The sequence below is a fragment of the Phoenix dactylifera genome, chromosome 1 (assembly GCF_009389715.1).
Source record: "Phoenix dactylifera cultivar Barhee BC4 chromosome 1, palm_55x_up_171113_PBpolish2nd_filt_p, whole genome shotgun sequence".
Lineage (NCBI taxonomy): Eukaryota > Viridiplantae > Streptophyta > Magnoliopsida > Arecales > Arecaceae > Phoenix > Phoenix dactylifera.
Genome location: NC_052392.1, coordinates 17,227,574 through 17,288,521, shown reverse-complemented (window position 1 = coordinate 17,288,521; position 60,948 = coordinate 17,227,574). Strand labels below are relative to the sequence as shown.

Sequence of the window (60,948 nt, the reverse complement as noted above, 5' to 3'; positions counted from 1 at the left end):
CATCTAGAATTAAACAATAGCAGTCTCTCTGTGAAAACGTCGAAATGTTTTTATTCTGATGTAGAACATTGAAAGAAAAAATAGTAATGACCTAACTAACACCATTATTGTCATTTAACATCAACTAAGTCTATGCATATATTTTTTTTTTGATGAAGAGGGAGACAAAGCTATCCGATCTTTCATAGAGAAGTGGAGTTTACAGAAACTATTTATAAAAAACTTATGCATAATTTTCATTTTGATCTTTTGTTGTTTTGCTGATGCTCTAGGCATTTGCTTTCATTGCTCGTAAATGGGCTACGACTCTTTTATATTAAAACAAAAAAAAAGGGCTAATCTTCTTGAGGAAATAGCTTTGTAAATAAATTATTGATCATATTTGAAAATATAAATATGATTGAAGAGATGCAATGAGTGTTGTTTTTATTGAATTTTGATTTGCCACTAGAAATAGAATCCTGAATTTCTTGCAAATTCTTATATATTTAAAGTTTAGATGAATATTGGCATGATGGCAAGCTTAGTCCCTTCACGGTACTGTCAATCCATGCACGTTTCTAACCACGTTAGATGGATCCGGTCCTGTGGACCGGGCCAAATCCCAGACACGTGTACGGTGGATATCACGATGAATTTTTACATCTGTTTTGATCTTAAATAGTTTAAATAAAGAGGGGATAACGTCTAATGATTTCTCCCTCAGGGCCATGGTCCCGGTCCACAGGACCGGGTTCATCGAATAATTTCTCCCCAGAAGCCCCCTTCTCTCTCTCTCTACATCTCGAGGAATTATATCCTACAAAGCGGGCCCCACGAGGGTATAATTTCTCCCCTCTGCGTCTCTTCTCACCGCCGAGACCCGATACTCCCTTCCTCCTCTGCGGACGAAATCGCCGCGCTTCACCACTCGACGGAGACCCCCGGCTGTCGCACCGGCGTCGGGACCCCTCCGAGCCCTCCGACGCCACCCGGTCGAGTTCCCACCTGGCAGTCCGACGCCCCCCGGTCGAGACGCCCCATCTTTCCTTTAGGTACTCTGATAAATTTCGCCTCCCGTCTCCCCTTTGGAAATCGACAGCGTCAGGGTCTCCTACGTTGCTTTCATTTCTCTCTCAAACTTATAATAATTTCTAATCTTTAGAAAACGATCGCTTGTTTTCTTTCTGTTTCTTTATTTTGTTTTTGTTCATTCTACCAATTGCCCATTTTTGATGATCTGTTCGCAACCCTAGCAGAACGGCTTCATTAAATAAAGGGCGCAGATGATCGTTGTTTAGCATTGACAAGATGCATATGGCTAAAGCATGCCTCTGATGCATGCTTGTTTCATGCAATTTTAGATGAAATAAACTTATAATGGTTGGTGGGCAAGAGCCATCATTAATAGCTTTTTTGCCCCATACGGCCCTTAAAATTGGTACCTGTACTTCACGCCATTTCTATTGACTTAATCTCCAGTAGATGCAAGTATTGTTTCATTTTAAATGCATAATTTTGCAAGTTCAAATCCTGCATTTCTCTCAATCTCCTCTCCTTCAATTCTTCCTGTTTTATTGTAAGATGATATATTTACCGTTTTAGTCATACCTCAGTCTCTGTTAAATTGGATTTCAAAATTCTTGTTGCAGGAGGAGCCTAAATCTGATAGTGTTTTCCTTCTTGTGTGGTAAAATTCTCGTGCCATTTGACATGGCAGATGATTCAGTTAGATTATTTATATAGGAAAAAGTTACAAACAGAGGATTCAATTAGATTATTTATATAGGCATGCTACTCGAGTCTATGATACCTTATTGAATTAAACTCTCACAAGCCATGTTTCTAATTGCAGTTATGGACAGCTCTGAATATGGTGATAGCAGTTGTGGGGGCAGTCATAGGGAAGCTATTTGTCTTGACAATGGTGGAGAAGGGGAAGTTATACGTGCTAACTCTAATGGCAAAGAAGCAGACAAACATGAGGAGTCTTCTGATGTTCTAAGACATGAGGAGGTGACTAAAGAATTATTGGGGCAGGTTGTGCATGGTGAGGAGGAGGCTTACAGCTTATATCGTGACTATGGGCATCGCATGGGTTTTAGTGTGCGAAAGGGAAAGCAATATTACTGGATAGGGACCAAAAAAATTCGCACAAAGGACTATTACTGCTCAAAAGAAGGGCTTAAGAATGATGAATTTCTTGATGAGTCAAACTATAACAAGCCAGATACAAGAACTGGTTGTAAAGCCATGATCCGCTTCACGGTTGATGAGGATGGGCAATGGAAGGTGACAAAGTTGGTCGATGAGCATAATCATGACTTGGCCAAGCCTGAAGAGAGGCATTTGTTGAGATCTATGAGGTCACTTATAGCTGCAAAAGCTAGTGTACTAGATTCAATGGTGAATGCTGGAATTCGAATGGTCAATACATATTCCTATATGGTTGAAGAAAGCAGCAGTGCTGAAAACTTGGAATTCACTAAACAGAATTGTGATGACTATATTAACAAGCATAAGCTAATGCTAATCGATGCAAAAGACTCTCAAAGCTTAGTAAGGCATTTCAAGCATAGGGCTAATCAAGAAGGCATGTTTTATTGGGATGTGCAGCTTAATCAAGAGGGTCGGCCTTGCAATTTTTTTTGGAGAGATGGTAGATCGAGAGTTGATTATGATTGTTTTGGTGATGTTGTTGTGTTTGACACTACTTATCGCACAAATAGATATAATCTTATCTGTGCACCATTTGTTGGAGTTAATCATCATTGGCAGAATGTGATGTTTGGATGTGCCTTTTTGTTTGATGAGACAATGACATCCTTTATATGGCTTTTTAAGTCATTTTTGGAGTCAATGGGTGATCAACCTCCTAAAACAATCTTTACCGATCAAGATCAAGCCATGGTAAATGCAATTGCAGAGGTGTTTCCCAATACACAACATTGCTTATGCTTGTGGCACATTTGTAAGAATGCTCCCTCTCATTTGGGTAGTCTCAATTCTGATCAGAATTTTCATAAATTGTTTAACAAATGTTTGCAAGGGTGTGATTCTGAAGAAGAGTTTGAAGAAACATGGGGCAAGATGATTTCTGAGTTCGATGCTCAAGAAAACAAATGGCTTCATAATCTATATAAGTTCCGTCATAAGTGGTGTACAGCTCTTAACAAAGACACTTTTGATGGTGGGATTAAATCATCTCAAAGGGGTGATTTGACAAACAATGTTTTGAATGGACTAGCCGACAAATCAACTTCTCTCACAAAGTTTGTAGCTGCATTGGAGAAATTGGTTAATGGTTGGCGAAGAAACGAATCTGAAGAGGACTTCCGTTGTAATCAGGGTGCTCCTACCTGTACTGTTGAACATAGTGAAATTTTTAAGCAATGTTCCAAAATGTTTACACACAAGATTTACAAATTAATTGAGGAAGAGTATCTTGATGAGTGTGGTGCAACATCATTATCCCAAGAAATTTCACTTGGCGCAACTTTGTACAAATTTGAGTTGATGATGCACGGAAGGGGTTCAAAAGTTTGGACAGTCCTACTTGACACATCTACAATGGAGGTCAGTTGCAGTTGTAGAAAATTCGAGAGAATGGGTTTACTTTGTTCACATGTACTAAAAGCCTTTAGCGTTAAGAATGTGCAAAGAATCCCCGAACAGTACATTTTGAAACGGTGGACAAAAGATGCGAGAAAAAGAGTGTACAGGCTCAATGAAGAGGGGTCATCAAAAAAGAAGTGGACTGTTGAGTTAATATATCATAATCAAGCAATGCGATATGCATATAACCTTGTTATGAAAAGCCAAGGGCATGAGGGAGCTAGGAAAATTCTGTGGGATACTTTTGACATGGGAGATGCAAAACTTGAAAAATTCTTTGATAAGTTAAGCTTGGACGCCCATTCAGCAGTCCAAACAAATGATTATGATGAGGCTGAAATGGTTGATGATGATGATGATGAAGAAGAAGAAGAAGAATACCCTGTGTTAGACCCTCCTCATGTGAGTACCTAAAGGAGTATCTACAAAGAAGCTTAAAGGGGATTATGAATAGGTGCTTATCATGTGTAATTTATATGTAATTTTTTACTAACTCTATGTAGCACACCCAGTAAGAATGACCTCATTTGCATAGTACTTTTCTTCCTGCATATTTGGCGATAGAGATGTCCTTTTTGTTCTGTTTGTGAATTCTTTTAATATGAACAAATGATTAGTTGTCTAGCTTGTGAATTCTTTTCTTTTTTCTTACCTTTTGATTTTTGTCCTGTTAATGAATGATATCACAATCATGTAAATGATTTCAATATCTTATATCCATGAGCATCATGATGGGGATGCAAATATAGTACCTGTAGTTGGAAATATAAATGATTTCCATATCTTAAATGATTTCCTTTTCACTCAACCGCAGCTGAGGTTCAATGGGCAGATTTAATCCAGAGGGTTATATTTCAAGCAATGTTAGCACTCCTCAGCTAGAAGCTTCACCATCTGGTGTTATCAATTATAACTCACATGAAGCAGACATCAGAATTATGTTTAAGTTCTCACATTTATGTAGTTTATTGTATTTCTTGCATGTACAAGATGCTATGACATTTTTTCTTTTCAATTATAACTCTTCTCAAAGATAAAGATGCTATAACATCAGCTTATATTTTCTATGTCATTATGTTTGTGACAGTTGCTTGCTTATATTTGCAATTTACTTCTAAGCCAAGAAGTATGGCCAACATCGACTTGTGTCTCTCATTCATCTGCTACCAATGTTAGCAATATTTTAATACCGATATTAGCAAGAGAGGCTACTAATTAGCAAGCAATAATGAAATATAGGAACATGATGGTCAGCATAATTGTTTACAATTACTACATAGATAAGATTTTAACATGTTTCACATTACTAAAATGCTATTGCAATAAGTAGTACTATAATTCCAACCAAAAGCGTATAGGTCATAGCACTACTCTCAGTTGATTCTTTTTAATCCTATAATACATTTTTTTGACTCTAACCTTTAAATAACTAATCTCTCTTCTTATCTCCATAAGTAAATCTTCAACCACTAGAGGAGAGTGACTTCTAGATTGATTATTTATAGGCAAATACCAATCTACCAAGCGATGTTCTTCACAACTGTAGTACAATTTATTTGGTTTTTTTGTGAATTTGAGACTTTGATTGAAGCCACATGACCACAATGACACTTCTTGTCGCAATAATCCAGCCAAGATGGACCACTTTGAGAACCAACACTGTTTTGAGACATTAGCGCCTTCTGCCAAAGAAAACAAAAATATATGAGATATGGTGTACGACCCAATATAAAACCAAAATACATATCATAGGTAAGGAATTAGTATTTTGATATGTTAGGGCCTCCTTGCAAATAAAAAATGTGAAGGAAAGATTCAAAAATTAAAACTAAATAGGGAAAACACATATTTACTTGACTGGATATAGCATCACCACATGACTATTGTTTGAGCTTGGTCAGACATGTAGGTGGGCTAGGTCTAGATCCAGTCCATCTCTTATGTTCACACTTTCGACATCATTTGGCTCAACCCCCCTCCCCGTGTGCTAGCATAATGCATTAAGGATGACTTAAGCTATACTTGATTAATCCCTCGATTTCTTCTTTTATATAACAACAGTGCCACTTTATTTTCCTATCAAACAGAGCTTGAGTGGGACAGCATGAGTCCAAGTCCAAAATGTTCATGAATACATGTGATGCAATGGTGATAGCTTATGCTTGCAAAGGGATCGGATTTGGATCAATTAAAAGGACACTTCAAATAAGATGAGAGCACTTGATTAAAGTATCCTGACAAGGAGCCATAAATATAGCTTTACTGTGATCTAAAATTATAGCAAAATTTCTAAATATTATCATTAATAAGCATCAAGAATTAAGTAATTATAAGGAAATGATGCAGGCATGTTTGTAGGAAATGAAACAAGCAGTAAAGTTTCAGGCTTTCAGCTGAATAAAATGGCAACCAAATGGAGATATAAAGTTCCTAGTAGCTTGAAATTGAACATGCTTAGTGTGGGATTCAATGCAAAGTTAAATTGAGCAAAGGAAATCACACAAGTAAATTGGACTGCGTTCTGAAGAGGAAAAAAAGAGGGCAAGAAAGTAAATGAAGTACTATCTCTATCTTTCTCACTCGGCGGCCACATTTCTACACTATACATATATAGTACTTCCATGTAACATAGTAGGTCAATCAAACTTTCAAGCAAAAGAAGAACCAAACAAAGCTTCCCTCCATTAAATCCAGCAAAATCATTTCTTATGGATCCGGTCCATCTCTCTGGAAATATTAAAATATCTGGTGGACTATGAGACTTTGCCAGCATCCATACAGGCTCTAATGAAAGGATGATACTTCAACAAATTGTGGTCTGTCTAGAGAGGGGGGGGGGGGGGGGGGAGAGGAGGAGAGGGAGAGAGAAGGGGAGCAGAAGAGAGAGAGAGAAAGGAGGAGAGACAGGGGTCGGTGAGGGGAGAAAAACAAGGGACGGCCTTGGGCCATCCACCGAGCAATAGGGAGAGAGAGAGAAGGGAAGAAAAGGAAGGGAGAGAAGAGAAGGTAGTTGGGTCCTTGGCCCCTGCTGGCGGCTTGGCCATCGGCCATGGAGAGAGAAAGAAGGGAGGGAGACGTAGAGGGAGAAACAATGGAGGTTTGGTGCCCATCCACATAGTAGAGAGAGAGAGAGAAAGAGAAAGGAAAAGGTGTCGGGTCGGTTAGATGCAGTTGGTCCGGTGCGAGGGTCTCCATCGAGCGGTGAAGTGCAGGGTCTCTACTAAGTGGTGAAGCACAGTTATTTCAACCACAGGGGAGGAGGGAAAATAGGGGGAGGGGAGTCTCGGGTCTCGGCTGTGAGGAGACATGCAAAGAGAGAAATGGAGAGAGGGAGCAGGGGGTGTGGCGGTGGTCTTTAGGCAGAGAGAGGGTTAGAGGGAGATTTGAATTTCTAATCTCCCACCGAAATTGTCGGCTTGTTTTTTTTTTCTTTTATTCCGTGGAAAGCTCAGTTGACGTGGCGACATATTATTGGCTCGGTCTGCAGCCGGGCTGTTTGACTGGGTCTACCAAATAATTTCTCCTGCTTGCCATCCCTATTGAAGACTTCCTGAAATCCTAATAAATCTCTGCCATGAAACCCTAGACCATCCTCCTCCTCCCTTCGCTGACTACGTTCGAAACAAGTAGACTTTGGCATGAACCACTGAAAATTCTTCATAATTTTTCCCAAGTCTAGTACTTTTCTTTTCCATATTTGGTTATTTTTCAGCATGCCAGGTACAGTACAAGTGCATTGCTATTTTTTTTCTTGCAAAATTTTGATGGCTAGTCATCAAATTTTTATAGGCAGGAGGCAAGGCACTTTGATATTCAACAAGTTTGGTGCTGCAAGTGCACTTTCTCATGTCGATTTGAGCTTCTATGTGTAATAAGCTTTACCTTCTTTTGTGGTTGTTTTGTGTGCACTCAACAAATGGAAGCAACAACTGACAGATATTATACATCAAAACTACATTAGCTTGGTTCTGTGCCTTCAAGTCACCATCTTGGAGGCCACTTTGATGCTGCCGTACAAGTTTTAGCTTACATATTTCACATGAATTAGGAAGTGCTGCATGGATGTTTATTTTCATAAATTCATGAAAGAGATCGTATCCTTGCTGTGCAAAATGGAGTGTTGGTCTATGCAACTGAGAGAAGTTAAATCTACTTGTTTTGTTTTGTTTTGTTTTGTTTAGACCTGGTTGAAATTTTGCATGTTACGTTGATGAATGAGAATGTTAGATTTTTCAGTTACCAATTGAGTTGAAGAGTTGAAAGGAACACTATCTGTTATGTGAACAGAATCCTAGCTAACGTCTGGTACTATAGGTTTTTGTGCAGAAAGAAAGAACTATAATCTATGAGCACAGAAATCTTCAAAAATGGGCAGGTTGCGTATGAAATTGAAGTCCAGATCATTTTCCCATCAAATGATTGATACTTTCATTTTTAAATAATATTTTGTTTATAGAGCAATGTGCATTGCTATTGTTTATTTATTTATTTATTTATTTTAGAAATTTGAGATCTAGTTGCGATCTTATTAGAAAGTAGAAGATAAACTCAGGAAAATGAATGCATGTGTAGGGGAATGCAAGTTATCTGAATGGGATCTTGACATAGCAGTTTATTAGACAATCCAATCTGTCTTTGCAGGTTACTCTATGCAGTTAAACAATCAAAGTATATTGGGATGCACGAATGGATGATCCTTCTATTCGTGAAAATGGACAGCATATTTTCATTGTGCCAACAGGATTGGATTGAGTATGCCTTTGCTTTCAATTCCCAACCTAACAGTATTGAGGAATTGGTGGTGCTCTTGTTGGAGCAAGGATCTGCAGAACTTGCTCTTTTTTTTTTTGTTTTTTTGACAAGTTACTTGGCATGCAGAGCACAGGATCTGCTAAAGAGGAAACTGATTGTTGAAGTGGATTTCACATGGACAATATCATGGGATGACTCAAGTTCATATGAAGGTTTTAAAACAGAGAAGGTCAAGTGTATTGGTGGGGTTGATATGAGCTTCTTAAAAGGGGACCCTTCTACATCATGTGCTGCTCTTGTAATTCTGGGTTCTGGTACTCCAAATGTTGTCCATGAAGAGAGTGATGTTACCAAAATGCAAATTCGTATGTTGCTGGTTTTCTTGCTTTTAGAGAGGTATGAGTTTCATGAATCTTTCCTAAAGTATTTCTTTTCTTCCAATTAGCTTTACTAATTATCTAATTTATGTTTTTCTCCCGACATGACCAAATTTATATCGTACTCAGTCTTTTTGTATTTCTTTCATCATGCGTATGAATAGCCAACAAGACTTGGGTGAGATGGATGCTGCCCTTCCCCTCGGTGTTTGCATTGGGAGATATTCCAAGTTTAAATCCTCATGGAGTTAGGTCCGGACATAGAATCTTCATGGTTTATAATCATTCTCAAGATAGTCATGCATATGCACAAGCAATCAATGAAAACAGATTTTCCTCTATTATGCAGGAAAAGTATTGACAATGCAGAAATTGCTTGGAAAATTTTGTTGCTTGTTCTGGGATCGATAATTTTTTTGTGATGTAGTCTCTATTGCACATGGTGCAGTGAAATGCATGTCTCTAAATCCGGTCATAAAGTGATACGAATGACCTGCCTAACCAACTCTACAACTTTTGCTGTTTTTGTACCTGCAATATCTTTTGTATCTTAACCTGTGCATCATTGTTATATTATAAGCTTTATCCTGCAGTCTTAGGGACATGAGGTGATTATAGAATGTCCTAGTAGCAGCTTTCTGGTTCATCCAATTTACCTAGTTCTAATGGCCTAATTTATTGGCCTACATGATTATTTTATAGATATGATAGCAAAAATGGTCTTGTAAGGCACTCTAAAAAATGCTCTTGTAACTTGTAAGGCACTCTCAAAAATGCTCTTGTAACTTGTAAGGCACTCTTCTCCAATAAGCATAACATGCTTCTCACTTTTATTACTAAAATTAAATTGTGTATATTATGATTCAGTCCTTTCCAGGTCCTTATCTTCCAAAAACTTCCTTTGGGGCACCATTAATCAATTCATCCGGAGAAGTGGAAAGAAATAATGGCTTTCTGTTGACCCTTGGTGGGGGTCCATCACAAATATAAACTCCATGGTCAGCCCACAAATATTTCATACGTGTTGTGTGATGTCATGCTTGTATTCATGTCTTTTGTGTATAATAAACTTACTCCAAATTAAAACTTGTCATGCATAAGGATTTCTCTTCTATAAAATTATTGTTAACCCGGGGAAGAAAATTGCCTAAATAGGCTACCTGTGTAGTAACCATTGATTGTAGCTTTTTGTTTGCTTTGTGGCTCAAGTGTTTGGTGATCAAGTAGATGATGGCATATTTTCTATGAGGTTGTGGATGATTTGGTCACTGGCCAAGTTATTATTACATGACTCTAAATGACAAACTCAGTGCATTTGTGTTGAGCGTTTACCTTGCTTGCTACTAGGGGAAGGTGGTTATGATCATGCTAAGTTGTAAACCTTAAAAGCATTATCTGCCAAACAGCATTTTATAAATTTTAAAAGGTCAGCTGTTTAACTAGACACACTTCTATATTCCAATCTGAAGTTTTTAACGATTGAAGTTGTTAATACCACGAGAAAGAGTGAGTTAATATTACTAGAAGTATTAATGGTTTTGATCATTGTAAAGTTTGAAAGTTTGACTCTTTTGATGTCTTCAATGAATTGCTCAAGGTTGGATATATGTCTATACCTTATGTGCAAGGTTTGCAATTTCGGTACTAGACCAAGTACCAGTAACTTGCTGATACAATGTCAAGATGCCCAGTACAGCGGTTAGTTCGGCATACCGAGACTCGATATGCCGTCATGCCGAGTCTCGGTTCGGTACCAATATAGTATGATACGCCCAATGTGGGACAGTACACATTGATATGATGAACCTTTCTCGTATTTTTTTCTTTTAATATATGGAATAAAAACTGGATACTTTTTCTTAACTTAGTGAAGGCATAAATTATACTGAATGAAATTAGAAAAGAACCCATTTATCCTTGTAAGCCAATCAAGGTTCCCAACAAGCTTTGGAAACTTCTTGAATCATGCCTCCTTATGACTATGAGAGCTTTTTACTTTATAAATGTGACTACTTTCATCATTTGTGATTGTTTATTCAAAAGCTATATGGCTCTTGCTAGGTTTATTATCATGATATATTGTTGTAGGCTCCAATTCTTCTAGGACTCTTAGGTTTGAAGCATAATGCTTATCATGATATGTTGTTGTAGGCTCCAATTCTTCTAGGACTCTTAGGTTTGAAGCATAATGCTCATCCTTTCTACCCCAAAGGTGAAATTCCATCTTCTTGTGATGTACTAACCTCAGCAGTCATAGTGATGCATGAATTAATTGTTTGGTTTTAGTGTAGATGTGCAAACGTATGGATCTTGCACTGAAGCTTGTTTTGATAAAGCAAGGGTTTGTAAAACTATAATAAAAGAAACTGATAGATGCAGAGAGACTCAATGGAGTTGACTACATTGTGGGTATCTGGAATCCCTCTTTTAAACTTACAGAAAGAATGGCCTTATATACCTAAAGCATACATATCTACATATCAAATGATTAATCATGACCCGGATCCATTGAATCTATAAAAATATTATGTTTATAAAAAAATAGAGTTGCTGCAAAACAAAAAAGATAGATCCTTTATCCCATTGCAATATGATCAAGAAGAAGACGAGGAATGAATACCTTGTTTTGGTATTTTGGTTTAAATATCTATACCTGGTATTTTACATATAAATAGCATTCTTTCTTCTTTTGATGACCCAAATTCAAGAACAAAAATATAGATATGCTGCATGTACAGACATCTGCTTGTTTGCGTGTGTGCCTGTGTGTGTATGGGCAAGTGTGGTTCCATACGTGCATGCATGTGTTGGAGGGGGTTGACACATACATGCTATGTATATCTGTTATACAACTTTTACATAGCATGTGATATTAATCCACACACATTTATGCAGTTGATTTCATCTCTCTTTGACAACTATTTCTTCTTCAAACAGAATAAATGCATTCTAATAGGTTAGACTTAACTGAAATTTTAAGTTACAAATACCAAATAATGTTACTTTGATGTTATCTTTTTAGTAATGTTTTACTGCTTTAGATTTCCATCTTCAACATAATTGGTTTGGAAACTTTAGTTATACAGCTAACCCATTAGATACTGCTTATGAAGGTTTGCTTTATAGGGCAACACTATTCTATAAGAAATAAATGAAAGAAATTTAACCTTTCTTTATTTATGAAGGATGAAGACGTCACTGGAGGAACATAATCATACTTTTGTGCCCCAATCAGACATTTACTTCATAAGCAAGTTGGACTTTGTTTGAACAAAGTTCTCTTGTTGGATTAATGAACCATCATCTCGAACAATTTCTTTTTCCATGTAGTAAGTAGTCAATTAGTTATAATCATTTAATTGAACTACAATCTGGAGATTATATTTTCATGTAAATTAGTGACTATTTTGTTAAGGTTGACCATGTAGCTAGTGAAGGTACTTCTTTGACCGATAAAGTGATACCTCCAATGTGCTATTTTGCTTGTCAGTGAAGTTGATGACTGTTTATATATCCTATATTTCTTAACATGGTAAATTGAGATTTAACCCTATTAATGTTCTTAGGGAGTCCAAAATTCAAGATGTCAAGCTGTGTACCAATTAGCAATCATTGACCCACCGGCATGCCTGTGGGAGATCTAAAAGATGATAGCAGCATTATATTGTTTTCTTATCTGTTGCTGAAGCTAAAGGATCACTTTGCCATCCTTATATGTTTCGCAGTTGGGGATTATACACTAAGCTTTAGACTTGAACTTAAGCTCTCTCATGGATGTTGAATTTTATGCATGATCAAGCTTTGATTCTCAACTTCGTGATACGAACATTTGTCTTTCTTAGCCTTTCATTCTCCATTTTTCATTTTATTATCTCATCCCAATTCAATGGAATTTAGAATGTCATACGTTCTCTTCATCACTAGTTTAAAGAGTAGAGAATGTGAATATTAAAAAAATGATTTGACAGATTGGTAAAAAGAGTACCTGATTATAGGAGCATGCTAAACTTATGGTTCTGTTGAATGCAAGTCATGCTCCTGGTGTGAAGGAAGAGCCCAAAGGGAACATCTCTCTTCTCAGCGTTAGTTGGTTCAAGATCATGGTACTGAGCGAGGACATTATTTATGGACGAATGATCTAGTGATTTATTAGGTTTCTGCAGAAAGCCTTTTGCATGCTTAAGAGGGGCACTCAGATGGTGTGAGTTGAAGTTGCAAAGTTTCAGCCATGAAAGCACCTTTTCTCCTGCTGCTGCTTCTGTTTATGGTGATGTTAGCAATCACACCTGTCTTTAGCTCATCAAGGGGGGCATCACAGTTGTCGTTTGCACCAGCACCTCAAGCATCTTTTGATGTTGACCTGCCTCAAGATGGAGAGGCTTTGATGCAGGAATATAGCTGGGAAGTTGATTTATTCGCCCAGGAGGGAGACTATGGATTCATGGATCCGGTGCCGGTTTGGTATCCTGGTGAACACGCTGCTCCTATACCCCATTTCTGACCTTGCTTGATCTCTTGGTCTTGTTTTACTGAATATTCATGCTTCACGAGTAAAGTAAACATATCTTCTAACAGTCCGTACATGAATCATGTTATTTCCAATATCTTGTATTGAATAATTACATATCCACAGTATAAAAAGATCATGCGAAGTTAAACACAGTATTGTACCTTTGCTCATGCCATTGCTGAAGGTCCTGGTAGGATTGTTCTGTAACCATGAGAACCTCCTTCGGGATAGAGGAACAGTTAACCTTTTCATGCTGCAGAAGGTTGTTGTTTTGAACGAATGGGTTTGTTTCGTATCATTATATAGATAATTCATGATAACAGAATTTGGATGCTTTAGAAAATAATTGGGAATGGCTTCTGAATCAGTGCTGTACTGCTTTCAAGATGACGAGTGCATTGAAGTTGAAGCAGGCTTTTTTCCTGAATTCTTATGTTCAAATTTTCCCATGGTTTTGATATCACAGTTGCATGGAAATTGTTTGTCAGTTGACTGCTTTCATGGTTGCAACAGATAATCGAAAATCTAAAGAAAGTGAAAAATGATATTGTATGCAACGCACCACCAAACCTTGGTATCAGCCGTATGACCCCTTGCCCAAAGGTGGGGTTTTGTTTGCAAAGGGTTACACGAAGCTTCTCAATTCCGTGGGCAGTGGCTTTGCATGGGAGCTTGGGCTCCACCTTAGATGAGGTGGAGTAGGTAGAGACTAGGGTATGTTTGGTTCACTATTGGAATCGGAATGAAAATCGGATGTTTAGTTTGTGACTGAAATTGGAAACGAAATTGGAATGAAATTTGAATATCAAAAAAGTCTTGATTGGATTTTGGAGGATTGGAGCATTCGATTCTCCTCTAGATAGAGTCGGGATGGGAATAGAACACCTTATTTTTTTTAAAAAAAACTGTAAAAAAATTGTTTGCAAGATCCATATCAGAATCATCATATTAGCCTGCAACTCTGTGTGCTGAAAATATGAGGGAGCTGCGGTGGAACCAAATCAATGGCTCACTTAAAACCGTAGTCCGCAGCTGTCAGTATTCAACTACAGATCCAAATCAAGTTGATTTAGTATGAGCAATGGCTCTGGAGACCCATGCACACACCTTAGAGGGTCCAGTAGTTTGCAAAGTCTTGAGATTTTTAGAGCAGGATCTTTTCGCATATTGCACAATCATCTTAGAGGTTCAAGTAGTTGGCAAAATTTTGAGATTTTTAGAATGGAAGTGGCTTATACTTTATGGTGTGGAAATACTGGTGCCAAAGACCCGAGTCCTATTTTGATAATAAATATCATAGTCCTGTCATCGTTCCAGATTTTTGGTTGGACGAAGAAATGGAAGTGTAATTATATAATTCTGGCTTCATCATAAAAAAGAATATGATTGGTTGGTTAAGATACATTTGGTAAAGAAATGAAATAGTAATTGTGTGCTGCGATGCACATCGGATAACAATATATGATGACTCACATTTCTAAAAGAAAAAAAAATCAATTCATACAAACACAACAATACTTCCATGCAGATTCTGTCATGACACTTCTTCAGAGGACAGTTTCTTTTGATTGCTTGTTCGTAGCAAACAGCATCTCTGCCTAATATAAGCATTCGAATATCTGCACATTAGGATCCATCTTATAAGTAATTTATCTTTTACTTTCTTTTCTTTTCTTTTTTTTTTTTAGGATAAAAAGGTGGTGGTCCATCCAATTTGCTCCTTCATTTACCATTCTGTATGGACTCATCTTCTATGGCAGTTCCCATAGGAAGCAGCAGCAGTTAGTTGAGTCAGCAGCACTCACTTGGCTGTCCTTGAGGGATTTACCAACTAAAATACCAAGGCATAATGTTGAAATTTTCTCCTCTTTTGATGAAAATAACAAAACTTGCTGGCTATTGCTAAAAAAGATCAAAAAAAACTTTGAAAGACTTTAGTAGTTTAAACAACTTTATATGCCCACTGAAAGACCATAAACGCCTTTAATGACACTAAAACAGTTTTATCATCTGCTAAACCACAATGAAGGAGAGAGTTTCTCATCTAAACTTGCTGTCAGAGTTTTCTTTCGCCCCTTCTTTTTGACATAAACAATGAGAAAACCCACCATCCTGTTCACTTGCTCTCAGGTTTGCAAAATAAGAAGATTTTACAAATACCACTTAACAAATAAGAAACATGATCAACAATTCAAGGTTGAGAATAGCTTTTCTATTTCTCGCATTAAGTTGTCATTTAGATGGATCGAATATAGTTTCCAACATGATGTCTGTAATCAGCCTGCACACTTTGTTTTTCATTTTTTCCATGGCACGTTTGTGTTCAAATCAGATCTGAAAGTCTGTATCAACAGATCAAATTCTCCTGTACTGAGCTTTCCTTTTTCAAAAAAAATTAAGCAGCTGTACTGAGTGTTATATACTGGTATTTAACAGACACAGAACAATGAAGCCACATCATAAACACAGTATAGAAGTATCAAGATATGATCACAGTAATGTCAACAAAAGTGGAAGAAATGCATAGAACACCAGACCAACTCCCTGTCCCCCGACCGCCGCTAATCTCCAGGATGTTGCAGAACCAGCTTCAATCATGATCTCAAACCTACAAGTGGAAGTAGATGGATCTCTGTCGGTGGTCGTAGCTGTGCCTTGAAAATCACAGGCCCTGCCATCCTGATCATTTATCTGGTAGTAGCTGTTGAATGCATATGAAATATTCCCTCGTGCATCGAGATCGCTGCATGATGTCTTGTACCCAAGGCTTGTGCAGTCAGCTTTGGCACAAGCATAGCTCGCAGCCGATGCCACTCTTGAATCATCGAGGCTGACAGAAGGCGTGAACACACACCACTTCTTATCCAAGTACTTGACATTCTTAGCTCCAACCAATGTTCCAGTTTTTGATGTGGAGATATTAAGCTGATATTTCGGCTGCCCATCATAGTAGAAGACGCCCCAGTGTCTCTCAAAGTTCCCTGGCTGGATGCTTTTTTGATCTTCATCTATCAAACTAAACAGATATGCATCAATAGCTCCTGGTCTCAGGGGCGTGCCCTGCCCTGATGAGACGCGTTGCATGAAACCCTGATTAAATCTTTGAGCATACTGAATGTTTGCACTCATGTCTCCATCAGTGGGCCAACCGATCTCGCCGACGATGATGGAAAGATTTCCAAAGCCACTCTTCTGCAGGGCCCATACGAGAGTGTCATGGTTTGCGTCGAATACATTGGTGTACGTGATCGAACCATCACCCACGGGGGATGCAGTTGGTCCGTAAAGGAAAGCATAGTCCACAGGGAAGTTGGGATCATTGTAGAGACTGATGAAGGGGTAGATGTTCACAGTGAAGGGAGCGCCATTGTCGCTGAGGAATTTAACGATGGCAACCATGAGGTCGTGGATGTTTGCGCGGAAATCCCCGTCAGAAGGCTTGCCGCTTGATGATTCATAGACATCAGCATTGAGGGGCACGGTGACTTTGACCTGGCTGCTCACCCCGGCTTTTATGAGAGCACTTTGGATGTTTTGGAGGGCTGGAAAGGTGGTTTGGAGAAAGCTCCCGTTATAAGTCTCCAGGAATGGCTCGTTTCCAACAGCAACATACCTGTGGACACAGAAGCACGAGAGAAGCAACAAATCAAATCATATGACTGGTGCAGCACTGCACTGTGAATGGAAGGCTAAGGAGATGGAAACCATTTTGGTCATCGCAAGTCATGTTTATTGAACTGTAATAGAAGGCGAGTTACATTGGATTGGTCCATTACATGCAGCTTTCACCACACACAAAAAAAAAAACTAATGAAACATTTCAAATTGTTCGAGGGAATGTAGAGCTATGCAAGAAATTCTCTGTCCTAAAGGCAGGACTCTAGGTTCTTGTTTATTTGTATACATTGATGAAAAGAGATTTTATTCCCCAAAGCAGATATCAAGTTACAAAAGCAGTGAGGAAAGTAGAGGAGAAGGTATGGGATGTCACACAAAACTCTAAACTTGAACCCCAATTAGAGCATCAACCAATGTTTTCTAGTCTTGGAAAAGGTGGTATCAGCAGAAATTATCGAAATAACTTAGTTGCAGAAGGTATACATTTCTGCTTGATTGTTTCCATTTTGGTTTTGACGACAGCCTTGTTGATGGAAGAGCGAGAAAAGATGTAAATAAGGAACAGCCAAGCTTGTAAAGTCAACTAGCTAGGTAGGAGAAAGAGCATCACTCTTGGTCAACAACCGGTTAAGCTTTGTCCTTAGGAATTTGTGATTAAATTAAAAAATATATGAGCCTGGTAATTCGCTTGACTCCATGTTACTTTTCTTGGATTATGCCGGTTCTAGGGATAGATGCTTCTATGTGCATCTACCTCGACCTCTTTAAAGAGACATAGAAGAAGTTAAATATATCAAACAAAAGTTTAGCTGTGGCACCTCAAGATCGAGAAATTGATTTACCTATCCAGACCAAGTTAAACATAAGATAAAATTTTATTAGAATCCTTGGTGAAGTCAACTATTGATATCAAATTTACAGACTATAACATGATTTAAAACTAGTGGTGCTCGACAAAGATTATATATACAAGGCCAGTCATATTCAGATCCTTAGTTCCGGCAGTACTCTTAATTGTTGGAGGTCCGATCGTTCCTCAGTCCTTGTGGTGTAGATGGAGTGTTGCTAGAAGTGTTGTCAGAATGTGAGATTGAAGATCATGATGAAAATGTACTAAGGAAACACTTTTGATACAATAAACATAATGCTAAAGTTGTTGAATAAACATCTTCAGTTATTATTACATGTTCTAATTGAAAAATTTTTGCACGATGCTTTTGGCTGCTAGAATCACTACCATCTCCAGCGCGACACTGTTTTGCATTTTTTTTAAAATTAGATAGAAGAACTGTTTAATAAAGATGTCATGCGAAACAGGGAAACTAACTTGCCTAGCTTAAAGACAATAGAAAAGATCAAAATTGAGATGAAAAAATAAACTGATGGTTATAATGATATTACAGACAGGAAATTAACTATGGAGAGACAAACATGTAAGCAGTGAGATATTGCATGAAAAATAAGGAACATGCGCATACAAATTCAAATAAAATAAAAAAAGAGAAAGAAAACAAATCACCAGTTGGGTGATGATTTTATAATGACCGGGAAATTACAAAGATTTGTATTTTTATTGGTATATTTGATTTTGTTTTGAAGAAACGCTTCCAAGCTCGCCAACAGTTTCTGCTTCCCCTCTCCTTATGCAAAGCAAGCACATAGTAAAAGTGAGGAAGATCTACTGTTCAGTATCTATAATTTTTGCCTTTATTTGTTTATTTATTTACTCATTTTATTTGATGCAACAATTAGTCTCCTTATGGCACATAAAGGACAGAGCATCCTTAAAAAACATGTCCTGCTTCCTTTTGGAGGAGTTGAAATCCATTGCTGAGCTAGCGACGAATTGAATTTTGAGAAATGGAGAAAAACCAACTTCAGAATCAACAGCATTTAGCTCAAAAATCCTATCATGAAACTCAACGATTTGAGTGTGAAGAGGCAGGGCCTCACAATTTCCTGCATTTACTTGCCCATGATATCTCTGAGCCACCAAGAAATTATTTAAGATGCAAACAAACTGAAAAGAAATGGAAGTAGAGACAAAACGAAGCCATGAGAGAACCATAGCAAATTACTGCCTTCTCAGTCATAATAATAGGATGATTTTTATAGTTCGCAATTCGTGAGTTGAGTAAAGTAATAGTAATAAGAACTGTGTCGTGTAACTTCATTCAAAAATTAAATTATATTTAAGTAATTTTAGAAGAAAATAAAAAAATTGGATTTGAAAAGAACTTCAATTTTGATCATTTCTTTTCTTTTTCAATAAAAAGGATCTAATCCATTTTGGGGCGAACGACCTGATATTACCTTTTATTTTTTATTTTTTAACTCATTAGATTCAATACATCAATAGGTTGGTTAATAGCCCATAATAACTCAAACTTGCACAGAAACAACTATCTTTTGCCAAGCTTCCTCTCTATGAATTTGTATTAATATTTGCAATTCAAGTGATCGAAGTCAAAGTATACTGAATTAGATACTAGCAAAACAAAGAAAGGAATGATCACACAATTTCAAAACGATTAAAGTTTTGAGAGGTCTGTAAGATAACCTGATATCCACTCCATCTTTGATGTAACTGGAGATATTCTTGGACACCCAATTCTCCGCCACCTTCATACTCGACGCCAGGCCGGCGAGCATCTCGTTCGGAATCCCGACCATCACCTGAATCTGAGATTTGCTGAGGGCACTCATGGCACTATCCTCTGGATCAAACAACTTCACCTTTTGGAACCCGTTGTCGCGGAGCATCTGAACCACCGTGTTCGGCGGCAGGGGGTGGCTCGCCTGCGTCCCCCAGTTCGCGCCAATACCACTCACAAAACCCACCAAACACAGCCAAGAAACCACCTTCAGAAGCCCGGAAGACCACCGCCCCATCATTCCCCACCACCACCGGTGGAATTCTACTCCCACCCTCAACAACTTCACTTGTGGATCCGAAAATAATTCAAAACAAGTGGAATTTAGCTTAAAGTGAAGAATATTTGCAGCCTAACAAGTCCAGTGAAACTTGGCAAAAAAGAGCACTATGAAAAAGACTGGAGCTTGGCAAGAATATATGGGTTGCCGGCGTCGTTTTAGTAAAGCAACAACTGCGATGTGTCGCACACAAGAAACTTAAAAAGAAGTAATTATGACAAGATGAGGGAATTAAGAAGACAGATGCAGGACCATTCGAGAAGCAACGCACGCAGTACTCAACTTTGGATTTGATTCCTCCTCTATTCCGAAACTAAAACGAGACCATAGAATTGAAAGCCTTCCCAGAACGATAGTATAAAAACTACCGGTTAGTGTCTTTTGTTACAACTTAGAATCCCATCTTAAAAAAACACGAATTCTGGCTATATGGATTCAAACCTAATCATAAACATCACGATCAGTCCGTAATCAGCCTCTATAAATCAGTATTGCAGTGTCCCTCAATTCACATAAGCTGCGGCCGAAACTCAAAGAAATTGACGGGGGCCTGCACAAGCAGTGGAGCATGTGGTTTAATTCGATACGATGCGCAAAACCTTACCAGCGCTTGACATATGAACAACAAAATCTGTTCTTAACAGGATGGTACTGACTTTCACACATGTGCTGCATAGCTGTCGTCAGCTCGTGTCGTGAGATGTTTGGTCAAGTCTTATAACGAGCGAAACCCTCATTTTGTGTGGTTGATCAAGCTTGATGGATTCACCCTCTGAAACAAGAAGTTCTGGTCCTGAAGATATAATATCAATTATTTGATATCCATCTGATATATCAACTATGCGCTGAGTTTGTCCTGATACTATTTGTTATAACTCAGAACTTTACCCAAATAACCGATATAGAACTAAACATACGTCTGTACGAATTCTTATATGTTTAAATAAAAATAAATAAAGATAGAAAATAAGGGTCAGAAAAGGTTATAGAACTTCGGGTTTCCCCCCAACGGATGAGGTGTAAAAAAATATATATACAGAGTAAAAAGCATGAGAAAGAAGAAAGAATTCGATAAAAACATAAGGTCGTAGAAAAAGAAAGAAATGCGGCGCGGGAAGGGATAGAACGAGGAGATAACAGCCTTTAAGGACAAGGTGAAGCAAGGATCTTGTTCTGGAGTGCAAGTAGAGCTCAGGTATCTAAATGGTAGGTTGTTAATCTAAAGTAACACGGGATTAAGCAACCAAGTAATCAGCCTGGCTTTTCGAGAAGGAATTTGTTCATAGCTTTTCTGGATTCCCACTGGAAGAAAGAGAGAGATGGATGAGGGGCGGTGTTTGGTTAAGGTTTTTATTCGGGAGCAGAGGAGCGGCCAAAAGATAGACCCAATCCACAAAGGAGGTACCGGCCTGACCCCGCGTGACGTCGCCCGATGCCTTTTGTCTGTGATCTTGTGTGCTCGTTTTCCGGTGAAAGTATCGTTTCATTCATTTGTTTCTGCTGTCCTCATCCAGACTGAAGTCTCCAGTGTTTGGACAGGCCGGATTAACGGCGGCGTTAAGAGGTTCTTGGGGCGGGAACAAAACCGTTGGCTCTCGGATTTGAACGTGGCGGTTAGGGAGCACCTGATGTGACGTGGAGATTTGCCAGGACTGCAACACGTCATCGTCGTGATAGATCTTGCCAGATTGCAATCATATTTCAATAATTTACTCAGACAAAATTTAATTAATTTTTTTATTTAACACAGATTTTTTTTTTTAAGTACTAGATATGGACATGAATTGCACGAACAACAATCCAATCCAAGATGAGATAAAATAAGATACGATAATCAAAAATTTATTCAACCAAAATTTAATTGAAAATATTTTTTTATTAAGTACAATATTTTTTAAAAAGCATTAGATAGGAGCATGAATTGCACGAGCAACAATCCAATCCAAGATAGGATGAGATAAGTGTCAATTTGATGAATCAAACTCATAAAAATGAAAATTTTGATTAGCATGATGCACCGCTGATGTGGTTCACCTGATATAGAGTATAATTTCCCAGCAAAAAGGATGTGAATTTAGTTGTGGCAAGATCTGTATGGTATTATTATTTTTTAATTTGATGAATGGTGAGTACACCGCTATATACAATGCTGCTTGATCACTTTGTCGATATGAAATTGGAAGTATATCAAAAGGCTAGTTTATAGTAAGAATGTGATGTAAAAACATCCATTCTAATACAATGATAATATACACATCAACAGAATAAGCTTGGAACAGAGAAAAAATTCAGAATACATAATTTCTGATATTTGATATTTAATTCTAGCTAATTTTAAATTTCAAGTTTTAATTTCGATACAAATGATTCGAATGGAAAGAGGAAGGTATATAATGTATAAAGTGAGAACCGTGGGCGGGCTGCTCGGGAGACTTGCAAACCGGGGAATATATAAAAGCTTAAGAAATATGTGCATTATTTTATCTAGAGATGCCTAGAAAAGAAGATAAATCTTAGAAGCTAGCTCTCCCTACTGGAAAAGGGTGGTTTTGCTGGGATTCCTTTGGAAAGTGCACGGCTGGATCATCATTATTCCAGGTAACCTTTTCAAAGAAAGCCTCTTTTATATAAATATATATAAATACAAGTAAGATTAGTATTAATAGATTAATAAGATTAGTTTGGCCGAGGCCTCCGCCATCCACACCAGCGTCGGCCTTCTTCCCTCTCCCTCTTCCCCCCTTCTTCACTCGCTCTCTCTTTTTTCCTCTCCCATGATCTCTTGTGTCGGTACAGGCTCGACCCGACACAACGAGAGCTCGCACCAACTTGTGCTGTCGAATAATTAGTACGGTGTCCGGTACCGATATAACAGACCTTGATTAGTATTAATATGAGGAAAGTTAAGTGCATCCCACTTGAGAGGCAACCGATCCTACTCAATAAGGTCTGGAAGTTGTGGAAAAGTTTTGACAGCTAGGGCAAACCTACCTGAACAAAAGGAAGCACATTCTAAGATTGGTTTGACAAATACCACCGAACATATATATATTCCATAAGCGTTTGTACAAGAAGATAATAGACGAACTTTGATCCAACAAAGTCAAGAAGGATCACCAAACAAGGAAATTCAGGAACGCACGGGGTCTCCTTCTAAATTCCAGAAACCAAGAGAATTATGTGGAGCAGTTAATTATTTCATCAGAGCGAAATCAGTTGTGGAGTGGAGATTGGGGACACAACCTCCCTGATGTCATCCCAAAGGATCCGTAATATATACTTGCAAGCCATGGAAGTGATTTTCTTCAAAATGTTAAGCTATGATGATCTTGATGTTTTCCTAAGAAAAAGCATGTGTGTCATGACCAGATCGGTCCCAAGCCAGGATAGATGCAAGTTTTTTTTTTCTTTTTTCTTTTAAAAAAAAAGATTGGATAACACCATTAGGTACTCATGCAGTCTACAGTCTATTATTCGCAAGAGTAGAAGAGTTCATCATGCATCGGACTTAGGCATCAAAATATCAAATTTTAAATAAGCCCAATCCAAAATCCGACTAAAAATAAATATAGTTTAGACTTGAGGTCCAGCTCATGATCAACTCTACGCGAGACTTAAGATCTTTTTACTCTAGAAAATCACTCAAGACTCAAGACTCAACTCCTAACCTCTTGCTTGAAAGCAAGGGGATAAACCAATAAGCCAATGCTTAGGTACACTAAAACATGTAAGTTAAAATCCATTTTAGCCTTGAAATGCCAAGTTATGTTTTTTTTTTTTGATTTTCTTATTTGATGAGCGCCAAGTTGTTGGAAGAGCTTGTATGTTATTCCTAAAACCTTACCAGTGTTTTCATTTCCAAAAATAGCTTTAGTTAAATTATTCCATAAGAGATTTAAAAACTCTATAATAATCTTAATTAGATTTCTCTATTAGAAAACAATGCTAGACTTTCAAGTGCGGAAAAAAAAAAGATACTTTTCAACCGAGAGATAAAGATGAGATATAGTACATTAGAAAAAAAGTCAATTAGAAGTTAACTATTCTCTCTTTGGAGGATTTAGAATTTAGTTATGTTATCCCAAAAATCTAGAATGTTGAGTAAGCAACTACATGTACACTGTAACTATTTAAGCAAAAGTTTAATAATATATCTATTTACAGAACAATTATGTTTTGGTTACGACAAGCTCAGCATTAGTTATATATTCCATGAAAATCCTTTTCTTCAAATTGGCTAAAACACTAGTCGTATGCTGAAATATCACCTATTTATAGGAGAGGACACTAAATGTCCCAAGCTCAAATTTGTGATTGAATCACTTTGTTTGCCATCTTGAAAAAAATAATGAGATTGACAACTTTCCATGTATCATTCTGAAAGCTTTTTGACAATAACTTTCTTTTCCAATGCAGCACAAGCGTAGAAGCAATAAAATAAAATCAAGTCGAGAAACTAGGAACAAAATCCAGATCGCCACTATTATAACCTAAATCTTTCAAAATCACAACAAAGAAAAGAAGCAAGAGTAAATATTTTACCTCATGTTCTTTCACCATAGAAACAAATTTTCTACCACCAGCCATCCCCTGAAGGATCTCACCGAACACCATTTTTAGTGACTCATAGTCCCTCCCTCCCCACCTTTAGCTTCTCCTCTCAATCTACGTACACTAGCCGTTGAACCCGATTATACACCACGATTCCTACCGGGGCTTAATTTGGGCCGGCCCACAGGATCCTAACAAAAACTTGGCCGGACCTTTGGGGGGAGGGGGGCTGTTCAGCAAAAGCTTGAAGCGGGTTAGCGGGCCCGCCAACTAGGCCCAGCTCGAAACGAAAGTGTCCATTAAATTCATCATTTTTTTTTTCCGGTACGGCCGTTTCTACTGCTCTAGAATGAGCACAATCAATAGAGTCGATAGAAAGGATGTAGCATAAGAATGAATGGGCAGCTACAAAATACGTCCAACAGACCTCTCTCAAGTGGTGAGCAGCGAAAAAGGTAACACAGTCTGCAGTCCTGTTCGTCTCCCGACATATATAAGCAATCAAAAATAAGCCATAGTCTCTCCCTATCCTACAGATATTTTTGAGCAGTAGATCACCATTGCCCTTCGGCTCTTCATCTCGAATTTACTTTGACCATCGCCGAGTTTTTTCTTGGATTATGTTGCTAGCCCCTATAATAATCCATCAGATATATAAACATCTATTTATTAGCAATAGACTTGCAGTCGACAACGGCTCCAATATATTCCTCGTCCTCTTGTTTTGCTCGATCCTAAGGGTTCGTTCCCGCTCGTCCCTCTCTTTCCAGCTTGTTGTCTTCCAACCCTAGGATTCGTTTCGAAGGAGGAAGCCAATAAGTTCTTCGTCAAGCCCAAGGCCGCCCCAGCCAGGGCTGATCCCCCTCCGTCGTCGCCGGCGGCGGTCAATCGGAGGGCGCCGTCCAGAAGCCCAACGAAGGCATCCTCGAGCACGAACGCAAGCGCCAAATCCAGCTCCGCCTCCTCGTCCTCCAGAAAACCCTAGCCGACCAGGGATACACGGAGGCCGAGATGGCCGAGAAGCTCTAGGAAGGCCGGAGGACCCTCGAGGCTGAACCGGCCGCCACCGCTGCTTCTGAGGAATGTAGCGCTTCTCCTCCTCTCTCCAGCAAGAGGTTTTGGTCGCTCTCCTCTTTGTTGCTTTCTTGTTTATATTGCCGTCTTTAATTGTCCATGAAATTTCCGTATCATCTCTTGATTACAACCCTCTGCTCTTTCATGTTTTATTGGTTTCCACCAAGATCCCGTTTTGCTTAGAAAACAAAGATTTTTTTAGGATTCTATTGAGTTTCATTTATTGGCTCCGCGGTGCTGGTTATCGAGTTTATGGCGCCGCCCACCATCCAAAAAGTCAAAGATGGAACGATTCTTGTTTCGGTCTCTATATCTTCAGTTCAATGGATGACGAGTCAATTATTGAGTCAGTGATGGCAATCAAATAGCCGATTATCGAGTCCCCCGGTCCATGTCTTAGAATGTGTCGAAAGGCAATGTCATAATTTTTTTTTCTGGTTTAATTTGATGCTGACAAGCCCTATTCTGGCTATTTTTGGTTGACATTTAATAGTACTATTTCTGAGGCTGTATCTCAACATCTATGTCTGTTTTTAGTGAAATAATTCTAGATTGTGGATTGGTTTCGTATTGCAATTCTATTATATTTACATTTTGTTGACATGGGTTAAATATGTCTTCCATCAGCAGGACGGATCCGTAAGTTGTTTGTGGGACTGCTGGGTCACAGTTTAGGTCATATGGTACATGCATATGATAGACAGAGTATGATGACAATATGCCCATAGGTGAATGGACAATCCTTAGATACAGAGAGATCGTGCTATTTATCCTCTTTTGTATATATGGTTGCAAAAGGGGGAGAGAGAGAGAGAGAGAGAGAGAGAGAGAGAGAGAGAGAGAGAGAGAGAGAGAGAGAGAGAGAGAGATGGCTATTGCTCGAATTTGGATGGGTGGGAATAGTTAAGACCTATGCTTAGCTGCAGGTTAGCGTGGGTTAAGGACTATGGGTACCTAATTGAGCAAGCAGAAATTAGACCACATGATAGAAGGGCAAGTTGCTTATGGACATTGGTGGAGCTATTAAACAAAGCTATATTTCAGGTCATGCATAGCTATGTGCTAATGTCATGGAAAATAATGAGATCTTTTCTATGAGAGGAGTGATCAATTTCATTGTGGTTAGAGCATGTGGAGGCCAAGTGGTTCGGTCAGTGTCATGGAGTAAGGGCAATTGACATCTAGAGTTGCACAGGGATGCATTATGACTAGAGCTTTGGCAAAACTTGTGCATGATATTCAGAGTTAAAATACTACAAATAAAAAGACTTCAAGAGGGTTCTGGGTCCTTGGAGAGGCATTATGAATGTATCTAAGAAGTGGAAGGTGGATATCAGTGGCTTGCTGGTGAAGGCAATAATACCACCTTGCTGGATGATGTTGACATTGAATTTCAGATGGGTAATTCTGGATCCTATATTGAGATATGCAAAACATTGATCAATGCATACTTATGCTCTATTGTACCTTTTCTTTTATTTTTAAACACTGATTCATTTTGCACTTGGCTTGTTCTTTGTTGCTAATGCATTGATATTGCTGACGGCAATATGCTAAAAGCAATACTTGATTGATTGATTCTGATCATACATATATTGCTTTACCTTTATATTCGATTCCCATCCTCTTTCTTTTGCCCCTCACATTCTTGTTATTTTTTTTAAAAGTTTGTCTTATTTTCATCTGCTTCTACCTCCTTATCTGAAACAGGCTCCAAAATGATAATCTTGAATCCTAATATTTGCATTTGACAAGATGACAAATGAAAGGAAAGAAAAACGCCTCAACTTTGCACAGTAGAGGGTCTTGTTTCATATGGTCTGAATTTACATTCCTAGGATTTTTAAAGCATTAATGATTTATTTCAGAGAAGTGGTTTTGTTTGTCTTCAACTTGGTTTACTGAGAGTTACTCGAGATTATGATATTCTATGGTAATGATTTTGATCCATAAAATGATTTTAGAATGTCTTTGACTATTAAAATGATGAAGCAACTTTCTCATCAAGGTCAATGCTGTGGTAGGGTTAGCTTAACTCTGTAATTTTACATAAGCTCTATGGCAAAAGTTAGATAACATTAAGGATCCAAATACCAGTGCATAACCAGTCAAGTAAGGTACTCATACCAGTATGCCCCATACCAGTACTGTATCGACACATGTATAATGCCCTCCTTTGTGCTTCATCGGCACATGGAGGTATATTGTATGTTGGTATGGAAGTGTATCGGTCATTAACATACTGGTAGGGCACCGATACAATCATAGATGATGAGAACTGTGTAAAGTGTGTTTTGGGAAACTGATCTGAGAAACTGGTGTAAAGTGTGTTTTATGAAATGCAGAATTCGAGTTTCCCACTATTGTATTCCATGCAAATGAGAACACATACAAAAGACCTCTTGGAAAAGGGATTTTTCCCTATATTATTGCAAGCCAGAATCGATGAGAAAGAGAAAGTTAAAAGGTTCTTGATAATAACACCCCAAAAGTATTATTTTGTACTCTTCTTTTCTCACATAGGATTATGTTGGGAATGCTAATATAAAGAGGAGTTACCTTGCCAATCTCCATATAAATTGTAAATGTGAATTTTTCCAACCTGCCTTCTGCGCAAGGAAACAATGAGAAACTGATATATACTAGAATCTTCATTTTTTCCTATAATCACAATGATTTTTTCCATATGCTTCATACAATTTTCTGCCTTTATTAACGTAGGGCTTTTCATTTCCATATGAGTTTCTTCTTATCATTGTTTATCATTTCTCACTTTCGTATTCTTTCCTATACCAGTTTCTGTTATGGTAACTATGGGTATGCATACCAGTACTCTAAACCTTAGTTAGTACAACAGAAAAGAGCACAAAGTATGAAAAGTTAATGTATCATAAGTGTAATTTATACTTTACTTATAGGCTGTTTGTTTTGAGTTTCTGAATGTTTATGTGTGCCCTGAGTTCTTTTGAAGCTTCTGTTTCAGTAGTTACTTCTCAATGTTCCTTGAAAGGAAGAAGAGGGCTGGATAGACTAAAAGTTTCTAGTTGGGCATTGCATTGTGGGTGTTAACAATATCTTAAGGTTTAATTAGTTTTACTTATGGAGCTACTATATTTTAGATTTACAGATACACAGACTCATCGTATTGCTGCTCATAAAAAGAAATAACTTGAAACTTTGAGAGCAGCCCTTAAGATAGAAGACAGGAAGAAATCATCGGAACATGAACAACAGGAGCAAAATCTGCAGGACAAAGAAAGTGAATTAGAGCCTGGAGAACTTGATGAGAAATATTGAGAGCATAAAGGAATCAGAAGGACTCTGACAGGCAACAGGAAAAATATGATGATACACATGTGGATGGTAAGAGGAAAAAACAGATGGTGGGAAGATTTGGAAGTAAAAAAAGTCTGGAGGACATAAATAAGCAGGAAAAGAACAATGTAGGCAGGAGGTCTACTAGTGGTGAGCCAAAGCAACATGATAAAGATACCAGAAAGGTAAAATACAAGGATAGTTCTGACAGTGAGCAGGAATGTTGAATTGGAAAAGAAAAAACATGGGAAAAGTGTACACAGACATGATTCTGAAGACGATTCTGATGTCCAGAACAAGAAGAAACATGGAAAAAAGTTCTTGCAGACATGATTCTGATGAAAAAATATGAAAATCGGGAAACTGGTGATTCAGATTCTGGTGACTCTGATGAGGAAAATGCCAGAAGAGAACCAGAGAAATATGTTAAGAAAACATAGGAGGCATGATACTGATTCAGATTCAGACAGAAATGCTGAGGACAAAAAAAAACATGTTGGAACCAGTGGACAAGAAATCAGAGGCATGACTCTGATGAGTCAGAACCAGAAAGTGATGATGAAAAGAAAAGCAGAAAGCAAGCAGAGTAACATCACAGACCCAGCAGAGGGCACAAGAGCAGTGACTCTGAGTCTAACGTCGGAAAGGAAAATGCCATCGGTTACAGGAAACATGGAAAAAGCAGCAGAAGGCATGATCTCGAAGATTCAGAATACGAAACTGATGATGAAAAGACAAAGAGAACAAAGGGGATGGAGAAACACAGAAAATCCAGCAAAAGGCACAAGACCAGTGATTCTGACACTGACAGTGAAAAGAAGAACGCCATCAATCTTAAGAAACATGAGAAAAGTAGAAGGCAACATGATTCTGAGGATTCAGATTATGATATTTATGAAGAAAAAAACATGAAAAAAGGGTTGGAGAGTAGCAAACCAAGAAGAAGGCATATGCATTATGAATTTGACTCCGATAATGAAAAGAAAAATAAAAGCAGAAAACCGAGTGCTGCTCATGAATCTCATCATTTTAGACGAAGAAAGGTTGCTGAAGAGAAAACTAATGATACTAATGATGAGAGCTCTGATACTGATAGTGGTAAGGAAACTACTGGCATTCAAGTTGTGAATACAATAAATCTAAAAAGAAGCAAGATCCAACGACTGATGGTAGTAGAAGCCAGAGCTCTGACTGTAGTAGTGATACAAACTATGATAACAGCAGTAGTCCAGAGAAGCAGGATAGGAGGAAGACACGCAAGGATGATTGTAAAACAGAGGACAAGAGCACCAAGAAGCACAGATCTGCTGCACAAGAACAAGACTTCCATTTTAGGGCAGACAGGTGGGATAATAACAACAATGCTGGAAGTGGCCATCAAAATGGTACTGACATTGTTAGGAGAGAACACTTCGATGCCCCAAAGAAGGCTGAAAAAACTGAGCAATTTGAATCAAGGGGAGATAGGAAGGACATGGATGATCATGGAAGCCAAGAAGGAAGGAAAAGGAGAGAGGCTGAACATGATGGCGCATCTGCTGGTGTACAAAATTCAAACTCTAGAAATGTTGGTTTAGTAGAAGAGAAGGAAAAAGAGTGAGAGCAGAGGTCATCAGAACTTCAATGGAAGCCGAGAGGACCGGAAGAGGGAGGACAACCCTTGTATGCAGAAACTTGGTGACAAACAGGCACTAGAAAAATATGTAAATGAAGATGATAAATATGGTAGCAGAAGGTACGGTAAAGATGAGAAGAGCTATGATGATGCTAATAGGAGAAGATATGAAGATTCTCGGCAGCTTCAAGGGCAGGATAGGTATGACATCCTGAAGATGCTAGCCGACGCAGGTGCTGCTGTGGCTGTTAGTGTTCCTGAAATTGTGAGTATTATTTGCTTACACTTCCAAGAAAATCTAATGTGGTCTGACCTGGATTTCCCCCATTTCAAATGGTTACACCCTTTCAAGCACAACTAAGCAAATAGGAATCAGTTGTCTATGGCATGGAAAATGAAGTGCAAGTCTATCATTCAGGAAAAAAAGGAAAGAAGTGCAACTTTATCATGAGCACTCGAAGTAGTGCATCCACATGTAGACGCTGTTTTATCATAAGTAGAAATGTTTCTTTTTGCTTGGTCCTCTTTTACACTGACAAGCTGGTCGCCATCTTGATATAATGTATGATCTGCAAATGCATTATGTACAGTTTTGCTTGAAATAGTGGATGGAGCTTCTTCTACAGCATATTTTTTAAGATAGGAGAGAACAGCTATATGATTTATGAGAAACATCTTCTGGGAGCCACGGGAATTTACTTGCTGGTTTAGCTTTCTTGTATTCTGAATCTGAAGACTCAGCTGTTTTGGCAAAGGCAGCCCCAGGAAGCTATATTTACAGGTTTCCCTCTTATCTACAATATGATTGTTCTGGCCAAGTATCTAACTTGTTATTTTTTTTTTCGCTTGTAGCTAAGGCATGGTTTGTTGTAGAGAATGCGATTTGAAGAGGACATTCCCATGGCAGTCCTCAGCTATGTACTTGATGTTGTAGTTGCTGCAAACCTGTTCCTGGCAGCTAAGAACTTTCCAAAACTTGATCAGGGTGTTCCATAAACGTTTGCACTTGCAACAATTTAATGGTCAACTTGATGGTCTTACATAAACGTTTGCACTTGCTAGCATTGGCTGTTCTTGTTTGGAATTTTTTGGGGGGTGTATGAGTTTTTGTTAAATGGAGACGTAGGTTTTGGTGCTTTCAGCTAACAATTTTAATTGCTGGTGCAAGAGAAATGAAGGTTTCACTGGTTTGATCCACCTCATTTACAACATGATGGATGCTAATAAACTCAAGATATTGGAAAATGACATTGATGCTAGAGAAGATTCTGAATTACCATGGGATTGAACCAACAACCAAGAATTGCCTATGTAAGAGAAGCATTCTATTGCCATGGATCCTAACAACAATCAAGAAATGCCTTAAAACCATGTTGTAGTGGTCCAAAGCTATCAGCGTGATATCGGTTTGAATGGCAAACGATTGTGATTACATAAATCCTGGGATTCAAGAACTATTAGCCATATGCATGAACACAGAGACTCATCTCAGGCAAAATGTTTTGAACAAACTGGTGGTTAATGCAAACAGAGACTATTAGAGTCATTAATGAATTATTGTTTCATGTGAGATAGGATTATGCTTTCAGTCATGGTTCTTTACTTAATTCAATTACTGCCTTGGCCACATCAATCCTTGTTTAGCTAAAGTTTTTTTTTTTTTTTTTCATTCATCATTATTGTATTTACTAACGAGATATTGGACACAAAGTGCCAATCTTTAAAATGTAAAAAAAAAAAAATTCAGCCATGGCACATTCACGAAAAAAAAAACAATTTGTGTCTAAATTTATAACCCATGCTGCAGTCCTTTACAAATTACAAGCATCCAGTAGATAAAAAAACATACCTGAATCTGGTATACTTTGAGGAGAGCAAAAGAAGACAAAATCTATTCTGACAGTATAGATGAAGAAATGACGTTATCAGCAGTTTACTTACTTCGAACTTGCAAAGAATCACTCGAGTATGCGGCCACTGGTTTCAAAAGGGAAGAAACACACAGCCAGTCCTGAAAGGAATATTACAACTTCAAATAAAATAATTGCTGCCATCTGATGGCAGGCATGTAGCATACCAACAGCCACAAGCGGACACATAATGCCACCAATTCTTCCCACTGAACTTGCAGTTCCTATGCCGGTAGTCCTGACTGAGGTCGGGTATATCTGATAAAAGAAAAATAACAGTCGTAAGGCCAGTTCAGATCCTGCAAAAGTCTTCTACCTAGACTAATGCATATGGCATGCGATCGCAGTACAGACACACCTGGTGGCTGAAGCTTGATAAAATTTATGAAATTCCATGATCATTCAACAGTTGAGCAATTAGAAATTTTTTGGCAGTGTATACATGCCAATAAAGAAGCAGATGTTTCTATTAATCTGTTTAGAATGAGGAAGAAAAGGTAAAAATCAGAAGTTACTGGGTTTGTCGATGAATTCCCAGGAGCAGCAATACACTGGCTCATGATGTTTTTGTTTTCACTTTACCAAACAAGTAAGAGTCGCTTGGTGACAGCATTATGGAAACCAGATCATGCTGAGTAGCCAAACACAGTGGCAACGGAAGCTACATTTAAGCCATTGGATTTTTTTTCTTCCAATTTCTCTCAAGTCTCAAACAGAATAAAGGGTAGGTCAGTGTAATATAAAAGAGGAAGAATATGAATTTTTTGATTCAATTATTGTGAAAGGATTTTATGAGCACAGAATATCATCAAGATCACAAAGAACTTTGTTTATTGCATGGATTGCAGACCATGAGAATCAAATATCATGAAGCAGAGTTTTTAGTTTATACCGCTATTAAAAAAAAAAAATGTCAATGAACATGTTAAGGCCCATCGGGAGCCTGCACAAAATAGCAAAATTGTTTTACGGTATTCGGTAATGGTACTGAATAGCGTAACGCTATCAAAAGCATAGTATGCCGTACCGTACCAGATGGTACCGGATGTACGTACTAGTTCGATACCGATACCGGTGGCGTACCGACGGACCGTACTGATACTATGCTAGTGTGGCACCGGTACGGGGTCCAGTATCGGTACAGCGAACCTTAATCAAAAGATAAACAAAATGCACTCAATGCTATTCTATTAAGTCCCATTTTAGGTTATGCTAAAGAAGCTGTATTTTTGTTAATATTTATGTTAAATTGCCCGAATTACCAAAATAAATCTCTTCTCAAAACGTGCATAAGTGCTGTATTTATGGATCCATTCTTGCAATTCTGTATGCGGGACCATAAGTCCATCACCACAGTATAACAAGCTTCTTAAAATACATGTTTGCATCATTAAAGATTGAAGAACTAAGATCTGAATTCCTGACACTAACCTCTGGAGCATAGATGTATACGACTATGAAGCTCCCTGAGATACAAATTCGAGCACCAAATGGAAGGGCTGTTGTTAATGCTTCTGTCTGATGAAACGCCAGTGGGAATACGAAAAAACAACTTAGGAAAAGAATGGCGGACATTGTAAGCTTGCGACCAATCCTATCTACAATTGCAGCTGATAAAATAAGTCCAGGAATCTCTGCGAAAAAAGGAAAAGAAAAAAGAAACCTTTCAGACAGACAAACAAGCAGGCATATTTCAAATATATATATATATATATATATATATATATATATATATATATATATATATATATATATATATATATATATATATATATATATATATATATATATATATATATATAAAAATAAAACAGAAGCTGAAACAAATCCTACCAGCAAAGCTAGCAAGAAATACGTCTTTGTAGAGGCTGGCATCATTCGAGTGACTTGATTGCATCTCATTTGATGTGCATATCCTCTTTCCATTACTTAACTCAGAGGTCAGCAAGATGATGCCATAATATGAAAATGCATTTCCAAAGAAAGCCATCCAAAGAAGAAGGGTTGATATGATAAGTTTTTGTGAAAGAAGCATAAAAAATGCACTGATGCCACCTTTTTTCGAATCCACATGCTCCTCACTGGAGTTTTGCTTCCTAACTGTAACTAATTGTGTGACTTCAGAAGGATTGGGATTTTCATCAAGCTCAAAGCCAGAAGGATTGGGTTTTTCATCAAGCTCAATTTTGTGATCAGAAATAAGCATGCCAGAAGGGAGTTTCGCATGGTTCAGCATAGCCACCTTCTCTAAGACATGCATTGCATCAGCCATTCGGCCTTTCATGCAGAGATACCTTGGCGACTCAGGTGTGACAGCATAAAATACTAGCAGAAGAAATGATGGGAAAGAAGACAATGCTAGCAACCACCTCCAGCCAAATTTTGGCATAACAGCCTGCAAATTGGAGAGCAGAACAATTATTCTTCTAGATGTTATGAAGTAACTTCTAGCTTTAAAGAGCAACCTTGATGTTCTACAACTACGAATAATTTGAACATTTAAACCAAACCTCAAATTTCTCATATGGCCAGATTTCAACATAGGTGGAAAATAACCACCAAGCAACAGAAATGCCACATGTGGTAGAAAAGTCTCATGTTTCAAGGTCTGATATATGTAAATGGGAAACTGTATATTCATATTGCATTTGAAAAGATTAAGGAAATAATTCAAATAACCTCAACCGTATTGCTTAAAAAGGAAGGCAACAAATTTGATAACTAAACTTAAATGAAGTTGTTGAAACAATTAGCAGAAAAGTCTTATAAAAGAGCTTATTGAGTGGATATCCAACTCATATCCTATGTCATTTGTTCACTAACGTGTATGATTTTAGAACTGCAAATCCATATAGGACTTATTCTTTCCAATAACAGTAAAAGAATGTGCTTACAGCAAATATTAAATTGCAAGGAAGTGTATGTAAGAGAAAATTAAAGTACAAAGAAAATTTGGCATACCCATGCAAGTGATGCCTCCAGTAGTGTGCCAACAGTCCAAAAGGCTTGAAAAATGACCATCCAAAAGCCTCGATTTGGAGCTGGAATGAACTCCAAAAACCAAGAACAAAGCACAGGACCACCTCCCAATCCAATACCAACCATAAATCGTAGAATAATTAATGATAAATAATTGGGAGCAAAAGAACTGAGAAAACCAGCTCCAGTGGTTACTAGAGCTGTAAAAAGGAACCCATTCCTGAGAAAAGTTAAAAAGGACCGAGATATGCAAAATTATCAGAAGCATGACACATTTGGGGCTCATGTAAAATAGCAAAAAAACCATTAACAAATTAATTAAATTTAATTTTAGAGTTTCCATTTTTGCTATATGGATAAAAGTATCATTTGTTTTCTAGATTCTTAATAAGGTGCAGGCCCATTTTATTAGGCTCAGATTTATCAAAAAGGAAATAATGGAGTGAGTAGGGCTATCAACAACAATTTGCACATACTTGAACATTTGACTTGCACAATAAAGTAATCCATAAGCAAGCATCATATTACTAGAGCTAAAAAAATAGTTGGAACATTATTTGCACAAATTATCTTGGCCTAATTTTGATTCTTATAATAATCTTTTTTTTCTTCAGACACACGTAAAACCTATCTGATGGAATGGGAAAAGTGTAGTAATTGCACATATAATATAAACCAGCATATTCCAACATGGATACCTGGAAATTGTTGCACTTAAATTTTATTTTAATTGCACACCAAAATCAAGGGATTTCTGAATATATACCCTTGCACACCAAAATCAATTGCTTTCCCTGCCATCTCATTAATATGCATGTATTCCAACAACTTGGCTCATCCAACAAGTCTCCTTTTTTACCTTATTGCCCCACACCAAATCTATTAGCTAACCAATTTTGGACTAGCATCCAATTCACTTGGAAAGCTGGCTTTGACCTGATTAAAGAAATCCATCCAAATCATCTAATAGACATCTAAAACTAGTTTCATGTATCTATGTAGCAAGGAGGTTGTGAAACTTCAATTGCAGAGGATCCACCACGCCCTAGCCTTGACCATCTGAACTGAGCTATGCCCAAAGAGAAGTTTCTAGGGTTCGAGTTGCATCTTTTGCATGAAAGAATGATTGAACTTTTTTCAATCATTGGATCCCTCTCATAGATCTCAAAGCACTATGAACTCATTAATTCATCTTTTGCACTGATCTCAAAGTGACCATTGTGCAATCTGATGGTGGATTCATGCAAAGGAAGATGAATCCTTCTTTCGCATGAAAGATACAGCCCCTGTCCGTCAAACATGACCTAAATGCAAACCAATTACCCAAGGTCAAGATTGAGTCAGGTCTAGGTTTAGGTCTAGTAGAAGATACACAAGAAAGTAGACAATGGAAAACAATGAACTTTGGAGAAGCTGGTTCATAAACTCGCCTATTTGATGTTGGGTGCATTGGGTGCTACAATTGTTGATTGGTACCAAAGCCGATAATGGACCCAACTTGGGCCAGTAACTTGAACCAGTACAACTGCCCCTCAAGGCTGGCATGAGTCTAGATTGAAAATTTGGACGTGACGGCCGGCTAAGTCACATTATACTAGTTTTCTAAATCTTGGCACAAACTCGGATTAATGTTCAAGCATTAGACAAGTAGAAGAGTCGTAAGGTGGGATGCTCCATGTATTTTGGACTCGCAATAGGATTTAAGTTTTATAAATAGGTATTAATCATCTACCCGTCTTGCACGCGTTTTATGCTTCGGCAATTCAAGTATTTCAAGGCAAGGACTTCAAATTTGTTTCATCCAATGTGCGTCAATTAATCATATTATTATAGAAGTCAATGGTGTCAGCAGGCTGAGTGTGCCATACTAACACTAGTGCTATTGAGGGTGCACAAAAAACTAGCCAAACCGCAAACCCAATCCGATTCGGTATTTTTGATTCAATTTATATCATTTTTTTTATAATTCATATTGGTTTCGGCTTGAGAAAGTTTTGAATCGAAAAAATTTGGTTTATTCTTGATTTAAATTTTCAGAAAACCAAGCCAAACTAACTCATCCCAACCTATATATATATATATATATATATATATATATATATATATATATATATATATATATATTAATTTTATATTTTTCCTTATAATTTTTTATATGTAAAATAAAATATCAATCTAATAAATCAAACCGAATTGAACCAATTTTTTTTGGATCAGTTTTAAGTAGTTTTTGGGGATGGTTGATTTAGTTTCAGTTTCGATTTTAAGAACTGGTTTAAATCAGTTCGATTTTGAGTTTCGCTCCAAACTGGCCCAATCCGATCTGTGCACATCCCAAAGTTATGCACATGCTAAATTTTAATAAAATAATAAGAAAAAACTTAGGGCATATTTGGTACTTTTTTTTTTCAATTTCTAGAAATACAGAAACCAATGTAGAAAATATAATTATTTATTATTTTTTTAACAACATCCATTATTTCTAGAAAGAGTGAAAGTGATAAATTTTTACTTCTTGTTTTTTCAAGAAATAGATTGTCACCCTCTTGGTTTCAACCCCTCTTCTTTCGCTCTCAGCCTTGTTGCCCCGGCCCAGCTACACCAACTGTCCGAAATTCGTTGGCCATCTCTCCGCTTGATACTGACTCATCCCTCATCCCCGTTCGCATCCCACTTTTTTTTTCTCCTCTTCGCTCGACGTCGAGCTCTCTCTTCCCCTCAACTACGGTGTCGTCCCTATCCTCCCTCCCTCTCTTTATTGTCAACCACACGGTCATCCCTTCTATACAAAAGAAAAAAAACAAACCAAATGTATATTTAGTTATCAAAAATCAACAAAAAGTAAATATAAAATTTTTATTTTTATTTTTATTTTAAAAAATAACAATGATGCAAACCTTGCCTTTAGCATCGTTCTCAATTAGAAAATAATTTAAAAAATAATTAATAGATTTTGTGCCAATTGGCGTATCATGTTTGTGTTGGTACCAGTCCGATAGAATACCTCCATTGGCCGGCACATAAAAGCTTAACTAGTAAGTGTGTATTAATTACCACAACTAAAATCCTACCAATAAAAAAAATGTCGCATAAAATATAGGATATGCAATATAAGGGCCGAGTAATTTAGGTGGGGAGTGCTTTTTGGAGGAGTGGGTGCTAAAAAATTTAAATTTCAAAAAAAAATAATCCTTACCCATATTTTTTTATGATAAAAGAGGCAAAAAAAGCTACCTGGCTTTTATTGAAGATTAATTATATTTACAACAAAGACGAGGGGCAGAGATGAGTTACATCGTCAAGAGAGGAGAGGAACAAATGCGAAAAAAAGAAACTAAACTGACTCCAAACCAAATATCTGATAATGAGGACAGAAAATGTTGATGCTTGTAAGAAGAAGTAGTGGAGGAAAGGATCTCATACAGGCCTACAAGCAGAAGCATTCATTGCCTAAAAGTTACAAGTAATTTTACAAAAATTTCTAAGCCAATATTTTCTTGCTATACCAGCCTCTTTTGAACATGAAGAGTTCTGTATTGTTGATTTCAAAAGACTAAGGCTCTGTTTGGGGGATCTGTTAGCGGTACAGTTTTTGAAAGTAGAGCTGTTGGAAGTAGAGCTATTTGAAGTAGAGCATTTATAAAAAATTGTTTGCTGTTTGGTAATTACATTTCTAAAATGCTGTGACACTTTAACATGTGTTTGATAAACAAACTGAGAAAGTACTTTTGTGTGACAAAATGACCATAAAGGACATTACAAATTATACAACAGAGCATAATAAAATATAATATGTATTAATACATAAATACATAATATAATATAATATTAATGTAATGTAATATAATATTATTATAATATAGTACTATAACATTGTGTACTATAGGATAATAATTTAATATAATATTAAATTATTTAATATAAAATATCAATGTATTATGATATAATGTAATATAATATTATATTTATAGTATAATATAATAATAAATGTACAAAATATTATAATTATTAGTGTAAACTAATTTTTCACCCTTTTGATTACCATTTATCTCTTTAACAAATTTTCTAGTTAGGTGGTAAAATTAGTTAAATAATTACTAATATTTTTATTTATTTATTTATTTATTTAGATCAGATTATTTGCCAGTCACTCATTATTTTTCTATTTATTTATTTTATTTAGTTATTTATTTATTATTTTATTTCATTGAAATATATTTATTTATTATCTTATTTATTTATTTATTCGTTCATTCGTATATATATTTATTTATGCATTTATTTTTTCTTTTCTTTTATTTCCTTTTCTTTTTTTCTCTTCTTTTTCTTTCCTTTTCTTCTTTTTCTTTCCTTTTCTTTTTTTTTCTTTTCTTTTTTCTTCTCTTCTTCTCCTTCCTTCCTCTCTTCCCCTATTTATTTATTTATTTTATGTATTTATTTATTTGTTTATTTTTTTTTTCTTTTTATTTTCTTTTATTTTCTTTTATTTTCTTCTCTTCTTCTCCTTCCTTCCTTTCTTCCTTTCTTCTTCTTTCTTATCCTCCCGCGAGGCCGGCGGCGCCGGAAGGGGGCCAGGCCGTGATGGCCATGGGAGGGGCGTGAGAGGGGGCCCGGGAGGGAGCCAAGCCGCGGCGGCCATGGGAGGGGGCCTGGCCGTGGCTGCGGCTCGCCATAGCCGGCGGCTGGCCATGGCGCAGCGAAGCCCCACGACCGGCCGCCATAGGGGCTTCGCTGCGGCTCGCCTCCCCGGTCCCGCGGATGGCGGAGGCCCGGCCACCCCACGGCTGAGCCCGACCGCTCCACAGGCCGGCCGCGCGCCATGGGTAGCGTCGCGATCGCCTGCGGAGGGGTCACCGGCGATGGGTGGTGGCTGCCACCATGGGCAGCCACAAGCTCCCAAAATATTTTAAAAAAAAAGAAGATGAAGGAGCAGAGGGGTGGCGTTGAGAGGAAGAAGAAGATAGGGAGAGGGAGGGGGATGGGTGAGAGAGGAAGAGGCAGGATGAGAGTTTTGGAAAAAAAAGGTGAGATTTAAATGAGGGTATTTTGGTCAAAAATACAGCTTCCTGACAAAGCTGAAAACAGTATTTTTAGAAAGCTCCAAAATGAAGTTTCTTCCAAAAAGCTGTTTTCAGCTTTCTAGAGAAGCTGAAAGAGCTTACCAAACACATTTTTTCATCCAAAATTATTTTTGGAGAGCTAGAAAGTACTTTTTAGCCCTCTAAAAGCTTCTCCAAACGGGCCTTAAATTGTTGTACCTCTTTCCACGTCCAAACCAGACTAAAAAAAAAAAAAAAGAAAGAAAGAAATTGAGGTTGGCAGCTTATCCTCTACTTTTTAACTAACGAAAGTAGGCGCGAGCGCTGGGCTGGACCGGCCGTGCCATGCGCGTCGCGTATCCCACTTTGCCAAGCAAGACAGAGAAAGCTCTCTGAGATAGCGGCGGAGTCCGCACATGCTGTGTCCGGAAAGAATGAGAATAACGGAGGGGTGCACGAAGTCGCGGGAATCCATCAGTCGCCAACGAAATCACTCGGCAATAAAAATACGTGTCGTTTTCTTCAGCAAACAGGTGGCTGCATGCAGTATCTTACGAAAAAATCAAGGTGTCGACAATAGATGACCGACGCAAGAATAAGCCTTAGCCATGCAGTTGGATGGCTGCTATCCCTAGTTCTCCAAACGTTAGGCCTCTTTCAGGACATCGGTAGTTGGATGTACGATTCATCAATCTTGGCCACAGACGGGAGTGATGCATATTTTCCATGGTTTTTGGGCGTTGGTTTTGGTGACAACCACACCTACGAACGGGAACGATGGCTTCTTTTTCTCCATGTTTGACGACAGCTTTGGCTGTCACTTTTTATCGAGCGAGTGATTAACATCTTATAGTGCTTCAACGACCCCACTAATGGCGTGTTAGTTGAACTATGGAGGTACAAAGTTGGCAGGAGGAAAGGGATATATGTTAGAAAATTTTGCTTGCAGACTTATCTTTGAGGACTGAAGATTGGAGTTGGTGAAGAAATACTAGAGATTAGATTAGGCCTGATTAGTGGGGAGTTTGGCTTGGTTTGTGTACCTTTTCGAAGGTCAGCAAGACTGGTTTTTGTCCTTGCAAGTTGCAACTTGCAAGTCAGATGAAAATACCGAAACATGCTAGGTTTTTCTCGACTGAAAAAAGACTGCGGCATTAATAACCTTTCAGCTTCACCTCGTACATATTGGAAATTTGGAACTGGTTTAATTAGGTTGTAATATATTGCAATTGCAATATGTTTAGGGATCAAATGTGATGTATGGAATTGAGATATCACGATGCTCCCCATCTTTCTGAATCTTGCTTCAGAGATGTGCCACCAAAGTGTTCACAAAGGAGTCAAATCTTATCTCGCACTTTCATTTAGGGTCCCACATTCACCGGAATAAACCGATATATATTAAGCTCAATTTTGAAATTTCATTACCAATGACTTGCAAAAATATATACAAAGCTTGGTGGAACCGAACTTGTTCCCTTCTATCTAAAAGACTAATTTTTGAAGTAAAATGAAAGGACAAATTGATAGATTTTTTTTTTCTTTTTTTTTGCTACACAGCAGATGGTTCATCCAAAAAAATTAAAAAACAGCAAGTCATGGAGTGCTCTAGACAATTTCTTATTTCCAAACCGCAGAGACCTCCGAGTGATCGGCCACGTACGAGGTCATCCAATCCGCATCCCATTAGCCTCTCTGTAAACATGCTCGACCTCAAAAGCAATGTAATTGATAGAAATTCTTTAAAAGAAAAAAAAATAACAAAATTCGCCTGTAGAAATGGGTTTAATGGTTGGTACATCTGTAAGATTTAAATCCTTGGATGATGTCTAAATTTTTCATTCTATTTTTGTATGTAAATAGCTCGAGGCAAACCTGATCTTACATGGATGCCAAATTATGGATAAAAAAACTAGCTAGCTAGCAAGTAGAATCTTTTTCTTTTCTTTTTTAATTTTTCTTCGCATTTGTATGATCATATACACTTTCTGATGATGCTATACCTGCATTTTCAGCATTCAAGCGAAGGGAGGAAAAGATCGAATCCAACACTCATTAGTATTGGGAATCCACCCGTGAAAAATAGTCCGCATTAGATAGTATAAGTATAGGGATTGACATACTGGTTGGACCAAAACTCAGACGACTTAAGCTTTTATGTGAACTTGAATTTGAAAGCTTCCGGTGGAGAGTTAACGAGGATATATGTGGACAGGAATTCATATCTGAAGGGAGATGTATGGTAAGCGCCACCTTCTAAGTCGTCACCTATATATTTAGAGTCATGTATGGCCATAATTTTCACTGCATGAAGCACAAGCAAGCAGTGCAAGTAGCACATGCCACCTTTGAAATCCGCATCTGCTTGGGTCCATAGACAGCCATAATTTTCACTGCTTGATGCATAAGAGAGGAGTTTTCATTGTTGGAGCCCCATGCAGTACAGGGGAGATGTGTGGCAAAAGCACCATCAAAGTCCGCATGCACTTGGGATCATGCATGTATAGCCAAAGAGAGTGTTCCAGCCCCACGCTCTATATCCATATACGGGAAGGACAAATGTGTGGTAAATGTCACCTTTGAGGGTTTGAAGTCCACACCTACCAAGGCTCGTGTACGATAATTATAATTTTCTCTGCGTTATCAGCAGGCAAGAAGCATGTGCAGCAACTGCCAACCTCGAACCACAAGGAGCTTTCGTGGCTGGAGCTGCATGCTATCCGTGGGCCATGGGGATGCTCAGATTCGTCCACGCTTATTTATGGCAATGAAACGTGTGGCAAATGTCATCTTAAATTGAAGTTTGCACGTATTTAGGAGCATGCAAGGCTACTCCGGCAAGCAAGCAAGAAGTGTTGAAATCACCAATTATCTTAAAAACCAAACTTTCTTTTAATGGATAAGCACAACATGTGAAATTTTTAATAATGGGATGAAAGAGTGCCGCAATTGCCAACCTCAAACCACAAAGAGCTTTCGTGGCTGGAGCTGCATGCTATCCGTGGGCCATAGGGATGTTCAGATTCGTCCACGGTTATTTATCGCAATGAGACGTGTGGCAGATGTCATCTTAAATTGAAGTTTGGACGTATTTAGGAGCATGTAAGGCCACCACGGCAAGCAAGCAAGAAGTGTTGAAATCACCAATTATCCTAAAAACCAAACTTTCTTTTAATGAATGAGCACAACATGTAAAATTTTTAATAATGGGATTAAAGAGTGCCGCAACTGTCAACCTCGAACTACAAAGAGCTTTCGTGGCTGGAGCTGCATGCTATCCGTGGGCCATAGGGATGTTCAGATTCGTCCACGGTTATTTATGGCAATGAGATGTGTGGCAGATGTCATCTTAAATTGAAGTTTGCACGTATTTAGAAGCATGTAAGGCCACCACGGCAAGCAAGAGCACAATATGTGAAATTTTTAATAATAGGATTAAAGAATGCGGAGACAGGACCTTTGCTCTGATACCATGTTGAAATCACCACTTGTCCTAAAAATTTAAGCTTATAGGATGAGGTAGATTTATTTATAAATTTTATATTTTTTTACAAGAAGCATTATTGAAGTTTTCACGGTGAGAAAGAAGCACGCATGGCAAGTACCACCACTGAAGTCCACACCAACTAGCTGGGGATCTATCAAGAGAGGGAGAGGGAGAGAGGGAGAGAGAGAGATGCAACTCCAACAATAAAAACTCCTCGAGGGAAAAGATTTTCACAGCTTGCATCATCTTGCACCTTTGAAGTTACCAGCTTGGGACCATGAGCAACCATAGTTTTCACCCGAACAAGGACTTGTCATTGTTAGGGCTGCATGCCATTCATAGGGACGGTCAAATACGTCCAGAAAAAAAAATATATTTCTAATTGGGGTAATATTTGAGAGTTGATCAGGGATTTTTGACGTCTCTTACCTACTTGGCATCATGTATAATCATACTTCTTGTTGATCTTCAAATTGTTGAAGTGAATCGCATCTATCAATTTACGAAAGAGCAGTTGATCAGAAAACTTGTCGGAGCTAGCTCCAGTTGAACCTCTTACGATGCTTAAGTCAGAGAAAAAATTTTTGACGTAAGAAATATAAGAAATATGACTGTAGAATTAAAGGGAGTATAAAGTCTTTTTGTTCTCATGCCTTTCATGTGCAGATTCTAGGTCTATGTATAGTTATGGAATTTGAAAATTTCTGAGGGTTGTAACGTAATGAACTAAAGTTGTGCAATAACTTACCGAGGAACATGTTGTAACTGTTCCGAATCCGTCTAAAGTCGTTAATCATATAGTCGTTTGGCACGTGCTGTAACCGTTCGGAGCCATTATTATATTTTTTAACTCTCGACATAATGGAAGGCACATTTCGACATAAAATGGTGAGACCTATTTTTGCGGTAAAAAGGCTTGGGTGGGTCTGGGATGGCTTCCAGGTTGAATGGATATTTGGCCGAGATGCAAACTTCATTCGGCATGTCAAACGATACGAAACCTTGGAGGCCGGTTGCTTCTGATTTGCTAGGCTTGTCTTTTAGATCGGTTGGAGTCAACCTAGTCCAATTGCATCAAAAGGTTGGAAAGTGTATTCTAGTGGCTACATCCGTTGGGATTCAGATGAATCTGATTGTGCCACATCATCAGATTTACTTTCTGCCACATTTATAATTTTCATTGCATATATAATGCACAAGCAAAGAGCACATGTGGCAAATACCATCTTTAAAACCCACATCTACTTGGAATCACGCAGAAATTAAATCATATCTTCACTGAATTAATGATTCATTAGCAAGCAACTTTGTTGGAATTGCATGCAATCATCTATTTTGAACGTTCAAATTCCTCCCCGGTTGCGCATGAATCATCTAACGTAGACTTGAGCCGTGCCCAGAGGTGGTCATATAAAAAAATTAACAATGGAGGAGTCGCCCTGGTTGACGCGGCCATGGATGAGAACCACACCTAACAGACGGGACAAAATGCTGTCAGATCAAAAAAAATCTTAGGTGCATCCGCACGTATGTAGAAATATTTAAATACCGCGTCACCCACGATTGCAGAGAATCTTCCGTGGTCTGTTTGCCCCTAGGTCCGCCAAATTATTTTATTGAAGCACTCATTAACAAATGACTTCAGGAGGTAAATGGTACGATGGGTCTTGCACCACGCTTGGTAGAAAAGATTCGCCCCCACCTAAAGCACCCGAAGTAGTGAAGTTTTTCTCTTCTTATTAAAATAGCACGGTACTTTAAGCAAAGGCTTTACTTCTTTAGTTATAATTTTCGTTACTTAATTCCTGTTAGATGGTTGATCAGGATTAGAATATTAGTTCTGTCACTGTCAATTTGACAACATATTCCAGTGAGAAGCTAAGAAATGTGGTCTTAAGTAAATGGATACCTCCAGGTGGAGGCAGGCAAGAGCACACCAAGTTCAAGCCAGCCCAACCCAACCCCACCAATTTGATCACATAATATTAACCTTGGTGGGCCTATTAACCTTGTGCATATTAACCTTGGTGGGCCTATGGTGGTTGAATTTGTTGGTTATCAAGCTATTCATCTGTGCTTTTAGTAGTGCCTGTAGTTGGTTTACCTAAGTGCATTTGGTCGGAACTAAACATCAGAGAAGGCCCTGTTTGCTTCGTTGTCAGCTTGCAGCTAGCCCGTATTTCATGAATACCGTGAGTTGGGGTTTGTTTGCTTCTAAAAGAATGGCATATTAGCTTTCTATGGGCAAAACCTAAAAAATGGTCAATGAAGTATAAAATAAGGAATGAGTCAGCTTCATGGTTGGTTTGACCCACTTGACCTAAATTTTCGGTAAAAAACCAGCTCCGAGTCTAAAATGTAAACCAAGATCTAATAGGTCATTGGGGTTGGGCAGCATCGGATTGGGTGCTCTTCGGGTCGATTTTAAGGCTATAGGCTTTGTTGGGGGAAAAACCCCAAGTCATACCGCCACGGAGGCGCTCGGCCAAAAAGCGCCGACCGGAAAGGCGCTCGGCCGAAGAGTGCCGATCAAAGAACACCAACCAGAGAGGTGCTCGGCTAGAGAGCGCCGATCTGAAAAGATGCTCGGCCCAAGAGTGCCGACCGGAGCGCCAAGAGGCGCTCGGACCAACTAACGACCAAGTAGGGATGTTCGGCTAGAAAGAGCCGACCAGAGGACGCCGACCAGAAAAGCGCTCGATTAGAAGGCGCTGACCAGAGAGGAAAGCGCGCGAAATAAAGGCGCTCGGCTAGAAAGAGCCGACCAAAGGGCGCCGACCAGGAGCATTAGAAGCGACCCCGCCACAGGGCGCCCCATTGGGCGACCAGCTCGGCTCGGCACCCCTGCCGAGCCGATTGCCTTGACCAGATGTTCAACTCCTACTGAACCCCCTGAGGGACTTGACAACTCCACTACAATCTGCCGCTATCTCCAAGCCGTCAAGGCATAAGATCTCCGCAGGTATTTGGCACGACCTGCCATTAATGCATGAGACCTCCTCAAGTCTCCGATGCGCTCAGTCATTTAATGAACACGGCTCAAGACGATCTCCGGATCACTGAACCATCAAAGCGTATGGCTTTCTCTGACCGCCGGTTCATTCGGTAATAAATGCGCTTACCATCCATGGACCCCGGGCCTACCACGGCCGGCGGTTCAACCACTCCAACAGGTCCGATCGACCGTGACAACTCCCTGGTTCCGGTCTGAGTCGGCCTTATTTTCCACTATGCCATTAATGGGCCAAATCGTGCCCAATTATTACAAAAGAGGACAAACTCCCTGTCACCTCCCGGGCAATATAAAATCCCTCTATAAAAGGGAGCCTGGGAGGAAAGAGGGAGGGGGGGGGGACCGAAACACAACAGCACAGACAATTAAGCACCAATATCCTCTTATTCTTCTTCACCCTCTGGCTTGCTCTCTCCACATATTTGCCCCCTCTAACTTAAGCATCGGAGGGCCGGCGCCGGGGAGCCCGGCCACCGGCTTCTTTTTTGCAGGACGGGACAGGACAGGACGCACTCTCCTCTCCGCTCTCTCACACACCCCAGGAGGGCACAGGAGGACGCAGCCGGCCGGCGCACCGCCGTCCGCCCTCCCCGCGGCGGAGCTCCTCCTTCCCCAGCTTCGCGGCGGCCCCCGGGTCCAATTTCCAGCAACAGGTTTGGGTTGATCCAACGATCCTCATAATCGACACCGCCACCTTTCGTGCAATTCACAAGAGTGATTGCACATAGCTTGGACAAGATTAAAAAGACATTCCTGCTCTTGTTGGAGTAGCTTTATTGCATTGTTTTGGTTCTAACATGATCGGTCCACACGGTCGCGTGATGCACATTCTATTTGGCTCAATTTTGACCCTGAATTTGGAATTTTGGCTAGCCCAGGCTGGAGAACCAAAAACACGGGAAAAGAAGTGCCTCGGCAGAGTTTAGGCGTCGTGGCAGGGTATTATTCTTTGGTAAATCTTGTCTTTTTTTAATGAGAACGGAATGAGACCCACGCTATCCTGTACTTCATTCAAAGTAAGAAAAGTACACAAGAGGATCCTTCCGTAAGTCTTGTAGAGTTCGTTTTTTATTGATTTATACAAAAACTCCATGTTTCACATGGTCTTTTTTTATATAATTTTATTTTTATAGCAGTGTTCATCATGTAACGCGTGTATGAAGATATTTAATAAAATTAAAAAATACGACCTCATGAAGTGCCCGAAGCGGCTCTCTTCTTTCGATCATAAGATATATTCTGAGCGGTGAGCCGATGCCTTCCTTCACCTTATCTCCACCTTCACCTCCCCCGTCTGGCATCTGATCACCGCTCGTCTCACCTTCCTCCCATCATTTAATGACTTGCTGGGCAACGTTGTTTAAGAACATCGCCAATCATCTTTTTTTCTACGTCCCATCTGGAAATGTGGATGAGAAAGTTGTGTTACAAAACAGGGCCCTTGCTCCCTGCTGAAAGCGGGCATCATAGTTCATCAAAAAAATAGGTGATCAGAAAGCGGCGACGATTAAATTATGGACCGGAGCTCACTACTTTGGCTACTGCTTGGACTTGTGGTGTAGGACCGCTCTTGAACCGCTAGTAGCCGGGGTGGTGCCGGGTGTGACGTACTCACACGTGGGACTCGAGCCAGAGCTCAGAGGAGTAGCTGAGCCGGGCCTACGGGTGGGGAGGGTATGAGTAAAACCGGTCGGGGTGCCCAACACACGGCCATTTCTGCCCGCATCAAACATTCTCCTGGCGGGGCGGGGGCCCAGTGGGGCTGCTACGCGAGGGTGGGCTTGTCCCTTCCTCCCCTCTACCCCTTTTGTTTAGCAAAAAAAAAAAAAAAAAAAGAAAAAAAAGAAAGGATGCATCAAATTGACTTCTCGTCCTACTTGAAGATCATGTTAATCAAAGTTGTTCTTCCATAGTACTGGAAGAATAACAATTAGAATTCCTTTTGCTATCCATCTTGGATTTCTAATGGAACCCATTAGGTTCTTCAATATGGTCTTAGCATCATTGATCGCCACCGAGCATCTAGAATGAGTGACACTGCTGGGATGAAAGTGAATCAAATAATATCTGTTAGGATTCGTTTTTGTATCCCAAACTATTCGGATATATATAGAAATTTGAGCATTTAAAAAACATCCATATCCATATCCATTTTGACGAATATGGATATGGATAGACAACTATCGATTCGTAGCCGAATATCTGATTTCATCTGTAACCCTATTTAATTTTATATATCATTCATGATTTTTTTTAAAAAAATAAATGACCATATTAATATGCTATTAACTAAATTTATCATCCACTTAGTAATATCTTTTATTCTATGGTCATAAAGTTTAATTATCCGATTTATATCTATATTTATATTTATACTTTCGGTATCCAATTTGTATCTATATCCATTTAAAACAAATATAGATATAAATTTTTGCATCCGACTAATATCCTTATCCGTATTCGTGATCGTTAAATAAAATAAATATGGATATAGACATACTAGTATTCGATTCAATTTCAGCCCTAGATGCCGCCTTTTCTGATGAATGACCATGACTACACCAAAAATCATGTTGTGTGCCCGAGTCTATAGAGAATCAAGGCTAGCTTGTCCCAACATGATGGTAGAGTGGTGGCAATCACCATGGAACTAGTGGCAAGGGGGCGGCAGTGGCAGAGGGTAGAGAGGAGGCTAGGGAGGTGAGGGCAGAGACAACATATATGTATGATGCCCAATTTTCTTGTAGTGATAGGAGGAGAGATGCGGAAGGGGGGTCATCGGAGGAGGGAAGCAAGGGCGGAGGTGAAGCGGAGGAATGCGCTCGCACTCGCAAGGTGAAGACGAAGTGACAAGGCTTTCCAGTTTCATAATTTTATTTATTTTTTAATTATGATTAATTATTGATGTAGAACCAATTCCGGAAGGAATCTTCAGTGGGATTTTAAATCAGAAACAGAAGAAGAGGGAGAAGAGAAAGAGGAAGAGGAGGGGAAGAAGGAGAAGAGAAGAAGAGAGGAGGAGAATACGTGGGGGAGAAAATTTCTTAATTCTTTATTAAACCCTAATCAAGAAAATAGTTCCCTATATATAGGGTCAAATAAACACAATTTGCATGAAACCCTCCTTACACAAAAATAACTCCTAATAAGCCCACAAATAACACAAATAAGCCCTAAAATGCAAATGAACCCAAAAATAAAATAAACCCTAAAATGCAAATAAACCCAGAAATAAAATAAACAAATATGCAAATAAAATGGGGACCTAGCTGATGTCCCCATCAACTCCTCTCGGGTGGGAAAAACTCGACCCCGTCGAGTGTAGATCTGGCCAACTGTCGTACTGCTCCAAAAGATCAGGGTCAAGGCGCTGCAACTCGGCTCGTGAAATCCACGACACATCTGATTCGGGTCGACCTTTCCACCGAACAAGGTAACGTTGGTAGCTTCCTCTCCTGGTAGATATAACCTGCTCATCTAATATATGTTCTATGTGTTCTCTGCGTGCATGAAACTGTGGAGGTGGAGGCTCAATAGCAGGTGCTGGATTAGGGTGATCAACAACAGTGGATGTATCAACAAAAGGGTCAGAAGGGATGAATGTTGATTTCTTGTATGGGACTAAATCTTCAATATTAAATGTCGCACTAATCCCATACTCTTCAGGAAGATCTACAACATAAGCATTTGAACTGATTTTCTTGAGGACTTTGAACGGTCCCGCACTACGAGATTGCAACTTTTTGAACGTCCTCGAAGGGAGTCGTTCAGGTCTAATTTTTACCATGACAGAATCGCCTACATTCAATTCTTTATAACGTCTGTGCAAATCAGTAAGGGATTTATATTTTAAGTTATTAGAGTGAATATGTTTGCTGATCTCCTGATGCAATGAATGCAGGTGTGAAGCAAATGATTGTGCAGACTCAGAGACTCTATGTTGATGAGACATGGGAATCAAGTCTATGGGTTGCCTAGGTTTATATCCATTCACCACTTCAAAAGGACTCATGCCTAAGGTCCTATTGACCGAACTATTATATGCAAACTCGGCAGTTGGTAATACGAGATCCCAAGTCCTAGCATGCTCACCTACCAGACATCTTAAAAGATTCCCTAGACTTCGGTTGACAACTTCGGTCTGGCCATCAGTTTGGGGATGATAAGCAGAGAAAAATTTTAATTTGGTACCCATCTTGTGCTAAAGAGTTTTCCAAAAATAGCTCATAAATTTAACATCTCTATCGGATACAATAGATTTTGGGAGGCCATGGAGTCTAACGACTTCGTCAAAATAAAGTCTCGCAATCCTAGAAGCATCGGAAGTCTTAGAACATGGGAGAAAATGAGCCATTTTAGAGAACCGGTCCACCACTACAAAAATGGAATCGTGTTTGGTCGAGGTACGTGGAAGCCCTAACACAAAATCCATGCTAACATCTTGCCACGGATAATCAGGAACAGGTAGTGGAGTGTAAAGCCCAGTGTTCTATTTACGTTGTTTGGCTAGTTGACATGTGCGACACTGAGCGACAATTTTGGCCACGTCTCTCTTGAGACTCGGCCAGAAGAAACGTCTTTTCACCATTTCAATAGTTTTGTCTCTCCCGAAATGCCCAGACAGTCCTCCAGCGTGTACTTCCCATACTAGAAAATCTCTCAATGAAGTTCGAGGAATACACAATCGGTCGGAGCGAAAGAGATAATCATCTTGTAAAAAGAAATCATCTTGCTCTCTCTCTACTCCATCTCGTAAGGTCAGGTATACATCACTAAAACGGGACAGGTAGTATATTGTTCCCTGATCCTTTCAAAACCAATTACTTCAGTGCTCATCACGGATAGGAGGAAGATCCGTCGACTGAGCGCATCAGCAGCCTTGTTCTCAACTCCAGCTTTATGTTTCAGCACAAAAGTATAGGCTTGCAGAAACTCAATCCATCGGCCGTGTCGAAGGTTTAGTTTCTTTTGATAATTGAGATACTTTAAAGCCTCATGGTCTAAATACAGGACAAATTCTTGCGGTAGCAAATAGTGTCGCCAATGTCGCAAAGTTTGCACTACCGCATAGAATTTCTTATCATAGGTGGAATAACGCAACCTGCCGTCACTTAACTTTTCGCTAAAGAACGCGACAGGGTGACCTTCTTGGCTTAACACGCCACCTATGCCAACGCCAGAGGCATCACATGCGACCTCGAATACCTTAGTGAAGTCGGGTAGGCGCAAGACAGGTGCTTCGATCATCCTATGCTTAATATCTTTAAATGCTTGGGATGCCGATTTAGTCCAGATAAAGTCTCCTTTCTTCATGCAATCTGTAATGGAAGACATTATCGAACTAAAATTTCTAATGAAGCGACGATAGAAAGTAGCCAGACTATGAAAACTACGTACTTCTGCTAGGGTCTTGGGCTCGAGCCAATCGACTATCGCGCTTACTTTTTCTGGATCAGCGGAGACACCCTTGGAAGACACTATGAATCCTAAGAAAGTGACGTGATCAGTCAGGAAGGCACACTTCTTAGGGTTTGCAAAGAAGCTTTCTTTCCGCAGGACATCACAAACCTGCCGTAAGTGTGAGAGATGGAGCTCTTGAGTTTGACTATAGATGAGGATGTCATCAAAATATACAACGACAAATTTATTCAAGAAAGGTCGAAAGATCTGTGTCATCACCCTCATAAAAGTACTTGGAGCATTTGTTAATCCGAAAGGCATTACTAACCATTCGTAGAGTCCATCTTTGGTTTTGAATGCGGTTTTCCATTCATCCCCACGACGAATCCGAATCTGGTAGTACCCACTCTTTAGGTCGATCTTGGAAAAAACTGTAGCACCAGACATATAGTCTAAAAGGTCGTCCAGCCTAGGAATGGAAAAACGATACTTAACTGTGATTTTATTGATAGCACGGCTATCGATGCACATCCTCCAAGTGCCATCTTTCTTGGGAGTGAGGAGTGCAGGTACAGCACAGGGACTCAGACTCTCACGAATATACCCTCGAGTGAAGAGTTCGTCAATTTGACGTTTCAGTTCAGTGTGCTCGTTTGGGTTGAGTCTATGATGTGGAAGATTTGGCAATGACACTCCAGGAATGAGATCAATTACGTGCTGGATATCACGCATCGGGGGGAGTGCAGCTGGAAGATCATTTGGGAAAACAGAGTGAAATTCCTCCAACAGGGGAACTACGGCGGCCGGATGCTCGGCATTTTTCTCCACATTGATAACTCTAACCACAAGGGCGAACACAGGTGTGTGGCTTTCGATATCTTTCATTACCTCTTTCGAAGTAATGATGTGAAGTGACTCATCTTTTCGTGGTATAGCACCCTTCTTCTCAGGGCCAGGCTCTCTAGGAGGCAATGAATTCAGTATAATTTTCCGACCCTGGAACATAAAGCTACACGAATTTGACCGACCATGAAGTGTGACGTCCCTATCATATAACCAAGGTCGTCCTAGAATGACTTGACCTACGTCCATCGGAAGGCAGTCACACCAAATCTCGTCTTTATAGGATAGAAATTGAATCGGGACAAGGTATCTTTTCGATACCGAAATGGACGTCTTATCTACCCAGGCTACTTTATATGGATTAGGATGAGGGGTAGATTTTAGGCCAAGGCGAGAAACAACTCCAGATGCAATGGCGTTGATGCAACTCCCGCTATCAAATAAGATTTTGCATGTTTTACCATTGATCTTAATAAGCGTGTAAAATAGGGAGGTTCTACGCCAGTCTTGTTCGGTCTTTGTTTGGGCTAGTGTACACCTAACCACATGGAGCCTAGGGTTGTGGTCATTCCGATCAATGGGCTCATTTTGGTATTCAGTCTGAACAAACTCTAACCCGGTCTATTCGTCTCCAAAGTCATCTACAAAATCCTCGATGTTTGGTTCATAGACTTCTTCGACACATTCAGTCTTCTGGGTTCCTGCTTCCAGTTCAGTCATTAAATAGGTCTTGGCATTACATTGGGACGCAATATGGCCAAACTTTTGGCACTTGAAACACTGGGTTTGGCTTCTTGAGGGCGGGTTGGATCCTAATATGCATTTTCCTTTATCAGTTGATGTACTTTGAGCAGGCATCGGGACCGTCCTAGTCGGCGTTTGGCTAGAACCGGGCTGGGTAGGATGGTTGGAGAGTGGTCTGGGTTGCGAGAGATAGCTTTGATTAGGTCGGGCTCCTGGGGGTAAGAACCGAGAGTCGGTACGTCTCACTACAGGGACTCGTAAAAAACTATCCACATCTTGAGCCAACTGGTATGCCTGGCCAAGGGTGGTAATCTCTCGGAGGATCAATTCTTTCTGGATCTCGTCGCGGAGTTCTGCTCGAAATCTAGAAAGAGTAACAGTCTCCTCTTCGATTACACCGCACCTCATGTGAAAACTCCTCAAATCGTGCAATGTAATCGGCAACAGTTGAAGTTCCTTGAGTTAGTTTCTGCCACCTATCCATAAGGCGTTGTCGGTAAGAGAATGGCAGATACTTCTCATTCAGTTTTTCTTTCATATCCTCCCAGGTGGTGATTCGTGGAAGCCTCTGGGTCTCACGCCGATGTTCAACGTTATGCCAGTACCAGTGAGCTTGCCCAATAAACTTCATTTTGGCAAACCGTACTTTTCTATCATCAGTCATATCGTACCACTCAAAATAATTATCCATGGCTGCTCTCTAATCAAGGTACATGCTCGGCTCTAATTGACCAGCAAATGTGGGGGCTTCTACTCGCACGGTACGAAGTAGTCGCTCGTCAAGATCGCGTTGGTGATCAGGAGGAAGTTGGTTCCTAGGGGGATGGGGAAAAACTACAGGTGGTGTGGTCAAACCAAACTCGGGATAAGCTGCGATTGGGGTTGACGGTTCAGGAGTCCTAGGGTGTTGCACTAGAGCACGGATCTCACGTTTGAATTCGTCTTGATCAGCTCGTAATGCAGCTAATTGTTCCAAAATATCTTGTATAACTCTGGGGTCCATGGTGGATAAAGGGGTCTGAGAGTCAGTGAGGAGGTACTCCCTACCACTACGGGTTGGCATGCAGAGACTACTCTAGTCGGTGATATGATATGCAATGCTACTAATGAACCCTAACTTACCAAATGCAATGCAGGACAACCTACTAATATAATCTATTATGAATTCGGAAATCAGCAAATGTTCACAAAAATAACTTAAAACTAAATGTTACTAATTTGTACTTTGGTTATTTCAGAATTAAAATAGAAAATTAGTCACTATAAGAAATTAGGTTGCAAACACGTTTTACGGTCATTCAAAGTCCGAAAGTAATCTGGTCTATGGATGTTGAGGACTATCCTATCGCTAAAGTGTGCTAATTTAATATTTAGATTTAAATGGTGGGTAGGACGGGTGTGTTGGTAAATGTTCTAGGTTTTGCAGTTTGACAAGAAAATAAGTTTCAAAATAGGGCTGTCATGCAAGAGAACTAGAACATATTTAGATAAACAAGCCCAAAGGAGGAAGAACCTATTACCTGTGGTGAATGCAGTTGACCAGAATCGTCTGCTCGTGGGCTAGGGCGACGATCATGGGCGCGGCTACAGCTGATGGGCTCTCCAACTGCCGAAGGTAGAACCTGATTACAACAGCTCCAAAGGGATCTGACGGGCCTGTGTAGTGATGGTTGGGCTCTGAAGAAAGTGCTGGATCGGGCTTGAACAGGGCCTGCGGCCTAATGGGCCTGGACCGCGCTCAAGGAAATGTGCACGGGCCTAGACCAAAGAGGAAGTTGGCCGTAGTGGAGAGAAGGGACTCGGGTGCGGAGGGAAGCATGAGCAGAGGGGGTGAGGCTCGACGGCGGTGGAGACAGGCGGTGGGTTTGATGCCGAAAGGGGAAAGGGGAGCGGCGGAGAGTAGAGGCGAAGCCGGAGGTGGCGGTGGGCTTTGGCGGCAGCCAAAGATGGAGATGGAGAGTTCGGCTAGAAGAGAGGGCGGCGTCTGGGAGCTGGATGGAGCGGGAGGAATGAAGAAGACGAAGAGGGGGGGGAGTTGAAAAGGAAACAGGCGGACGGTTCGGGTGGGCGAAGGCGGAAGCGGGCGCGGGAAACGGCGGCGGTGGAACTCGTCGGGGTTCGGCGACACGGCGGAGACGGTGGAGGTGACGAAGGCGGAGCGGCTGGAGGCGGCGCTGCAGGCTGAGCTCGGCGACGGCGGCGAAGGAAGCGGCGGAAACCCCTAGGGTTTCCTTCGGCAGAGACAGAGTTTAGTTTTTTTTTTTTTGGGAACACGTGCAGGTCACGTGATCCTACGGGATTTTTTTTTCTTTTTTTTTTGAACCTTAACGGGTTCGGGTTATCGGTTTCGGGTTTCGGACGAAACCCGCTCCGATAACTGTGAAGACCAGCACGTGCAGATCACGTGAAATTTTTTTTTTATATACTTGTTGGATGTGGACCCGGGCTAACGGGTTTTGGGTAACGGGTTTAGACTTACCCGTTACCTACTTCGTCTTCAACCTCCCAATTGATTCGAGAGAACGGTCCGGTCGCATCGGCGGTGGTTGCGGAACGGCCGAACGGCGTGGCGATGGAGCTTGCGGCCGCAGCTCCGTGGTCGGAGGCGACAGGCGGCGGCCGGTCGTGGCGGCGGCCGGGATCCCCCTGTGCGCGGTGGTCGGCGGGTGCGTCGACAGTGCCGAGGGACAATGCTGAAAATTGATCGGCGACGCTCTTCTTCTTTCCGGCAGCGGGAGTCACTCGTGGCCCTTCGACACGCTCCGGTGTCCGTGGTCGAGGTACGGCGTAGTACTCGTGCGGCCACAGGAATCCGGGGATCCGGCGACGCTCGGCCATACACCGGCTGACGGTGGTTGCAGGTGGTGGGGGCAGCGGCGTTGCAGGAAGGGGTCCAACGGAGCTGTTGGAAATAGGTGGTTGCGGCAGGGAGGGGCACGGTGGAAATGCTCGGCCACGGGGAAGATTTCTCTTCTTTTTTTTTTTTTTAACACTGACAGAGAGAAAGAAGAGGAAACCGAGAGAAGCCCGGTGACCCAGGGGTTGGTCCCCTCTGTCCCTCCTTGTGAGACCCGAGAGAGCGAGAGATCTTTTGTTTTGGTTTTTTTTTTTGCTCTCGTTTTGGATGAAATGGCCAGGAGATGGAAGTGCTACACTGCTTTCACCTGACGGCAGCCCACAGGAACTAAGGCCCTGATGGATCGGGCTTTGGCAGCAGTGGCAAAACCCTCCAAGGCTCTGATACCAAGTTGATGTAGAACCAATTCCGGAAGGAATCTTCAGTGGGATTTTAAATCAGAAACAGAAGAAGAGGGAGAAGAGAAAGAGGAAGAGGAGGGGAAGAAGGAGAAGAGAAGAAGAGAGGAGGAGAATACGTGGGTGGAGAAAATTTCTTAATTCTTCATAAACCCTAATCAAGAAAATAGTTCCCTATATATAGGGTCAAATAAACACAATTTGCATGAAACCCCCCTTACGCAAAAATAACTCCTAATAAGCCCACAAATAACACAAATAAGCTCTAAAATGCAAATGAACCCAGAAATAAAATAAACCCTAAAATGCAAATAAACCCAGAAATAAAATAAACAAATATACAAATAAAATGGGGACCTAGCTGATGTCCCCATCAATTATTAAGGTAATAATATCTTTTATTAGCTGGTGTGTCTAATTTTTATTGAACTAGTTTATAGATGAGGTGGTAGAGTAAAGCCCTGTTTGGAGGAGCTGTGGGCAGTAGAGATGTTGGAAGTAGAGCTGTCTGAAGTAGAGCTGTTATAAAAAGCTGTTTGCTGTTTGGTAACTACATTTGTAAAGTGTTGTGGTATTGTAACATATATTTGGTAAACAAATTGAGAAAGCACTTTTGTATGACAAAACTACCATAAAGGACATTGCATAGTATACAACAAAACATAATAAAACATAATATATATTAATATATAAATATACGATATAGTATAATATTATTGTAATATAAAATAATATTAATATAATATAGCATAATAGTAATACAATTATTAGAGTAAATTAATTTTGGATAATATAACATAATATTAAATTATTCAACATAATATATTAATGTAATATGATTTAACGTATTATAATATTATATTTATAGTATAATACAATAATAAAGATATAAAATATTATAATTATTAGTATAAATTAATTTTCCATAATATAACATAATATTAAATTATTTAAAATAACATATTAATGTATTACGATGTAATGTAATATAATATTATATTTATGGTATAATACAATAATAAAGGTATAAAATATTTTAATTAGTAGTATAAATTAATTTTTCATCCTCTCAATTACCATTTATCTCTCTAACAATTTTTCTTGCGGAAGGGAGTCTGACGGCTAGGATTCTTAGCTCCAGTAGACTTTTTAGATTTATGAAGGGACAAACTATGTAATTATTATATTTTAATATAGGCATTTTTGTCAAAAATACAGCTTTCCGACAAAGTTGAAAACAATATTTTCGGAAAGCTCCAAATTGGAGCTTCCCTCCAAAAGCTGTTTTCAGCTTTCCGCAAAAACTGAAACAGTTTTTCGGAAATTTTACCAAACACCATTTTTTATCTAAAAGTACTTTTAGAGAACCAAAAAGTGTTTTTTGGCCCTCCAAAAGCGAGCCGAGCCGAGCCCGAGCCTGGGAAAGCTCGGCTCGGCTCGTTTCACAGTAGCTCGGGCTCGGGCTCGGGCTCGGGCTCGGTAACGTGCTCTATATTGGGCTCGGGCACGGGCTCGCTTGGTAAAGCAAAGGCTCGGGCTCGAGCTCGTAAAGCTCGTTTCAATTACGAGCTCCTGAACGAGCCCGAGCTCGGGCTCGGTACGAGCTCGGTGGTCTGTTTCTTGTTTCCTTGAAACAGGCATTCACCATCTGTCACAGAAAATTGAATGACCTTCAGAAGGTTTTTGAGGAAAGTAGGTGATTTCCATCCTGAGAACCTGAGAAGAGTTGCATAGAACTATTAGATCACTGTATGTGCATTTCTAGTCCATTCAAGTTCATTATACAGCTTTACTTGCCTCAAATGGCATTGATTCGGAATATTTGATGTGCAAATATTTGCAAATGAACTCATTAACCTCTCATAGTTCTCAGCTGACAGGCATATATTTTGTCATTCAGATCATATGATAGTTGAATTTTATTTCTTGGTTTTATCTTCTTGATCACTGAAATTTGCATTTGTTGCTTGTTTAACAGAAACCTCACAACTTGAAATTGGAAACATAAGTACATTAACTTATTCTGTTGTTACAGATGACAGTACATTATGAATACTAATATTGACTCGACCAGTTTCAGAATGAAGAAAAGAGGAGCCTCATGATGCTCCTTGCTCACACTAGTAGGCATTGTTGAGGTAGAAATACAAGCCAGCTAGCCCTACAACTCCAAGCACTATGGCAACAGGTAACGCTTTCCTGAAAGCACAAGAGTTTCAAGAATGATATATATAAGCGAGATATGCTTTCAAACACTCAGGATCCACCCAAAATTACTTATAGTGAGGCAATTACCCAATGGCTTCATCTCTTTTCATCTGAGCCTTCCTGGCTTTACGGGCATCTGTGTCATTTGCATCCTTGGCAACTGAAGGTTCATATGGCCTGAATCTCCGTTTGGGAGCCCCGCAGACTATAAGAAATTAATTAGAAGTCAGGAAATGCATTCTCTCTCCAATTCTAGCCAATTCAATCATGGAAAGAAATATGTAAGATTTCAACCGCTGTGGATAAAAATATCAGTAACTTTTGGTGGATTAGTGCTGATCTTTTTATCTTAAACTGGTGTTCGAGGAAAAGTTTGGTCAAACTATGTAGAAATGTATAAAGATCATGTTGCTTGCAGTTTACTTTCCTGGATGTATGGAACACCTTCTTATGAAGCAATGAGCTGGTACTTTAAAATGCCATGGGTTGAAAAGAAGAAGACAGCAGGATACTTAGAGAAAAGATCTGAAACCATGCAACAAGACTGATTGCATGGGAAAGGAATGGTGTTAAGATCAATCAAGGTGAAGCCAAATATATCAGGGACAATGCACAAAGTAATTATGTATTAAAGATGGTATTATTTTAGGACATATTAGCATCCTTAGCTTGACTAGATAAAATGATTCAGGACAGTCAGAGTTTAATGATTTAATCACATACGAGATAGAGAAAAAAGAAGGAAACTGGACATGGAGAAGAAAAGGATACAACTCACCAGGGCAGAAATACTTATCTGGAAGCTTCTCAAAGGGTGTTCTATCATTGTATATGTAACTGCACATAATTTAGAAACAAATCACAGTTAAAAGACATCTGAATGCATTAGTACTCAATGCAGTATCAGTAAAATAAAGCTGAGGAGAATGGAGAATTAGGTTGGTGGGGAGAAGGGATTATGACCCGCAGTCGCGGCAGATGTAGGCCTGCTTCGAGGCGACGCGCATGGAGAACCTCGGGGCGGCGGCAGGAGCTTGTTGCAGGGGTGACAGCACTCAACAGCATAGAAATAATTGATGCTTCAGTGAGTTTTAGCCATAAATGACCACGTTTTAAAACTGAGGAGCAAAGACTCGGAGGGGAGAAGAGGAAACTCACCAGCAAGTCGGGGTCGGCCGGTCGCCGGTCGGGGGTCAGCGCTGCAGCAACTCAGCAAGTTGGAGACTCGGAGTCGGGGAAGATCCGGGAGGAGCAAGTCGAGGGATCGCAGGGGTTCGGAGGAGGAGGGCCGGAGGGGTTCGGAGGAGGAGGTACGGAGGGGTTCGGAGGAGAAGGAGGGCCGGAGGGGTTCGGAGGAGAAGGAGGGCCGGAGGGGTTCGGAGGAGAAGTCGAGAAGGAGGGCCGGAGGGGTTCGGCGGCGCGGCGTGCGGGCGAAGGGAGGCGGAGCGCGGCGGGGCTGGGGCTGGAAGGGGGTCGTCGCCGGAAGGGGGTCGTCGCCGGAAGGGCTGGGAGGGCTGGGAGTCGAGTGGGAGACAGGGAGAGGCCGAAATCGGGGGAGGGCTGGGACTTGGGAGTTGGGAGTCGACTGTCGAGTGGGACTTGGGAGAGGCGGCCGAGACTCGAGAGGGAGACAGGGTCACAGGAGGAGTCGAGGAGACTAGGGCATGCATGAGCTGATGAGTGATGAGTGGTGGTGATTACGATCTGGGTCGATGGACGGTGGGGGCTGG

General features: G+C 39.8%; 4 protein-coding genes across 5 annotated transcripts in view; 2 read left to right on the top strand and 2 right to left on the bottom strand.

Moving 5' to 3' along the window:
• The first annotated feature begins 805 nt into the window (after positions 1–805).
• LOC103701434 (protein FAR1-RELATED SEQUENCE 5-like) lies at positions 806–13,383 on the top strand. Its single transcript, XM_008783476.4, has 4 exons — positions 806–1,034; positions 1,835–3,996; positions 8,236–8,742; positions 12,290–13,383. Exons 2-3 carry the CDS (start codon positions 1,837–1,839, stop codon positions 8,251–8,253), a joined length of 2,178 nt encoding a protein of 725 aa, XP_008781698.3. The 5' UTR covers positions 806–1,034; positions 1,835–1,836; the 3' UTR covers positions 8,254–8,742; positions 12,290–13,383.
• A 2,172-nt stretch (positions 13,384–15,555) lies between these two features.
• Positions 15,556–19,871, bottom strand: LOC103701435 (glucan endo-1,3-beta-glucosidase 6-like). The gene is made up of 2 exons (XM_008783477.4): positions 19,412–19,871; positions 15,556–16,846 (listed from the first exon to the last, which is right to left on the bottom strand). Exons 1-2 carry the CDS (start codon positions 19,744–19,746, stop codon positions 15,724–15,726), a joined length of 1,458 nt encoding a protein of 485 aa, XP_008781699.1. The 5' UTR covers positions 19,747–19,871; the 3' UTR covers positions 15,556–15,723.
• A 5,084-nt stretch (positions 19,872–24,955) lies between these two features.
• On the top strand, positions 24,956–31,477 carry LOC103701437. 2 transcript variants are annotated; one of them, XM_039128334.1, is made up of 2 exons: positions 24,956–25,451; positions 28,538–31,477. In XM_039128334.1, the coding sequence occupies exon 2, from the start codon at positions 29,478–29,480 to the stop codon at positions 30,300–30,302; it is 825 nt and encodes a 274-aa protein (XP_038984262.1). In that variant the 5' UTR covers positions 24,956–25,451; positions 28,538–29,477; the 3' UTR covers positions 30,303–31,477. The 2 variants fall into 2 exon arrangements, with proteins under 2 accessions (XP_038984262.1, XP_038984258.1); XM_039128330.1 differs by having other exon boundaries at positions 28,530–31,477.
• A 27,503-nt stretch (positions 31,478–58,980) lies between these two features.
• The window catches only part of LOC103699096, a 2,003-nt gene continuing 35 nt past the window's right edge, over positions 58,981–60,948 (bottom strand). The window contains exons 1-5 of the mRNA XM_039125314.1: positions 60,920–60,948; positions 60,182–60,272; positions 59,997–60,055; positions 59,306–59,423; positions 58,981–59,209 (exon numbers count right to left, since the gene is read on the bottom strand). The exon at positions 60,920–60,948 is cut by the window's right edge and continues 35 nt beyond it. Coding sequence (XP_038981242.1) covers positions 59,131–59,209; positions 59,306–59,423; positions 59,997–60,055; positions 60,182–60,272; positions 60,920–60,948 — 376 coding nt within the window. The 3' untranslated portion in view covers positions 58,981–59,130. The remainder of the gene's footprint in view (positions 59,210–59,305; positions 59,424–59,996; positions 60,056–60,181; positions 60,273–60,919) is intronic.

Coding starts and splice junctions, on each gene's coding strand:
- LOC103701434 (XM_008783476.4), top strand. CDS start 1,837: ATGGACAGCTCTGAATATGGTGATAGCAGTTGTGGGGGCAGTCATAGG.
- LOC103701435 (XM_008783477.4), bottom strand. CDS start 19,746: ATGATGGGGCGGTGGTCTTCCGGGCTTCTGAAGGTGGTTTCTTGGCTG. Junction 16,847..19,411: donor AAAGATGGAGTGGATATCAG/GTTATCTTACAG, acceptor CTGTGTCCACAG/GTATGTTGCTGTTGGAAACG.
- LOC103701437 (XM_039128334.1), top strand. CDS start 29,478: ATGGAGAAACACAGAAAATCCAGCAAAAGGCACAAGACCAGTGATTCT.